This window comes from Alligator mississippiensis, chromosome 11, assembly GCF_030867095.1.
Source record: "Alligator mississippiensis isolate rAllMis1 chromosome 11, rAllMis1, whole genome shotgun sequence".
Classification (NCBI taxonomy): domain Eukaryota; kingdom Metazoa; phylum Chordata; order Crocodylia; family Alligatoridae; genus Alligator; species Alligator mississippiensis.
In genome coordinates, this window is record NC_081834.1 from 62,360,848 (window position 1) to 62,425,265 (window position 64,418).

General features: G+C 54.2%; 1 protein-coding gene and 1 pseudogene across 7 annotated transcripts; both read right to left on the minus strand.

The window, feature by feature from the left end:
- Window positions 1-10,899: 10,899 nt before the first annotated feature.
- LOC132244190 (zinc finger protein 135-like) lies at window positions 10,900-24,824 on the minus strand. Of its 7 annotated transcripts, XM_059715240.1 has the most exons (9): window positions 22,962-23,084; window positions 19,663-19,958; window positions 19,003-19,213; window positions 18,648-18,820; window positions 18,047-18,173; window positions 16,280-16,396; window positions 15,195-15,371; window positions 14,257-14,537; window positions 10,900-14,109 (listed from the first exon to the last, which is right to left on the minus strand). In XM_059715240.1, the coding sequence occupies exons 2-9, from the start codon at window positions 19,834-19,836 to the stop codon at window positions 12,511-12,513; spliced, it is 2,859 nt and encodes a 952-aa protein (XP_059571223.1). In that variant the 5' UTR covers window positions 19,837-19,958; window positions 22,962-23,084; the 3' UTR covers window positions 10,900-12,510. The 7 variants fall into 7 exon arrangements, with proteins under 7 accessions (XP_059571223.1, XP_059571221.1, XP_059571222.1 ...); XM_059715238.1 differs by lacking the exon at window positions 22,962-23,084 and adding an exon at window positions 24,669-24,824 and having other exon boundaries at window positions 10,900-14,537; XM_059715239.1 differs by having other exon boundaries at window positions 10,900-14,537; window positions 16,280-16,351; window positions 22,962-23,091.
- Window positions 24,825-44,438: 19,614 nt separating this feature from the next.
- LOC132244192 (zinc finger protein 135-like) lies at window positions 44,439-57,938 on the minus strand (annotated as a pseudogene).
- Window positions 57,939-64,418: the final 6,480 nt, after the last annotated feature.

The following is a 64,418-nucleotide window of genomic DNA, read 5'->3' on the forward strand; positions in this document are numbered from 1 at the left end:
GAGGGTCGGGGTGGGCGGCGGGGAAGGGATTTGTACCCTGCAAAACCTTTGATTCACGTTTAGGAGCAAGTCAATAAACCAGCCCCACCATGTGCCTGGGAAGGGACAGGAATATGTGACTTGCCACAGCCTCACAACCTGCTACAGAGAGGAGGTGCAGGGGCCATTCAGCATCTAGAGACGACTCCTGCAGCACCGTGCACCTGGGCACGAACAGCCTGAGAACAGAGGACATGGCCTGGTGCAGGGGCAGGCAGTTATTTCGGGCAGAAGGCCACTTACTGAGTTTTGGCAAGCCATTGAGGGTCACACGACAGGCAGCCAGGGTCAGATAAGTATGAATTTTCTAAATTTTTTAGGGACCCCGCGGGCCGGACAGAATGGCCTAGCAGGCTCCACATTTTGTCCTTCCCTGGCCTGGTGGGACTGTGGGAGAGACACGGGGTGTGAGACTGTCTGTGGTTAATGCCAACCCCGGTGCAAACCTCCAGCCCCCTCCGTGTGCACGGGGAGCAGCCGTCACAGCTGGGAAAGAGCAGCTGAGCTGCCTGCGCTCCAGCACCCCGGGTGAGGGCTGGGCACGGCCCCCACGGCACCAATGGGGGTGGGCGGCACGGGAGGCTTCAGGCCCAGCAGGGTTTGCCTGGCAGGCCAAGCCCCGCTGTGCCAGGTCCAACCTGGACAGACCCGGCTCCGTGCCCCCAGCTGTGCCCCCTGCTCCGCACCAGCAAGGTCCTGGGGAGGGGGAGCAGGACTGGCCCCCACAGGCTCCTCACTCTGCCCCGGTCCTGGCCCTGCGCCTGCCCCTGCCTCTGCCCGAGACTCCCCCACAATAAGGGCTCTGAGGATTTACCTCCCCTGGGGGCAGGCCAGGAGCGGAGGGAGCCTGCACCCGGTGAGTTTGGGTCCAACCTGATCTGGGGGGCTTGTGCAGTTGCGTGGGGAGGGGGCAAGGTCTCTGCATGGGGGCACCCCCTCTCCCTCCGCAGTCTCCATTCCCAGGGGCTGAGCTGATCCAGCCCCTCCAGCCCCACGGCACTTTCTTTCACCCGCCAGATGCCTGTTTGGGCCAGGAGACCCCTCCCCAGTCTTACTGCCCCTCATCGCTTCACCCCCTGGGACCCACCCCCTGCCAGGGGCATTTGTATCTCAGGCGACCAGCCACGTCCCTGGGGTGTCTCCCAGACCTGCTCCCTGGAGGGACTCAAACTCGACCCCTGTGCAGGAAGGCCCTGCTCTTGCGGCACACAGGAATCCTGGCAGGTGCCCCCACGCGCTGTGTCCCAGAGGGGCTGATCGCCCTGCGACCTGGCAGCAGAGTGGGTGCAGCTGACGCGATGCCCCTTGTCTCCCCCAGGACCAGGAGCAATGCCGGGGGGAAGTGGAGGGGTGGGGGAGACCCTCCCAGCTGTGCAGGGCAGCTCTGCCAGGGCCAAGATGTGGCCGGACCCTCCCGCTGCTGTGAGTCTCTGCTCTGACCAGGGCTGGGAGGGGGCTGATCTGGTAGTCTGGGATCTGTCAGCAGGGGCCCCATGCCCCTCCCACCCCCATGCTGCACACGAGACCCCAGGGGAGAGTCTTGCTCTCTGCCGACTCCACAGGCCCTGCAAGAATAAGGGAGGGGGTCGTGGGCTCATCCCCCGATCTCAGGGACAGTCCTTCCCAAACCAGTGTCGGAGGGCACCTGGGACCCTGAGTGGGAGGTGCGGGCTCACCTGAGATGGGTGGTAACAGCCAACCCCTGGCACCCCCAGGACCCAGGCCTGTGAGCCCTGCCCAACCCCAGGGCTCTGGGGGCTGCCATCCCTGCACCCTGGGGAGATGGGGAACTCGCTACCCAGGAGAGTCCATCGCCCCAGCAGCTCTTTCCTTCCCCAGGCGGAGAAACCCCGTGGCAGGCAGCGCCGTCAGCAGGTGAGCGGGACCCAGGCGGGCTGGGGGCTGTGAGGGAGACCGAGTGGGCTGGGCATGGCTGCATGGAGGGGTGGACCAGAAGGACAAGGCTGGGGCTGGGCTGGGGGTTGGCAGGTGAATGCATGGCCAGAGGGACAAGTGGGGTCAATCGGTGGCTACGTGTGCAGACAGACAGGCCGTGGCGTGACATCTCTCTAACCCATGCCGTCTCGTTTGCTGCAGCTGGAGCTGGAGGCGCTTCGGGTCCGGCTGGCACAGGCGGAGCAGGACATGGAAACTGTGCTGTCCTGGTAGGTGTGGGGCTGGGGAGGGAGCTGGCTGTTCCCGTTGTGCGGCACAGGGCTCGGGGCACAAGCCCAGGGCCCATCCCACCTTCTGTGCATGTTTCTGCCTGGGGAAGGGGTGTTTTCTGGGACGGCGCCATCCATCTCTCTGAGCCCAGAAATGGTTTTTTGTCTCCACAGCGCACGGGAAAGGGAGGAGCGGCTCCGAGTGAGTTTGCATGGGGCAGGGGTCCTCAGAGCTGTGGGCAGGGGAGGGAAGAGGCTGAGGCCAAGCTTGGCCAGGCTGGGGGACATCCCAGAGGCTGCTGAAGCTGGGAGCAGAGTCCCGACACATGGCGTGCGGGGAGAGGAGGGACCTGATGGGTGCGCAGGGAGGTAACGCTGGTGGGTGCGGGGCCCGATACGCTGGGTGCAGGCATGGGCAGGCTCTGACAGGCTGGGGCGATTCTCGTGCAGGCCCAAGTGGAGGCGCTGAGGAGCCAGAACCTCTTCCTGGTGCTGGCCCTCAAGGCGCAGAGGGAGCAGGGCTGCGAACAGGACGACAGCCCCATGGAGGTGAGTCCTTCTGCATGCCCCTGCCCAGGGGGAGGGGGAGCGTGCGTGTGCCCATGTGTGCACAGGGCAAGGCTGGCCCCTGCTGTGCCAGCCCCGCAGTGGAAGAGACGGGGGGTTGCCCTGACTCCATGCGGGGAGGGCTTGTGTGTGCAGTGCTGGGCACCATGTGAGCTGTGTGGATGGCACAGTGGGACCAGTGGGGTGACAGGTCTGTGCTGCACTGACCTCCCCTGCTCCCTGGGTTACTGCCCCCCAGCCTCCCCACATACTCCACCACATGCCAGCGCTGGCCCACGGGCTTGATCTTCTCTTCACTGTCATTTTACTTTTTCATTTGCACCAGACTCCCATGGATATGGAGGGGATGTTGGAGGAGTGCTGGCCACCCTGGAGGGGGTAAGTGGGGGACAGGGAGGGCAGGGTGAGGTGCGGGGTGTCCTGGGTAGCTGGTGGGCTCTGGGCCAGGCTATGGCATGTTGCAAGTGATGCTGTTTGCAGGTAGGGGAGTCCTTCCTTCTCCGGTGCTGGTGGGGATGGATTCAGTCCAAGACCCATTTCTGACCAGCTCCTTTTTGTGCAACCAGGAGCATTAGCCCCTGCCAGGAAATGGAGGCAGGGTCCCATGAGGACAAGGAGACCCAAACCAAGCTGCCCCTCCCTGCAGAAGCCAGCACCCAGGCAGAGGGCCCTGGGCATGAACACGCCAGCACCCAGACAGGGGCCCTCTGCCGGGCTGAAGTCGGGTGCAAGACTGAACCCCTGCCCGTCATTGAGGCGCGCACGCAAACGAAGACTCGCCACTGTCAAAATCATCGAGGACACGGGGAACGGTATGGTGCTTTTTTACTGTTTGTTTGTGAGCCTGGGATCAGAGTGGGATGGGACCTGGGTGCTGATCAGGGCCCCTTCTGCCTCCAGGCAGGTCTGGATGACCCCTGATGGCCATCCCTCAGGGTGCCAGTGCCCTGAACCAAGCAGCTGTCCCCTGTGTCAGTCCCACATCATCCCTGGGCCTCCAGATCCTGTGCTTAGGCAGCGTGGGGGCCACTTCTTGGGAGGGGATGGCCCCCAGGCTGTATGAAACCCTAAGATGCTGGTGGGATGGCTACTTATCCTTACCGTAAAGAAGTTCTTCCTGATGTCTAATCTAAATCTGCTCTGTCAGTTGGTGGAGCAGGTTTTCGGTTATCCCAAAGGGCACCCTGGTCAACCAGCTATCTCCTATTTCTTGCTGCCTACCTCACCCGTGATGAATTTGTAGACAGCCAGAGGTCACCTCTCAGTCTTCTCTTGCAGAGGCTGAAGACATCCAGCTGCAAGCCCCTAACCATACAAGTGGCCCTCCTCTGGACCCCCTCAAGGTTATCCACATCCCTCTTAAAGTGCGGTGCCCAAAACTGGACGCAGTTCTCCAGCTGCGCCCTTACCAATGCCGCATAGAGGGGAAGTATCACTTCCCTGGACCCGTTTGGGATGCACCTGCTAATGCATGACAGAGTGCGGTGAGCTTTACTTCTCACTTTGTTGCGCTGATGACTCAAGTTCATCTTGGAGTTGACTATGACTCCAAGATCCCTGTAGCAAGGTGGGGCTGCCTGCCTAGCCACCGTGTTGGGTTCCCCCACCTGACTCGCTTTCCACACTTTGTTATTAATTAATTAACAATCTAAATTAGGCAGGAGGCTGGCCATTTACTGCCCCGATGCCAGGGGCCACTAACTGTGGCTCCGTACCTCCCCTACACCATAGCCACCTTGCAGATGGCATCCAGATGTTACAGTGCTGCTGGCCTAGCGCTGGAGTAAGCTTAGGCCGCACTGTCAGGCCTCGGTCACCTGCACATTCACACTTCCCGCCTCTCACTCGGGCCTCACACACTCCACCCTCTCTCACAGGGTCTCTTTCATGCATCACCAACTTATGCTGCCCTGCTCCCTCCTGGAGGGAGCAAGGCCATAGGCTTAGCTAGTCCATTCCTTGGGTGGCAGACGTACCATCTGTGGGGCCTCTCCCACAACCCTCACTGGAGTAGTGGCCAGCCAATTACCCCACCAGGTCTAAGCTTACTCTGGCCCCTTCTGGGGCAACACTATGTGTATAGAAATGTACTGGACCCTCAGCCCTCTGGGTCTTCTCCCCCTTCACTCGGGCTCTCCATCTCCGCACCCTTCCCTCAGGGCCACGGGGCTTCCCTCGTGGGTGGGCTCAGAAGGCCACAGCCATGCCTGGCCCCCCTACCTCCGGTAACATCCAACCCACCCGAAGGTGGGAGCTGGGGTTAAGGTGCCCTGACCTGCCTTTCACCAAGGTAGTAACTGGCAATTCCTGGGGTTCCCGCACCACTGGGAGCCCCACCAGGCCACCCAATCCCGGCAGGGTGCAGTTTTAGGTCATGCCCAGGACCAGGAGCCTCCTAGCCATCCCCTACAGCTCCTCCCTTACCTCCAGGGTGCTCCATGGAGCCTCACAGCCAGGCAATACTGTTGCCTGGCCTGCCAGCAGCAAAATGCCCTGCTTATATAGGCAGCCCCAAATCTAAAATTGGCTGCTGTCATTAGGCACCTGCTTGCTGCTGGTTTCTGGCCTTTAAAGTGGGAGGCACAAACTGTGCCCTGCCACAATCCCGTTCTGCTGCTGTGCTCCTTTGAAAGTCATTTCCCAGTTTGTGAGTGTGACGGTGATTCTTTCTCCCTAGATGCAGCACTTAGCACTTGACTTTATTAAACTGCATCCTATGCTGTCCATGATCCATCTCTAACCAGTTACCCTTGTGCAAACAGGAGCAGATGCCCCTCCAGGGGATGGACGCAGGGACCCAGGCCAGCCTGCCCTTCACTAGAGAGGCCAGCACCCAGGCAGAGGGCCCCCACCATGCAGACACCTGCACCCAGACTGGGGCCCTTTGCCTGGCAGAGGTGGGGTGCCAGGCTGGCTCGGGGCCAACATTGGAGGCGAGCACCCAGACCATGAGGCATCATTGTCTAAAATGGACACGACAGGGGGAAAGGTATGATGTTTTTCCTAGTGTTACCATGACAGCGTGGGATCTGTGTGAGGAGCAGAGCGAGGGCTGGAGCCAGGACTATGTTCCTGGTCCTGGGAAGGTCTCACAGGTTGGAAGCAGGACGGGTTGAGGGCTGGGACCCCTGTGCCAGTCGCTGGGACAGAGGCAGCGGTGGAGACAGGGGAGGTTGGGGCATGGGCTGGTGGAAGTGGCAGGGCCTGGGGGCTTGGGGTGCCTGCGAGGTGACCATCATCTCTGCCTCCCACCCCCAGTGCTGACACGGCGGCAGAGGGGAGGAGGCGAAGGTGGGGAGCACTGAGCAGCTGAGTTGCCAGGGCTTCACCCCAGGGTTTGGAGGTCAGAGCTCCTGGCCCAGGTCAGGCCTGCTGGGACAGAAATCCCCCCTGAGCCAAGTGTGAGAACCACATACTGCTCCCGGCTGGGGAGACTCTCCTTTACCCCGTGGTTGTTCCTGGGTGTGAGCAGAGGGGCCGAGATCCAACCCCATCCCGCTCACACTAGTTTCTTCTCACCTGGCCTGCACCCCACCCTGCGCGTGCCCTGACTCTGCCCTTCTCCCACAGGTTTCACCTGGCCTGGATGGTCCCGTGCTGTTTTGCCCCCAGATGAACATCTGAACTCCTCCCCTCCCCATGTCTCTGTCCTCCCTGTTCGTGATGCATCTGCTAGTGCATGATAGACACCTGCACCCAGGTGTCCCTCCATCCTCCCCTGCCTGATCCAGGATGGGCCCACAGGATGCCAGTGTTGGTGCTTTTGCCTCTGTGAGCATGTAAGTGGTTTCCCATTCCTTCGAGGTTTCCACAGACTCTTCTTTTGTCCCTTTCTCCTCGGTTGCACACTCCAAACGAGGGCCCATCATGCCCTTAGGGCTTCTTAAGGCTACTAGGAGCCATGTCCTTAGAACGTGGCCATGAGCCAGGCAGGCTGCAAGTACACCTGAGCTATAAGGCAAGGAAGATGCACAAGTGTGACCAGTGAAGCAAGGGGCATGGTATGAACCACTGCTGCATTGCTCCAGTTTGACACCTGTTCACCTTTCTGGTCTTTAATGGAGTGGCCTTGGCCTAGATCTGGACCATCTGATCTGGACCGGACAGTCCAACCCACTGCCATCAGAATCATGGCAAGATTTTTAAAAAGGCTTTAGCAATTCTGAGCTTGATATGTCCTGCTTGGATTCTTCTGAGGGAAAGATTTCAATGCTTTTGTTGGAATGACTCTTCATTCAGAATTTGTAGTTTGAATTTTCAATTTTGTTTTTATTTTAACCTTGTTTCCTGCCCCCCACTGCCTACAAATTCCTCTGGAGTCCCTTTAAAGCCATATGGAAAGGGTCACAAGCGTCTCTGGAAAGGGAGGAACTTTTTGAACTGATTCACAGTGCACCTGTGTTACCTATGGCATTGCTGTGATGTATATCCCCCAAAGTGTCCAGCTGGGAACTACACATTCCCTGGGAAAACGGCCCTTGTCCTCAGAGCACAGATGTAAATAGGGGACTAGGCATTTTTGTAGATGTCTTCAGCTTTTATGACAGGAAAATACTCGTGTTCACAGGACATCCGTGAGACAGCCCTGGGCACGGTGATATCATTTGGCTATATGCTGGCTGATCCCATTCCTTACCACTCCTCCGACCCCTAGCCCATCGCGTCCCCATTTGCTTGTAGCATTCAAAGCCCAAGGAAATCTTAATGTTGGGATTGCCCCCCTCACTCTCATGTAACCTTGTAACAGGCCCCTGCCCGCTGCACCTCGGCACTGCGGCTCCAGGGACCCGGCTGCAATCAAGGCAGGCAGTGCCACGCCGAACACAGGAGCCCCGCTGATTGCCCCAAGGACCAGGTGCAACGGCTTGAGAGTGGGCCCGGATACAGAGGCCCCGGGGGCTTGAACCAGGACACTTTATACAGGATTGGATGCTCTCCCAGCTGCTGGAAGGGATCAGGGAGTTTTCCCCAAGGTCAGCACACCTGGGGAAGCATTGGACACTCGTACTTCTTCTGTAGCATCTGGGAAAAACCTGGACGCTCAACTCACCACATGAAGGGATCCAGCAAATTCCCCTGGAAGACAAAACAGCAGAAAAGCACCGCACGCTGTCTCGACTGCTGCACTATTGGGGACCCAGGCAGATGCTCTTCCTCCCAACTGAGTCAGTGAGCACCTGAGCTAAGATGCAGCAGGTCCCCAAAAGGCACACGGACGCCTGTGCCAAATCATGTAGCTCAGGTGGGCCTGGGAAAGGACTGCCCAGGGGGATGTGAACAGGAAACAGGTGAAGAACTCCAGTGAGGACACTTCCCAACACCATGTACCCAGCCGGTACGCCTGTGAGTTTGGGATACCCTGGGAGGAGGCCACTGAGAATGGAGGCTTCACTCAGGGGAAGTGGAGATCAAGATGAGATGGTGCCATAGCTGGCCTAGCACCAGGGAGGGAAGGTGGGTGAGTGGGGGGTGCACCAGGCACCAATCCAACCCATGCCCAGGAAAGGGATGGCTCAGCGCCAAGTCATCATTGCTTGGTGTCTGCATTCCTGCCAAATACCTTGCATAGAAGAAAAGACAACGTCACCACACCAAGATGTTACCAGGGCTAATTACAAGACCGAGTGGAAAGGGGTGGGCTGCAGGGAAAGAGGAGCCCCAGACAAGTCATGAGCATGCTGTCACACCTGGACCCTCAGGGAACCACTGACCACCACCTCCAGGAAAGTGAAGGTTTACTCAGTGGAAACAGCAAAGGTGTGGCGTAGTGTGGTGCGATGTGGCATGGTGTGGTGTGACCAGGGGGTTGGGATTTGTCTGCATCCCACTGGCCACTGCATCTGGCAGGAGGCTGTCACAAACCCTTCCCCACTGCAATAAAAGTCTCTTTCATCAATTTGTTATCTCCCCTTTCTGACACTAGGTCAAGCCCAGGACAACTGCAGTGAGGCCTGGTGTTGGCAGTGGGATGCCAGTCGAGAACCAGAGGGGTGAGGACGCTGCAGCACTGCAGACTCCCTGTGCAGTTGGCCTAGGCACAGCAGGACACCTGATCCAGCCCATCGCCCGACTTCCCACTGCATCCAGAGCTGCCCTGTGTCCCAGGGCCACCAATCAAGCTGTCACGGTATGTCTTCCCGTAACCCTTTCCATGTTCTTTGAATGTAGGAGGATGCCTTGAGGGCTGCCTGACATAGGCCAGGGCTGCCTTTTTCTGTTGTCCCAGTATGCCAGGTAAAGCTTTTACAAAATACCCTTCATTTGTATTTTCACTGGTCTTTTCATTTTGAAAGGCTCCTGTACAGAATGGGTGACATTCAAGTAGGGACATGATGTGCATGTAAAAGGTGCATGTTATAGTTCCCCGCATACAGCATGACCCACAATGTAATACACACCTTGTTCTTGAAAGTGAGACTGAAGAGAAACAGATGCTGACTTGTAGTACCTAACTGGGGAGCAGCAGCAAGGAGCCGGAGCCTGCTCGGTGCTCTGCACCCTATAGCTCCCACGAAGGTCTGGCTTTTGCTTTTGCCCAGTAACTGGCACAAACTGCTCCTGCCCTGTGTCTTGCATGTAATGAATTGTGGGATTTCCAGCTGCTTATTTTATTTGCAAAGTGGGCATGTTGTATTTTGAAAAAGACTATACTTCCTAGGCTGACATACCAACAAGGCTGACATACTAACACTTCTCTGATCCCAGAGGAGAGAATCTGCTGGGAGGGAGGGACTGTTGCCCAGTAGTATCATGGAGAGCCTGAATGAGCACAGTGGGGCTAAGCTGATCCTCTCTCAGTTTTGCTGTCTCCTAATACGCACTTCGCTGCATTGAGGGTTTGAGGAAGTCCCAATCTTAGTGGGGCGCTACAACACAAGACCCAAAGCTTTGGCCCTGGCAGTTAGCTTTGCAGCTGCCATTCCCTCTCTGCAAACACGCGGGCATTGATCCCTGGCCTGGGCTGGGGAGGGATACTGGGACACCATGGGAACTGTGTTCAAAGCTTATGTTTGAAAGGCTCTGGCTGGAGTGGGAGAGGAGCTTGTGTTATCTCTTTTGCTGAATATACTGCTCCCTATCTGGCCTCTCCTCCTGCAAGCACCAACCCCACAAGATCCTTTCCCAAAGCTTTGCGTGATGGGAAAAGTGTCTGTGTGCATGCCTGCTATACGCTGGCTACGAAGTGGCTACCAGAAAGCAGCTGCACAGAACTAGCCCGTGATGTGGAAATTACAGGGGATTTCACTCATACAGGCTTTTTGTTCTCCTTTTTCTCTCTCGTAGGCAGTCTTCTCAAGGCATCGTCGCAAGGATCATGACTGAGACATGATGCTGAGAGGCTTGTCCGCTATCCTTGACATCAAGAGTGATGCCGTCTGTGGCCATGGACTTCTGCTAGGGTCACACATGTTGGTGAAGTTGAGAGCAAGCTTGCCTGGCTAATAGTGCTCCAAAAATACAGGGAAAAGTTCTTGATGGTGGAGCAAGCAGATGAAGCAGAATATGTCAAGATGGTGGTAGAAGTAGGTTGCAGCACAACAGAAATCTTCAGTCCTTTTGGTTTTTCTGGCCATGGGATTCAGGTTTCCTTCCTGTGAAGTACTGTGTGGTTGCTGATGTATAATGTCATCCCCATGGTAAAAAAAAGACATGCATAGGCCTCTTGCTTTAGTAGCAAGTCCCACAGTGACGGCTGGATGGCGATGGGGCAGACATGTGTGATTACCAGAAGCCCCTGGTCACGGACCTTTCCCCAGTCACAGACCTGCACGTACGGAGCCAACGACTGGATGATGATTATTTGTACATTGAACTAAGACTGGTGTGCAAAGAGGCAGCTGCAATTATGACTGAGCAGGCATATTTCGGATCAGCTCAGCTCATTGTGTGTGCAGGGGACACTGGTCTCTGTTAGGGCTCTGTTCAGCCCGATGTACACAGACACCGCCAACATTGGGAGTACTCTACCCACTGGTAATGGTTCTGGGTGCTTCTTATCGCCTGAAGCCTTCAAAGACCCTTCTGTACTGAAGGAAAGTAAATAGCCAAACCCACCTTAGCCAGCTGAGCAAAAGGGGCAATAAAAGCTTGTCTCTCCCCTCTTCCCTCAGGAATTCAGAGCCAGGCACACCATAACAGATAGCTTTATTGATCGGAGAGGGAGAGAATGGAGGAGGGATATGGAACAAAGGAATTTCAAAAGAAAATGCCCTGAGCAAAACAATAAATTAAGCCTTTCAAATATGGGCACGGGGCTGCTTTTTAAAATGTGGATAAATTACGTAGTCCTATTCTACTGGCTAAATTCAAACTCTACTCATGGTAGAATCATCCAAAGAGGCTCTCTGAGGAGGTCCAATTCTTGTCTGGGTCCCAAAATAATTGCCACAGGAAGAGAGAGAGAAAACTTCCCTCCCTGCAGGATTTTTTTACAGCCTGGTTGCCTAGGTGACCAGGTTGCTCCAAACAGCCAGTGTTTAAAAACAGATTGTGGGGGAGGGGCTGGAATGGCCCAGTCCAGGGATACAGACAGAGCATTGGTGCATGTCCAGATAGGAGGAATTGGTGAAATGCTTTGAACACACAGGGAAATGACGTGGCTTCTCCCCTCTGTGGATGCGCTGGTGCTAGGCCAGGTGGGACGAAATACTGAAGGTCTTCTGACACTCAGGGAACAATGTGGTACCTCTCCTTTATGCATACGCTGGTGTGTGGCCAGGCTGAAGGATGGGTGAAGCTCTTTCAACACTCAGAGCTCTGGTATGACTTCTGACCTGTGTGAATATGCTTGTGGGTGGTCAGGGTATAGGACACAGTGAAGCTCTTCCCACACACAAAGCACAGTTGTGGCTTCTCCCCTGTATCCATACACTGGTGTGTGGCCAGGCTGAAGGACTGGGAGAAGCTCTTTCCATGCTCAGCACTTCTTCTCCAATTTGTAGATACACTAGTGCCAGGGCTGTAACAATTTTAAGTTAGCAATTTAAAATTTGCTATTATGAATTAAAAGCTTATGGTACTTTTGTATCTTGTTATTGTATTTTTATATAGCAAAACAAGTATTCTTTCTTTTTGTATTTTTTTTATGATACTTGGATGTATGGATGAATGAGAGTAAAGTGATTGGTAAGAGCAGAATTAAGCTATGTGTTAACAAACAAGTTACCAAATGGTGAGCTATGCTAAGAAGAGGCTGAAGAGATAAATTCAGAATCCAGTCTGAACCAGGTGAAGAATAAAGATAAACAAAAAAGATAAGACTGCAGACAAGGTCTGCAACATCTCACAGCTAAAGACGCTGGACACAGCCCACACCAGCGACAATGGAAGAATGTTGTAAAACAGTTATTGACAAGCAACACCTACGGACGATGATGCATGAGCCTAACCACTTGTCAGAACGGAAAAGTACTGAAAAGATTTTAGACAAAGAAGCTACAGAGTCAGGAAAGGCGGACCAGTCACCCAACACCAACTTGATAACCCCTATAAAGGAGAGAGACTTAGCAGCAAGAAGTGGGAGACACTCTGCAAAACTTCACTGGAACACAGGCGTGTCTGTATGCCCCGTTTCTAATCTCTCACACTCACTAGGCTGGCCACCTAAGTGTAGCAGTGAGCAACGGACTTTGGTAAGCATAACATCTCCAGGGTGAGTGTGAGTGTGTGTATGTGATGTCTATAATGTTTTTGTAGTTTTAATAGACACGGCATCTTGCCTTATCCCCCTCATTAGGTCTCACTTGTCAATTGAGCTAATTGGTAATTTGTGCAACAGGACAAATTGATGAAGCTGTTCCCAAACACAGAACACTGATGTGGCTACTCCCATGGGGATACGCTGGTGCTGGGCCAAATGTGAGGACTGGGTGAAGCTCTTCCCACACACAGAGCGCTGATGTGGCTTCTCCCCTGTGTGGATGCGTTGGTGACAAGTAAGTTTGGACGAACTGGTGAAGCTCTTCCCACACTCAGAGCACTGATATGGCTTTTCCCCAGTGTGGATGTGCTGGTGCCGGGCTAGGTGGGAGGTCCGGTTGAAGCTCTTCCCACACACAGAGCACTGATGTGGCTTCTCCCCAGTGTGGATGTGCTGGTGTTGTGCCAGAGTGGAGGGATGGATGAAGCTCTTCCCACACACAGAGCACTGATGTGGCTTCAACCCTGTGTGGATATGTTCGTGTTTTGCCAGACTGGACGGATGGGTGAAGCTCTTCCCACACACAGAGCACTGATGTGGCCTCTCCCCTGTGTGGATACGCTGGTGTTGTGCCAGAGTGGAGGTCCGGTTGAAGCTCTTCCCACACACAGAGCACTGATGTAGCTTGTCCCCTGTGTGGATATGTTCATGTTTTGCCAGACTGGAGGAATGGGTGAAGCTCTTCCCGCACACAGAGCACTGATGTGGCTTCTCCCCAGTGTGGATACGCTGGTGTTGTGCCAGACTGGAGGTATGGGTGAAGCTCTTCCCACACACAGAGCACTGATGTGGCTTCTCCCCGGTGTGGATATGTTGGTGTTTTGCCAGACTGGAGGAATGGGTGAAGCTCTTCCCACACACGAAGCACTGATGTGGCCTCTCCCCCGTGTGGATGCGCTGGTGTTCTGACAGATTGGAGGAACAGGTGAAGCTCTTCCCACACACAGAGCACCAATGTGGCTTCTCCCCTGTGTGGATACGCTGGTGGATGGCCAGGTTGGATGAACGAGTGAAGCTCTTCCCACACACAGAGCACTGATGTAGCTTCTCTCCTGTGTGGATACGTTGGTGATGGGCCAGACTGGAGGGATGGGTAAAGCTCTTCCCACACACAGAGCACCAATGTGGCTTCTCCCTTGTGTGGACATGTTGGTGCTGGGCCAGGTTGGATGAACGGTTGAAGCTCTTCCCACACACAGAGCACTGATGTAGCTTCTCTCCTGTGTGGATATATTGGTGTTGTGCTAGACTGGAGGGATAGGTGAAGCTCTTACCACACACAGAGCAGTGATATGGCTTCTCCCCAGTGTGGATGTGTTGGTGCTTGGCCAGGTAGGATGAAATGGTGAAGCTCTTCCCGCACACAGAGCACCGATGTGGTTTCTCTCCTGTGTGGATACGTTGGTGCTGGGCCAGGTAGGACGAATCCTTGAATCTCTTCCCACATTCAAGGCACTGATATGGCTTCTCCTTGGTATGGATGCGCTGATGTCGCATCAGATAGGAGGAACGACTGAAGCTCTTCCCACATTCAGAGCACTGGTATGGCTTCTCCCCGGTATAGATGCCCTGGTGCTCAGCCAGGCTGGAGGAGCAGGTGAAGTTCTTCCCACACTCACGGCACCCAGCTGGCAGAGCCTGGTTTGAGGGGCAGGAAAAGATTTTCTGGCACTCAAGCCCAGGAGCAAAGTGCACCCCTGCCCCGGTGGGACCGTCCTGTTTCCCTCTCAGTCCCTCCCCACTGGTTTGGTTTGGACACAGGGTTTCTTTCTGGTGGAACTTTACCTTATGGCTATTCAGCTCCACAAATCCTTCCCTGGGCCCAGGGCTCTCTCTGGACTCTCTACTTTCTCTACTCTCATGCCCAGGGGAAGATGGCACCTGTTTCACTGCTATGTTCTCCCTCAGCTTTTGGGGTCTCCCCTGGCTCTGGAGCCACTGGTCTTCCTCAGGTCTCAGGGACTCCATCTCACCCAAACCCCTGGGGGAAGTCCAGGGTGGCTCCAGGTTTGCAGGCCCTTCTTCCAGACTGTGCTTCTCAGCTCTGCACAGCAGCCAGGTGCCTCCTGCATGGGGAAGAGAAACTCCAGCTTATTCCCTGCCTTGCTCGCACAAGCCAAATACTGCTATTCCCTCTGCTGCGATGGGCCTGCGAGCATGACTGCACCTTGGCACTTAAGTCTTCTGAAGAGAACATGGTCTTCCTGCCAAACCACAAGGGAGGGAGGGAGGGGTATGTCTGTGTACCGGGCTAACGGTCCTTGCTCAGTGGAGGTCAGAGCCAGGTGCTTAGGGTTTCTGGCCCAGCTGTCAGCCCCATCCTCTCAGGCCCTGCTGGGAGAAACCCATGTGGGACATGTGTTAGGGCAGGACCTGAATGGCTTCCTCCTCTAAGGGGCACAAAAGACTAGAGGAAGACTCAGAAGGAAAGAAGTTTCTTTAAGGGCTGCTCTGTCCCACAACACTAACGGGTCCAGGGGGAGATGATGCCGAGCCCTCCACCTGCCTAGGCTGACATGCTTCACAAGCCCAAGTGCATTGTTGAGACTGCTCTCCAGTACTTGCCCATCATCTCTGGCAGTCCTGAAAGCAGTGTCTGGTACCAGGATGGACAGCCTCATGGTGAATTTCTAGGGCTCCCCAGAAGTCAGGGGTGTATGGGGAGAATGGCTTTACACTGGACCAGATGCGTCTCCAAGGTAGAAAAAGCCCATATGGCTCACCCCTCTTGCCTCCAAAACCTGCTCTGGGAGAGGAGGACTTAGAGCTGGGGGTCTCTTTCCTGAAAGGAACAGGGCTGTGCCTTCTTCCTGCTTCCAGGGAAAGGTGTGGAGATTGGACCAGGTCTATGTGGCTTTCCTCTGCTGATGGGGCCCAGGTGGCCTGCACGTCACCAGAATCTGCCCGGGGACAAAGATCTGGGCATGAACCTGCACGTGCACTCCCTGCTGAGTCCCGAGCTCTGTGACACTCATGGCCCAGAGACAAAGCACAAAGACACGAGCTGTGGGGGATCCACTTCCCCCCATAACATGGAAGCTTGTGAATCCCACCACCCCATGGAGCCATTTAATGCAGCCTCAGATCAGGAGTCAACGCTTCCTCGGTCCCAGCTGGACCTCACCAGGAGACACCAGGGAAAGTCCCACGCCTCTCTCTTGTCCTTGAATATTGGCTACACAAAGCTTCGACCCACCACGTAGATTTCCACGGGGAACTACAAATCCATCATGCCGTGGGAGAGGGTGCTGTAGAGGTATGGCTACCTTGCGCTGAGGAATCTAATCTTACACTGCTAAATATAATTGGAAATTTAAGACTATGACAGGGGTGTCAACCTTTTTCAATGTGGGACCAAATCATGAACTTTTTATCACCCAGTGGGCCGGTGAGACATATTCAAAGACCTCACAGGAAGCGGTATCACATCACCCCCCTGAAATGAAAGTACAGTGTTTACTTTAATTTCCCATCGCAGCACCTCGGGCCTCAGAAAATGGCTTGAAGGGCCGCGTGACAGCCCCGCAGGCCAGATGTTGGACAAGCCTGGACTACGGTATCCCAGGCCTGTACTTGGATGTCCCCTAGCAGTTGTAGTTATGGGGAGAAGGGAAAGACTGCTCGTCTCCACACCTTGGAGTTTCAGTGCGTGGGAACAACACCTCCCGGGACACATGACTGCATAAAGTGTTCAAGGTCAGAAACCAGGAAGGGCAGAGCCGGGCAGGTCTGCGGTTCCAGGCCCCGTCACTGTGGGCATGGAGCATGTCTGAGATGGGACTTGGGAGAGGGGGCAGCCACAACTCACCTGGCAGCAGGTCCTCCGACTTTGAGATGTCCACACAGTCCTCATCATCACAGACCCAGAGCTCCTCCTGTCCTAGCACAATGCGGCGGATTAAGTCAGGTCTGGGACCTCGATGCCCTGTTCGGGGCAGTAGTTAAAAAGCATTCATGACTGGGTAGCGGATGCATATAAGTGACTGGCATTTGGGGAATGGATTCAATGAACTCAAGGATTCTCCTGAGGCCTTGAAGGACAAGGGAGGGAGGACATTTAGGATGCAAGAGATGATGGCCCTTGTCACCCAGGTGCTGGGGGCACGGTCATAGGAAACATAGTACTGTACCCACCACTTGGAGGTATAAAACAGGTATGAGACGACAGGGATGGGGGTGGAGACGCAGTGACGTGTGATGTGCCAAAGAGCAGAAAGATGAAGCTTTCAGTATTTACAAGGCACCAAAGTAAAGAGATGGTGGACACACTGGTGGCTGGATAACATCTATCTTCTCAGTGTCATTCCAGGCAAAGGAATGGAAGTGAGTTTCTTCTCTGGGAAGATTTAAAGTGAGACCTGGCAGCAGTGAACAGAATCCAGGACATATATTTGACCAGGAGATATCTGGGAGAGAGGGTCATTCCCAACAGGACAGAGGAATGGATGGTTTTATGAGAACTAGCGGCAATGAAAGCAATCATCCCATCCAATGGGAGGATCATCCCAGAAGGGGAGATGAGCACAGAAGTGGGGAAAACCTGCCGGGTTTGAAACAAAGGTCTCAGGAGTCCTGGATACAGACAAGAGAAGGCAGAAGGAGACACCTTTTGCAGCACGTGAAAGCCCATGATACAGGAAGGGTTGATATGGTCTTTGCAGAGCAAAAAGCCTTGGAGCCCTTCCCTAAGAAAGTCTATCAGGGGAACTGGAGGGAAAAGAAAGCACTAGAAAAGCAAAGTGACCTGGTACAAGGTAAGTCCCTCAGCCCTGCCCACAAGCCAGAGACCCTTTGGAAATGGCAACCAGCTTTTACCAGTCCTGCACCAAGCCCTCTTTTCATCACCGTGATGAGCATCTGACACGCAGAAGGATGTCGGGAGGAGGAAATGACAACTTCTGTGAATGGCAGAGCAAATTGGGAGCAGGTCCCCAAGTACACACAGCTAAGCCAGAGCCTGTGGAGATGAAGACTATGGGAGGAACATGGGCAGAAGCTTCCAGGAATCCGGAGACAGAAGTACCCGGATTCCATCACCTGTGCACAGGTCACTAGCAACGGCATCAAGGAACTGCTCATCTCAGGAGTGTTGGCAGCAGGGGCTAATACGACTTCCATTACCCTCTGCTGGGTCATAACCAAAGGAGGTGAAAGCAGTTTTAGACAGCACTGATTGAGCACGCTCAGACTGTTAGATTCGTGGGACAGGACACGCTAGGCAGGACAGGGAAGAAATCAGAACCACTCCCTGAGGAACAGCTGGCAGTGAATTTTTCTGCCCAGCAAATTGGAGATGACCTGAGAGCACGGAGAAGGGAAAGGGAGATCCCTTTGCCAAGACACAGCTGGAAGTACCAGGGGTTACAAGACTCAGGTGGAGGAGGCCAGATCAAATGAAGCAGGAGACGTTGGTGCTAAACATGAGGGACGCATTATCACTCAAGTAGCTGGGGGGAGGACATGGATTTCAACCCCTGGGCAGAAGTTCACGAGGACAAGAGTGGTGAGAAGCCGGGAGAAGACAGTAAGGGTCAGCGCTGACACGGCTGGAGGGAGAAGCAGGAAACAGCGTTACCCAGGGAAACGAGGGCTCGCCAGTTCCTCAGCATCTGGTCCCGGTACAGCCCCTTCTGTGCGTCTTCCAGCAGCTCCCACTCCTCCCGTGTGAAATACACAGCCACGTCCTCAAAGGCCTCCAGGAGCTGCAGGCACAAGCGTTACCCCATCAGTGTCTCTTGGTCCAGCTGCCTCCAGCCCCCGCCGCCCTCTCCACAATCCCTCTGCGCCACACCTCTCTGCAGGCTGGGCCATGACACACAGGGGTGCAAAATACCCCCTTGTGCACTGACAGGGGATGTGGGTGAAGCCATGGGCGTAGGGGTCCACGTGTCTGCCCTGACCCAGCCTATCCCGTTCTATGTGCTCAACCCTTCGAGGCAGCACCTTTTAGAGCCAGGGACTCCATGACTGTGGCCTGGCCTTCCCATGCCAGAACCCCTGACTCTCGGCACTGAAGGCAAGCTCTGGCAAATGCCGGCTTTGTGTGGCTGCAGCCCCTGTCACCAGAGGCTTGTTGCTCCTTAGCTCTCTCCAAACGATTGACTACACCCCTGGCTTCTCCCTAGCACAGCCCCAGCTGCACTCCTACCTCCAGCTGGAGCTGGTGCCCTGCTCACCTCTGTGCTCTCTGCCTGCTTTGCCAGCCTCCCCTGCCCCTGCTGCAGTTGGCTCGCTTCAAGGGTCAGGGAGCCCCTCTCCCCCAGCCTCCCCGAGGTAGTCCTTGGCAGCTCCAGGTTTGCATCCCCTTCTTGAGGAGGCTGCTGATGAGCTCTGCTCACGGTTCCTGCACCTGTGGGTGGGGAAGACAATGCACAGGTCAGGCCTGGTGCTGCCTGCAGGGGAAAGCCCTGCTGTTCTCCCGGACTGGCCTGTGACTGTGGCAGCCAGAGGCTTTGACCTGTGGAAGAGGCAGAAGATGGACAACCACTGTAGCACTCAAACCCATGCCCCAGCCTGCACCTGGCCCCTCACCTGACTCTGGGCCTGGCATCAGCTCCTCTCTGGGGCCACAAGGTAGCTGGTCCCAAGGCCCTGGGCTGTCCCACTGTGCTGCCTCCTCCAGAGGCACATCCGTAGTTTGGGCCCAGGCCTGCTCCAACCAGGGATCACCAGGCTGCTGCAGCGCCCCACAGGGATGCATCCTGTCTGAGGCCACCTCCTTGACCTTCACGCTCACCGTGACCTGGGGACAAGAGGAACGTGTCACCAGGGAACTGGGACTGGGAGAGATGGGTTGGCAGGAGACATCCCCCAGGCACACGGAGATGAGGTTGGCAGCATCCACGATCAGGACGAAAGGCTCACACATGGAGTTTCTCATCCTCCACCTGCCCCAGCCAAAACCCCTCAACCAGGGTCACTGCCTTGTCCCAGGTTTTCACCCTGCGCCCCGACACCCAGCTCCACATCTCCTGGGACAGCATGGCCAGGACCAACTCCAACACCACCAGCTCCACTGTCTGGTCCTGGCTGCAGTGCTGGCAGAGCTCCCACAGGCCCTCAGCCTCCTGGTAGCACAGCCCTGGATGTGCTGGCACCAGGTCTCTGGCACGGGGAGCTCATGCCCCGGTGCCAGCAGTGGGGTCTGTAAGGGTCACGCAAGCACAGATGGGGCTGCACAATTTGCTTCACCTCCTGCCCCCGCATCTCCTGGTGCTGAACCGGCTCCTCCTTGAGCCCCTGCTCAACTTCCTGTGGGGCCGACCATCTCAGGGATAGGCACCTGATCCCAGCGTGGGCCACACAAGGGATTTGTCCTGCCCAGTCCGCTCCTGTCTGGGGACCTCCTGGGAGCTGCTCCTCCATCGTCACCCCCGGCTGCTCCAGGGCTGCGCAGGGAAGGTCCGCGGGTGGCAGGGGCTCCAGCGCCGCCTCTGTTTCCTCTGCCAGGAGAGGCCTCACTCTCGGCAGTATCTAGTCTCCATGGACTACAGGAAAGGAAGCAGAATGGCTCAGACCAGGTGATAGAAGACCCAGGACTGACCCTGCCCCAGCCCCAGCCCATCCCCCACTCCCTGACTGTCCCAGCTCCCTGCAGCCCCCGCACAGGCAGCAGGAACAGGGCTGGCTCCAGGAGCCCCCCACAGCTCCTACCCCAGTCCTTGTGCACCTGCCTGCAGCCCAGGCAATGTGCAGCCCACACCCCCATCTCCTCCAGGGGCCCAGGTCCTCTCCCCCTTCCTGGGGGTGCCCCTTACGCCAAACCTGGAACCCCTGCCTCCCCAGCCTGGCGGTGCCCCTCACTCCTGACCCGCAGCCCCCACCTCATTCTGGACCCACCTGACGGGTCTCCCTCCTCCCACCTCGGTCCCCAGCACCTGGGCAACCACTGCTCTGCCTCTGCTACCACCCCACCCTGCCCCAAGAAACAGGTTTGACCACTAGAAACCTGATCCCTCCCCCCCACACCTTTGTTCAAGGTCATTTGCATCATGATGGAGCTCAGAGACACCTCCCACATGAGAAGTGCCTGCCCAGGAGAGCATCCATCCAGTCACTGCTCTGGGAAACATGAAACACCGGCACCAGAAGAAACGTGACCACATCCTGCCCCCACCAAACACTTCAGACAGGTTTCATAAACATTTGGGTTGGAAGGGACCCCGGAGGACCATCGAGTCCAGCCCCTTTGAACATGCAAATGGTTCCACCATTAAATATATGTGTATATATGCATACAAGAAAAACACCCCAAGAATTGTAATAATATGTGCACTGTTACTGCATGGCAGCATTGTAAATGTGAAATATGAATAATATTTTACTGCAAGGAATTTTTCTTGGCAGGTTTGAGTGTTTTCTTTTGCAGACACCGTCGTGTAAAATTCAATCCAGCAGCAACAGTGACTGTCAGCATTCTCGTTATATGTACATTTCTTATTGAGAGTCATCAAGCAAAGTCTAGCCTCCTGGAGCACCTGAACAGCGCCTCCACTACTTCACAGTCAGTCACATCTACACCTGAGTGAACATGATCACACCTCAGTTAAGGTTTTTAGCTAACAAGAGTCTGCAGGGCACCCAGATAGAAAAGAGAGATTAAGGCCATGGGTGGATGTAGGATTTAGAAAACAGGGGTGCAGAGGGGCTCATGCCTCATCGTATAGAAAACACCATATATTTTTCTACAGTTAAAGGGAAACTAGATGCTGTGGTAATATACCAGGAGCCTGGCACTATGCTATTCACTTGTACATCAAACCAGAAGCAGATGTAATCAGTGGAATGTGCCCTGGATTATACATAATCCTACCAACAATTTAATAGATGTTTATACACACACGGAGAGAGAGAGAGGTTTTAAAAAAAACCCATAAGAAACTAGGCAAAAAAGAGAAGGAAAGAGAGAGAAAGAGAGAGAGACACCTAAAGAACAGCAGAAAAGACAGGGAGAGAGTCCCAAGGAACAGCAGGAACTCCCGGGAGCAAGGTGATCCCAAACAAGAGCAGGAAAGAGATAGAGGTGCCCCAAGGATCAAGAGGAAATAATGAGAAAGACACAGAGACAGAGAGAGAATCAGAGCAAGTCCCAAGGCAGATCTGGAAAAAGAGAGAGAGTGCCCCAAGGATCAGCAGGAGAGAGAGAAAGACCGACCCAATGCACAGCAGAAAAGAGAGAGTCCCAAATTGTAGCAGGAAAAAGAGAGAGTCCCTGTGGCGGGCCAGTAGGGGGCGCTCCGACGTTGAGCCACCAACCTCACTGCGCCGGACCACCTCCCAGGCTCCGGGTGCCTCCCTGGAGGCGCCTCACGTCTGGCCGACCCCTTCCCTGGAGCACCCCCGCTAGCCTGGGGGTAACGCTGCCACTACCCAGAGTCTGGACTGATCTTGGACCTGCACCTCTGGGAAACACAGGCCTAGCAGTCCTTGAGGGACCTGACCCACTGCAAGAACCTGGGGTGCTTCCCCGACTCCGACGCACAAGCAGCGGTCTCCCTTAGTCAGCCAAACCAAGGGGACCCCAAGGCATAATCTAGACCCTCTCCCAATAAGCCTCCCACGCTAGGTATAAAGGAGAACTTTACTGATTACAAGGACTAGGTTTGGAGTAGGGGACAGGGGACAGCAGGGACAGGCAATTATTTTGGGCAGAGGGCCGCTTACTGGGTTTTGGCAAGCCATCACGGGCCATATAACAGGCAGCCCAGGGCAGATAAATATTAATTTTCTGAATTTTTTAGGGGCCCTGCGGGCCGGATAGAACGGCCTGGCAGGCCACATCTGGCCCCCGGGCCGCATTTTGCCCACCCCTGGGGTACAGCAATATCAGAGAAATCCCTTAGAGCAAACATTGGCATGGTAGCCGTTGATCGGGCATCCGAGCTACTGCAAGCTATATATCTAGTTAGATCTCAGGTAGCTTACTCACGAGTATCATCCAGAGGCAGGTGGAGATTGGGTCCGGAGGCAGGCAGCTCCTTGACCATGAGTTTCAAGAGAGCGCGAGTTTCAGCTGGTCCAGCTACTATCTGTGAGTTCTCATCATGGCTGCTGCCCTGCCTCCTGGGCAGTCCTTAACTTGTATAGACCTCACAACCTCATTTACCTGGGCCAATGGAGGCCAGCAGCTGCTGGCTGCCAGCCAACCAGTTTGAAATGCCTCACTGGTTGCCGGGTAGACTGGCAGGGCCTGTACCCCCTCCCAGTCAGGATGGCATTGCTTAGAACAACTGGGAGTTTAGGCCCCCCGGCGGCGCGGGGTGGGGGCGGGGAACAGGACCAAGGCCACGCGGCGCTGCGGTGGCAGCCGGACTGACACGAGCCCCGGTCACCCGCGGGAAAGGCACCCGCGCAGCGCGGACACGAGCACTCGAGGCAGGTTTCCAGGGGTGCGGACCCAGCGCCCCGCTCCTGCCCCGCCGCCCCCGCCCCGAGCAGGGACACAAGCAGGGGCCGGGCCGGGCCGGGCGTGCGGGGCCGCACCGACTCACCCGGAGCTCCAGGCGGGCGCAGAGGAGGCTGCAGCCCCGGGCGGGGCGGGGCGGAGAGGGACCCCCGGCGGCCCCGCTCCGCGGGCGGGAGAAATAAGGCGGGGCGGGGAGAGCCGCGGGCGGAGCCGGAGAAGCGCGGGCGGGCGCTGGACACCGCCCCCAGGAGCCGGCCCCGCCCGGCCGGGCCGCCGCCGCGCCCCTCGCCCCTGCGAGCCGCGGGGCCCCGGGCACACACGCGTGTGCACACGCGCAGCCACGTGAGCGCACTCGGCCACGCGCACATGCGCTCATACCCACCCACGCATGCCCCAGCACGTGCACACACACGGACATGCACACAGAAGCACAAACAGCCATGTGCGCACAGCACACGTGCAATGCACGCAGCACACCTACACACGCATGCACACATGCAGAAATGTGCACTTGCAAACGTGCAAACACCCACATGCCATACATGCACAGAAACACAGAGGCACACTCACTCAGACATGCCCAAACGTGTGCACAAACGTGCATACATGCACAGACATGCATGAACACACATGAAGACGTGCATAGACACACCTGCTCCCGGACTCACCCACATGCAGATACACTCAAACATGAACATGTCCACACACACACATATGCATATGTGCACACAGGCGTGTGTGCATGTATACACATGTGCATGCACACACATTTACACACATGCAAACACACACCAACACACGCATATGCCCACACACATACCAACACATACATGGGCACATGCACACATTGGTGCATGCATACACACATGTGCAGGCACACACGCTCACGCATGCACACACATGCACGTGCAAACACAAATGAGCACCCACAAGCAGGTGCATCCACACACACAGACATGCCCCACACAGTGAGGCATGTCTGCACATACATGCACACACAACTGCACATGCACCCATGAATACCCACACAGGTGCACCCACACACAGACACATTCACACACACGTGTGCACACATGCACACAAGCATGTATGTGCAGTTATGCACAAACATGCACACATTATTTACACACGCATCCACTGCACACATGCTCACACACACGCATGCACAGAGGCATACGTACCTGCACGCAGACACACATGCATGCACACAAAATGCACACCCTCCCACACCCATGTGCCCACACACACACAAACACACCCACATAAGCACATACTGTGGCGGGCCAGTAGGGGGAGCTCCTGCATTGATCTTCCCACCTCACCAGGCCCATCCTCCTGTCAGACTCCACGTGTCCCCCCAGGGGCGCCTAAGCCCTGGCAGACCCCCCCGACGAGCCCCACCGCAGAGTCTGGGGGTAACGTGTGCTGCCACCACCCCGAGAGGGGACCTTCTAGGTCCTGTGTCCTCAGGGAAACACAGGCCTAGTAGTCCTACGGGCACTTGACCCAATGCAAGAACTTGGGGCACTTCCCCAAATCGGGGGCCAAAAAGGATAGTCTCCCTTAGTCCGCAGACCCAAGGGGCCTCCTGGGCATAATTAAACCCACCCCTCAATAAGTCTCCTACGCCAGTCACAAAGGAGAACGGTATTGGTTACAGAGGGTAGGGGTAGAAGAGGGTAAGAGGTGGAGCGCTATCAAGGGATTACCACTGAGCAAAGCAGTCTGGCTGAGGTCGCCATTTAATACGCAAATGCATCACTGGGAGCTGACTAGCTCTAGAAACACTTACAAGTATCGTGCAGAAGATGGTAGAGATCTGGCTCAGAGATTTCCAGAGAGAGCGTTTCGGTTGGATCAGACTCTCTCCCTGTGTCCTGGTGTTTGGGCCATGCTGGAAAAATGGCTTCTCCCTTCTTCTTGGACCAGGCCCCTGTATAGCCTTTCTGACCTCAGCAGCCCAGGCCAAGAGAAGCCAGCGGTGTTGGCAACTCGCCAACCGATTAAAAAAGCATCACTGGGTACCTGGGCAGAGGAGCAGGGGCTTTTCCCTCCCCCACTCAGGTGACCAGAGGGCCCACACCCTCGGCACCAGGCTTTTGTCACGTAGGCAGAGGGAGCAGGTTTCCCCCCTCCCGCAGGAATGTATCCAGCTCAGGTTACCCCAAGAGATACGGTAGAGCTATGTGTCCACTGCTGGGCCCATCCTAATCAAAACTGTCACATAGCAGACTTCTTGGGGGAGAAGCAAAGGTGGCTTTCTGCCACACATACACACACACACATGCGCAAGCACACGGGGTCATGCATGCAAACAGGCACGTGGGCACTTGCCCATGTGCACACATGCCCATGCATGTGCACACATACATGCACATGCACCCATACATGCATACATGCACACCTACCCACCCACCAGCATGCGCCCGTACCAGCACACGCACCTGCAAGTCTACACACGTGCGCATGTGCACACATGCTCACACATACGTGTGTGCACCTGCATGTACACACAAATGGGCATGCACACACATGTGCTCATGCACACAGGCAGACATGCATGGCGCACACATAGGCATACGCATATGCCTATGTGTGCTATACACATATGCACATATATACACATGTATACATGCCCACACATATGTATGCATATATATTCATTCCCACATGTATACATACACAGACAGAGATATATCTGCATATACACACATGCACAACTGCATACACAGGACCCAGGTGCCCAGGACTTGCACCCCCCACTCCTCCAGGATCCACCTGGGGGACTGCTCGGTTTCCTGCTGTGGGAGCCCTTGGCTAGTGGGGAGCCCCAGGCCCAGTAGGTAGGGGAGCTGCAGACAAAAGGAAACCTCCACCGGGTGCAGCCCCAACGCGAGTCACTGACAGCTGCCCCTCGGCCACTGGGACCCCGCCATGAGCACCAGGCGCCAGGCCACAGAGCTCGGAGGATCCTTGGGACACGCAGGGCTCCTTGCACCACAGGCCTCGGCCTGCCAAGAGGAGGGAGGCACGGACATAGAACCCAGGTGTTCTGGTCTCACATACACACACACCCCCCCCTACGCATGGCCCGACACCTAGATACGCACACTTATGTGCATAGATTCCCACCCCCACGTCCTATGTTAGCACATGTTACATATACACACACCACAGCTGACTCCCCCTTGGCATGCGACCGTCCCGTGCTCTTTAAACTTGGCAAGTATAAACAGCCCACCCCAAACACACTCTTTTATATGGACCCCACAAGCTGCCCCCCACCTTGATCCCATGGCTCCCTCCCATGATACCTCCTGGCTCCCCTTTTTTGCCCCCTGCCTGGCGACCATCTATGCAGCCCAGCTGGGGCTGGGAGGGGGTCACCAGGTGCCTGCACCAGCCACTCCCAACACTCCCCTGCTGGGAGCTGCCAGCCTGGGGAAGACACAGCCAATACCTGCCCCCCCCCCCCCCGCCCACACACCTGAGTGCTTCACTGCCCAGCCCAGAGCAGTGCCAGGCAGGCCAGGGCCTCACTGACTTCTACCCCTGCCCCATCTACTGCTCTGCTTTCTGCTCCCATAACCTCACAGCTGGTTGTCCCTGGCCCCTATGACTGCAGTGGCCAGGCCCCACCTCGCCCAAGTTTCCAGACAGAGGCTTGCTAATGTGTGAAGCGACAGCAGTTTCCAGCCTCCCATCCATGGAGCCAGCTTCCAGCCACCACAGCAGCTTTCCCTTTGCGCTCAGCTGGAGACAGGCTGCTCCCACATACTGGGGTTGCGTGTACATGTGTGTTCATGTGTCTGTCCTGGAGGCACATGTGTGCATGTGTTTGTCAGTCCATCTCAGACACCTGGGTACCATGTATGTGTGCATCATGGGTTCTGTGTGCAAGTTGTGTGCATGGACCCCTGTGCAGTGTGTGTGCGCACATGCACACATGTCCCCCAGGCACCTGGGTTGTGTGTGTGTGTGTCCATCTGTCCCAGATGCCTGGGGTGCACGTGCACGTGTGAGTCCATGCTGGACGCTTGTGTTCTGTGCACGTGCAGTCTCACACACCTGAGTTGTGTGCACACGTGCATGCATGTGTCTGTCTCAGATGCCTGGGTCATGTACACATGTTCAAGTTTCAGACACCTGCTGTGCGTGTGCATCCTGACCACTGCTCCCCTGCTGCTACCCAATCTCCAGCTTCCGCAGGGACTCCCAGCTTCTGTCCCCTAGATGGGATGCCCAACCCAGCCCCTCCAAGAATTGCACCTTCTAGGCTCCTCACAGACATTACATTTAAGGCACAATTAATCACACCTTAAGCAGTAACTCATCCCCAGCACCATAAAAGAAGTACTAAGTCGTGAAGTTGTTACTCAAAATAAGTGCAATAGATGTAGCTGGCTCCCGTTGCGCCATAAATAGAGTATGTGGCCAGCACCCATCTGCCAACTGGCGTTTCCAGGCTCAGGAGTACACCAGAGCCCTCCCTCACATCCCCGGAGAGAGACACCAATAGCCATGTTACTCTGCAGTGCGGCAGAAGAGCAGGCCAAGGTGCACCTTCTGGGTCCCTGGCAGGCATTACACTTATAGCACTGCTTTTTTCTTTCAAGCAGATGTTGCACTGTCTTCACCCCTTGAGAGCGGCTGGGTTTTCCCTTCCTCAAACGTGGCGCTCCACACAAGATGTCCCACACCAGAAGCAGCTGCATCTTGACTGGGGTTCTGGTATAACACAACCTTCCTCTGCCTCCAAAATGTGCCCCGCATCCCAGAAGCAGCCGCATCCACACAGAAGCCTGGTGGGAAACAGTCCATGACACGGCCTGGCTGCTGCACAGAAACTTTATTCAAGTCACTCCAGTCTTCACAGGGGAGAAATATTGTCCCCCCGCCCATGTCCAGTCACTTCTGATCTTCCCAGGGAGGGGTTCCAGGTCTCAGGGGATGAAAAGCTGGGCTCTGGGGCCCAGCCATTGTCGGGGGGGGCGGGGGTCTTTGTGTGGCTGATATCTGGGGTCCCCTTCAGGATGGGCTGGGGCTCAAAGTGAAAGGAGACGGCTGCGGTGAGGCGGGAGCAGGCTGGGGGGCCCAATGGGCAAGGCACAGGGGACTGGGGGGGCCGTGAGCTCAGGGCACTGCCCAGGAGTCTAAGCAAATCATCGCAGCTGGTGGCACCCCACGTCGAAAACGTGGAATTCTCAGCTCCTACGACGACCGGAGCAGAAGCGGTGCAGCAAACATTGCATCTAACGGAGCAAGTACTACAGCAGCAACAACACGAAACGCTCACTAGTTAGCTTTGGAGGAAAGCTGGATACAACAAGTGTGGACCCAGAGAAATTCAGTGGAGTTGAAAGCACCAAAAATGACCATACAAGATGGTCCTGAAGCTTTTTTAGAGAGTTTTGAAAGAGCTGCTCTTTCAGCAGGATTGGATAAAGTGGTGCAGTTGGGGGTCCTCTTGATAGGCTGAGCTCAAGCCGCCTATAGGGCTATGATACGGGACGATGTGTTGGATTAGGATCAAGTAAAATGGGAACCTCTTGTATTGTTTAGATATAAATCCAGAAATGTAAAGGCAGTCCTTCAGGGCAAAGAAAAGGGAAGAGAAGGCCCCGAGAACTTTGCTGAAGAGACTGGCAGATTTAATGACAAAACGGTTGAAACCCATTGAAAGTTCAAAGGCCAAAGTTTGTTTCCAAATTCTGCTCAAGCAGTTTTTGCTAGATCTAGATGAGGATATTCAATGATGGGTCTGATATACCATCTGCCAAAATCCTCAGCTGAGGCCTTACAACTGGCGGTGAACTTTGCCAGTGCACATGGAGAAGGCTTGAGGAGAGGAATATAAAAGGGACCCCTTGTCCCAAACCACAAGAGAATGCAAAAGCAGGAGGCAAAGAGACTCGAGAATGCCAAAGATCTGCCAGCAGTTCAAACGTTTGTTTCCGGTGTGGGAGAACAGGGTATATGTCCAGGGATTGTACTAATGTGGCATATCCCGCACCCCAGCTGCAGGGGCTGCAGTTTGAGAGTGCTGGAGCTAAGACAGGATGAAAAGAATTGGACATCATTGAACCATGGGCTGTAGCCTTGGGAGAATAGGGGAAGATGATCCCGTGCAGAAACCCACCAGCATGGCCGAGGTGGAGGGAAGGAGGCTTAGAGCTATAGGCACCGGTTGTGCTCAAACCTTCATACAAGCTAGACTGGCACCAACCCTATACATGTGTAGGGCAACCCCACTTAAGATGACTTGTATGCATGGCCAGGTGACTCGCTATCCCTGGAGCATCTGCCATGTGACTCTCTTAAATGTCTTGAAGGAAATGCCAGTAGAACTTGCTAGAGATTTACCGTATCCCATGATGCTATGAGCCATGATTGGAAAGAGATCTAATATGTATTAGACACTGTCAGGGCCAGAAAAAAAGCTGAGATGGGCCTAATTGGGGAAGAAGAGGACACAGACACTCTAGAGGGGTTTCATTTGGACAGTTTATCTAGCAGCCTACACTTTTGGGAGGCTCAGGGAGACAGATGAGATTTTTATGCAATAATTGAGACCGAGCTGGCTAAACGTGAAGACAAGGTAACTGAACCCAAACTTTCTAAATGTTTGCACAGGTACAAGATTAGAAGGGGTTTATTATATAGGGTTAAGACAGGTACACAAGGACAAGAGGTATCCCAGCTGTTGATACCTTACCCATGCAGAATCCCCTTGCTAAGGTTGGTGCAGGAGAGTCCTTGGGGAGGGCCTTTGGGCCGGAGACAAACTGAAGCTCAACTGGCAAAATGCTGGTTTTGGCCCAAAATGTATGAACAGATTGAAAATTTTTGCCAAGCCTGCCCTGATTGCCAACATGCAAGCCTGAGGAAACCACGTAGTCCCCTTTGCACTCTCCTGTGACTGATGTCCCTTTTTCCCAAATTGCCTTGAATGTAGTGGGCCCTTTCCCAAAAAGTTTGTCTGGGTACCAATTCCTGCTGGTTATAATAGATTATGCCACCCATTTTCCCCAACAGTTCCCATGTGGTTGCTCACAGGTCCTCGTGTAGCAGAGGAACTTCTTAAATGGATAACGTGGGTAGAAATTCTCAAAGAAATAATTACTGATCAGGCTTCAAATTTTACATCTAGTGTCTTACAGAGTCTGTCGAGTGCTTAAAATCTGACACCTGTGTACAACAGTATATCACCTCCAAATGAATGGGGTGGTAGAGTGATTTAATGGTACCTCAAAAATATGTTGCGTCGTTGTGTAGAAGAGGAACCCTGCAAGTGGGAGCTATTGGTGCCACCATTGGTATTTTCAATTAGGGAAGCTCCCCAGTCCTCGCTGGGTTTTGCCCCATTCAAAATGGTGTTCAGACACCATCTGAGGCGTTTGCTTGATCTAGTACAGGAAAGTTGGGAGGAGGGGACATCAGAAGGCACGGACACTACTGAGTACGTGCGAGATCTTAGACATGGTTTACAGGCAGTGAGTGAGGTGTCATGTGAGCATTTGCAGCAGGCTCAGGAAGACCAGACACGTCGATATGACAAAGGGGCTCAAAGGAGAGCGTTACAAGCAGGGCAAAAGGTACTAGTTTTACTCCCTAGCACTATGAATACATTTCTTACCTGTTGGCAGGGTCTGTTTGAAATAGTTAGAAACGTTGGGCCTGTGGATTACGAAGTTTCTCACTCTGGACATAAGAAGGAAAAGCAAATATATCGTATTCATTTGCTTAAAATATGGCAGGAACAGGAGGGGTTACTAACCCTGAGAAAGACGATTTGGGATGGGACATGGTTGTTACCAAAGGCAGGAAAATAACTGTCACGGCGGGGTCCTCACGGAGGGCCGTGATCTCCTTAAGGCCCCTCGCTCCGTGTACAGGCCGGCCCAAGGCACCCTCTAATTCTCGCCCGCCATGTCTTTGATGGTAAATATAACGATGGGAGGCTGCCTTGTGTTTTCCCTGGGCACGGCTACTCAGGACCTCTGTCCCCGTGGTTCTTCCGGACCCCCTGGGGGTCTCCCGATATGGTGGGTGTTCCCCAGACACCCTAGCCTTGTGGGCTATGCGTGGCTCCTACCAGCCCCTAATACCACGCCCCAAGCCTCGCAGATGTAATGGACGTTGTCCGGTCTGTACGCCCGCTTCTCGGGCCTCCTCTTTGCTGTGGCCCACTCTGGGCTCCCTCTCTCGTGCCCAGCCTCTTGCTGGGACTCTCGTCTGGCCCACTCTGGGCGTCCCCTGCCGGTGTGGTCCCGCTCAGGGACTCTCTAGCGGGCCTCCGGTCCTACGGGCCAACCGCACGGGCACCCTCTCTGACCCTGGCTCACCGCGCTGCTACTGCCTGTCTTCTCGGGGCAACCGCAGCGCCCTGCCTCAGTCTGAGGGGTGTTGCCGCACTAGCCTGCGGCCGGGCTCGCTATGCCTGTCTCGGGCTTCTCAGTAATTGCCCCTCTCTCTAGGGCTGCTCAGTATGGTGCTCCCCCTCTTTGGGGCTCGCCGTGCCCACTCTGGGCTACTCAATAATACCACCCCTTTCCTAGGGCCGGGGTCTATGTTCCCCCACACGCAATCCGGGGTCTCGGTCCCCGTCCGCAACCTCCGGGTTGCGCCCGCGACCCACTGGCCGCGCTTCTCGCCGCCAGCTGCTCACGCACTGGCGTGCAAGCTGCGCCTTCCCTGGCGCTATGAAAATAATGCGCCCTCTTGGCGCTAGGGCAGCCCACACTCTGGGGTCCCTGTGATTGAGGCCTTCTCCAACCCCTACAGCCTCCACGTGTAACATACAGAGCCAAACATAAACTAGAGCCTCCTGGCTATAACACAAACCTAAAGCCCCCTGGCTAAACCATAGTGCCCATCCTCTCAGGGCTATCACGAGCTGTACTTGCGAGTCATGCTCCTTCCCATATCTCGGCCGAGAGAGCTCCTGCCTCCCAGGCTGCTGGCAGAGAACTGCCAGCCTGGCCTCAGCCCTGAGCTTTATAAGGGCCAGGCCCCGCCCCCTACAGGCCGCCGGCTCCGCTTGGTTGCTCCGGCAACCCGCAGCTGCGCTCGTTACCTGAGCAAGCCTCAGCTGGGCTCGTTATGTCAGGCCAGGGCGCGCTCACTCGCTCCCTGGCAGTTCCTCCTTTCTAGGAGCAGGGGCACCGAGGTGCCCTGCGACAATAACCTTGACAGACGTTCCCTTGGGGTCCTTTATGAATGAGCAACAACAGTGTCAGCTAAAACGTCTGGTAAATTCCAAGATATTTTCAATGAAATACCAGGTTGTGCCAGGGTCATAGTTCACAGTATTATAACACCAGAAAGAGAGGTAATGTGAAAAAACGGAGGAGGATTCCCTACCATAGATGTCACATCATACAGGCAGAGGTTGCTACAATGTTAGAGCAAGGTATAAGCCAGGAGGCTTGGAGCCCATGGCATAGCCCCATTGTGGCGGTACCTAAACCTGATGGATTGTTAAGATTATGTGTAGATTTTAGAAAATTTAACGAAATATTCCACTTCAATGCCTTCCCTATGCCTCAGGTTAGTGAGTTGCTAGAGAGAGTGGGTCAAGCTAGGTTTATTTCGACTTCAGACTTAGCCAAGGCTATTGGCGGGTTCCTTTGAGAGAAGAAGACAAGGCCAAAACTGCCTTTGGGATTTCCTGGGGCTTATATGAATTCAGGAGTACACCGTTTGGGTTGCATGGAACAGCAGCAACTTTGCAACGACTGATCCACTGGGTGTTGGTGCTGCACCAAAAGTATGCTGCAGTCTATCTAGATCACATTATTATATACTTGAATTGCTGGGATCACCACCTGGAGGCCTTCCAAGTGGTCTTGTAGAAGTCGTGACATGCCGGCTTCCCTGTCAATCCAAAACAATGTGTACCAGGGAAGGCTGACATTTGGATTCTTGGTGGGGCAAGGGCATATTCGCCCTTTAGCTGACAAGGTGAAGGCTTTACATCGTTATTTTCCTCCCTGAACTCATAAACAATAGAGGGCTTTTCTAGGCCTCACGGGATATTACCGCCATTTTATCCCTCGGTTTGCAGAGATAACAGCACCCTTGATGGATCTACTACCGGGTAAAGATAAAGGCCTACTAAGGCGGGATGACACGTGTATGCAGGCCCTCGAAAGGACTAAATCAGCTTTATGACAAGAGGCCGTGTTAAAGCAACCTATTTTAAACAGCCTTTTATTCTTCAGACAGACACCTCTGATAGGGCCATGCGGGCTGTCCTTTCCAGAAGGAACTGACAGAGTGGCTCGCCCGGTGGCATAAAACTTACTGGCGCGGGCAGAAGTAACCGCGACGTCAAGACCGCCATTGCAACTGAAACGATGTCTTTCTAGCCACCGCATTATTCATATTGGTGACCCACACAGTCACCTCCCTATTTCTGGGGAGGAATCTACCCAGGCAGGACGCTTGTCTGAGGAAAGGGAGAAGGAGAGTGTGAAAACTTTTCCCTAAAGCTTGGCAGATTCACCCTGGGAATGGGGCAAAGGTCGGATACTGATCTTGGAGCTCAGAGGAGCTTGGATACCTCAGAGGGGTTGACAGAGCAGGGCACCCCGAGAGCCTGGAACCCGGAAACAAAGAATTAATCGCAGGGCACCAGACAGGGAGGAAAGTTCTTTATTTGTTTTCTTCCTTTTGGGACTTTGGGTTTATTTAATTAAAAAAAAAAAAGGACTAAGACAGTGGGAAAAGGCTGGTCTTGCCTTGCATAGGAAGAAGGGAATCAGACCTTAAGTACCTAACTGACTATAAGTAGTGGCACGGACTATGCTGATTGACTGTGAGATTTTTTTTAATTAAAACCCTGGGGAATGTGACAGGTAAATCATGAGACCCCAAGCAGAAAGCAGGCAGGGGGAAAGAAAATATATAGGGAAAAATATATAAAACTGTGAATTCCCAAAAGGTAAATACTTACTTGATGCTGGTCACTCAAGGTGACGCTTCACCTTATCTCCAGTGAGGCAGATTGCTTTCCTGCAGAAACTGTGACAGGCCTGGTGAGCTGGAGGTAACCTGGAGGAGAACAGGATACAGAAACTATTTTGAGGAGGAGAAAATTAATTTGACATAGGCAGCAACTATCAATTGCATATAAACAACTGGTTGGTATTCAGCTGGGGTATAAGGGGAGGTTGGAGCCCCAGTAGGAGCAAGCCGGATGCCCTAATGATTAACCTTCAACAGAGCAACATCTCCCAAGTTATAAGTTCCATCAAGACGTGGCAGGAGAGAACTGGGCTGTGATCATTGGTTAATTGTTCAGGGCAAAGAGGCTCCAGCTCATAACGGCGGACCCATAAGACATGGGACATCGAGGCATTCATCTGTATACTATGCCCCTCTGACAGAAACCCATAATACACGCACAGACAGAACCCAGGCATTTGGGCCGCACCCCTCAATCCCCACCAAGAGACCCCCTACCCTCCCCTAACTGCAGGGGTACAGGGCCAAATCCCCAGCACCTGTTCCCACCTCACAGCTCAGGGACCGTCCATGCACACAGACACATGACTGAGCAGGCCTATTTCGGATCAGCTCAGCTCATCTGTGTGCAGGGGACACTAGAAAAGGCACCTTGAACAGCCTGTGTCATGTCACCTGTCTGAGTTCGCCCAGGTCAAGTACTGAGGTCTGCAACCTGGATTATCCGCACCCTGGTGCACAGCACTAACAGCGACCGACTGGCCTGAAGGCCAGCACTTGTGTCCAGAGCTGCATGGATTTCTTTTCCTGAACAAGCGTGCAGAAAATGATCTACTCATCCCAAAGCAACTGAATGACACAGTGAAACATATGACAGGAACTTGCAGATACACTCATGCTCCTTGGCTGTCTCTTCTATCTCATATCCCTCCTCCTCAAGTTCGAGATACAGAGGCTACATTATCCTGGACCCCACGCCTAAACTTCCTGGTTTTCTTTTCCTAAGGCAGAGTTTGACTATGTTGAACAAGGTTCAGAGTGGACAACTACCTACTTCGGTACTGGAATTGTATTAAAGCGCCCAAGTGGGAGTGTGGCGAAATCCAGACTGTAGCACATATCACCGAGGACTGTCCTGTCCTAGTTATCTTTGAAATGATTGCACTGAAGACCTGCACTAGGCTGCTGACGATGCCTCGCCATAGGTATCATACCTGATACGGTCACTCTCGCCTTACCCCTCAGTGCCGTTGCTGATAGGATGCTTAGAGCTTGTTCTGTTATTCGGATGCTGTACTTCATACAAATAAATCACTAAGCAATAAATGGAAGCCATTGTGCAAGACCCCTGCTCAAAACCCTGGCTCCTAACTGACTGTATCCTAGTGCATTGCAAAGTCCACCTCAGCACAGGTATAACCAGCGCAGTGCAGGACCCCAACAGCTACAACGGCCGTAGCAGAAGTGCTCACGTCGCGGCCCGGTCAGATCCTGACAATCTGCAGTGCTGCTGAATCCCTGTCCTCGACTGTCTCAGGCAGGACACGAGAAGAGGAGGAGAGGACGAGCAGTACAAAAGGCTGCTGGATGGATCCGCATTCGATATGCTCCACCATGCCCGTCCGCACGGCCACAAACTGATGTCAGCAAAAGAAGCTACCAAAGAAGGGGTTCAATGGCAAGTGCTGGAGAAACCCTGCTAAAAGACATCATCTTCAGCAGTTCTTCACGGACAAACACGCCAACTGCCCTGACGCTCCTGACACCACTGATCACTCAACGAAGAGCGAGAGCTTCAAGAAAGGCATCCATGAGATGTGCTAAAAATCTCAAGGCTTCTCCAAAAAGAAACATCACGACTCGTTCAGTGAGAATGACAGCCTTTAGATTACTCAACCATTCAAAACTGAGAGAACAACATGAACTTTAAATAGAAGTACCTGCATCAGTGTGTTAGGAAAGGACTCCACTAAATAGGTGTATGTGTGTGAAAAGATGAATACATGCCCCACCCATAGGCTCCCTGTGAAGATACCTGGGTTGTGTGCATGTGTTGTGCGTCCAGGATACCTGGGTTCTGTACATGTGCAGGTGCGTCAAATCAAATACCTCCCCCACAACCCCATTGTGCGGGCCCAGCTGAGTGCAGTCGCACACCTTCTTTCATCCCAGCAGGTGCACGTCCTAGATCAGCGTGGGCTGAGGCCACAAGGGAGACAAGGGAACAGGGGGTCGCTGCTGGCCAGGTGTGGGGGAAGGAGGGTCAGCACGGTCCAGATGGTGTGGGGGGCGGGGAGGCCAGGGTGGTGGTGGTGGGGAATGAGGGGCACCAGCAGGGCTGTTGGGGGGGAAGTCAGGAGTGAGGGGCATGGGGGGAGGAGTGGGGCTGGGAGCTGCGTGTCAAGAGGGGCACTGGGGGTGATGAAGGTCCGTGGGCTGCAGGTTAGGGGTGAGGGGCACTGGCAGGGCTGGGGGCAGGGGGTTGCAGATCGGGAGTGGGGGGGCACCAGTGCTCAGGGCCCTGTGGGGTGACACAGGGTCCGTGACTCTAGTCCGAGCGGGGTCTGGCAGCCCCCCTGGGTGATGGATGCACTTACCCCAAGGCATCTGGGGGCTCCTAGTGCCCCCCACATCACGGCTTAGGGGAGCAGATGAGAAGTTGCTAGTGGGGGTGTGGGTGTCCCCGCTCACAGCCCAGATCTCCGCAGGGAAATAACAAACACGTGGTCCCCCCGCATTGCCATGCAGCATGCCTCTCTGGCACTACAGAGCTGCCAGGATAGAAATTACTGACCAGGACTAACTGCCTCTCTGGCATTGCGGAGCGGTGCCAGGATATCCATGCCCCTCTCCCATGACAGCTCGGGCAGGCATGTGGCTGTCCCATCGCCTGACCTCCAAACCCCGCTCCCTGGTGGGGTTAGGGTTAGGCTCCCATAGCAGTGACCGGCTCTGCCAGAGCTGCCAAGTCCACTTATAATAAGCACAATTGGGCTTGCTTACTTTGTTGAGAGTGGCGGGTTGATAAGCACCCCCACTCCCCGCTCCTTGCAGGTGGTTGGACTTGTTTTGGGCTTGATTTTAAAGGCAGTGCTGCTTTTTCTCCTCCCAGGACTTGGCAGCAACCACACACACCTGCCGGGCTACCACCCAGTGCTGCTGTTTGCAGCCCCAGAGCAGGGAAACGCAGCAGAGGAAGCTCCTTCGTGGGTACTCCCGGCTGGTGCTGGAAGGTGGGGTGGGTGACCTGGAGCCCCCCGCCCTCCAGGGGGGCTGAAAACCCCCAGACTGAACTCCCTCTGCTCCCTTTGCCCCCTCCCAGTCTGAAAGCAGCCACAGGCAGGGACCTCCCAGACACAAGTGACAAAAGACACTTCAGTTTGTGACAGCTTTACCCGATACCTCAGGCAAGGAGGAGTCAGATTTTCACTGAGATACTCGAAGCTGCAGGCAGGGGACCCCGACCCAATCCAGCCATGGCCAGAGCACCCCCAAACCCTCCCTCCACCTCCCAGACATCTGGACTCCCAGCCCCCTGCTCTCATCCCACAGCCCCCACTCCCTGCCCAGACAACCCAGGCATCTTGGCCCCTGATCTCCCTGACCTGCCCCCCAGCTCCCAACCCAGCTCCACACCCTGCCAGCCCCCGAGATCCCCAGCAGCCCCCCAGGGGGCTCTTTGGAGTCACTACTCCCCAATACTGGGGTTGATTGAAGGAGGCAGTCCTGGTAGACTGGCCAGGTACTGCTCATTAGCACCTGGTTAAGCCCCAGTGACTGGTTTAGTCTCAGCCTGAAGATTTGCTGGGAAATACTCACGGCAGCGTCCCACCCCAGAGAGAGCAGATCTGCAAGGACAGCTGAATTTTCCACCACAGTGCAATGTAAGGTATGTGGATATACCAGCAAATTACCCGTCAAGAATGACAGCGGGTGTGGTGGGAGATGGCTAGTAATACGAGGATGTGTTCTTACGCTGAGCTGTTTATACCCATTGCTGGGCTGCGCACAACGGGCTACGTCCTGCCCACCACTTGGACCAGCTTGAATTAGGAGTGACGCAGATGAACTCAGCCCGAGCAGAAGCTGGCCTGCGATGGCTAAGCGCAGCACACACACACCAAAGGCCTCATATTTCAAGACAAGCTGCAGTGTATTAGAGCAGGCAGACATTTCTGGCTTAGGAAAAACTCAGGCCTTTTGCAGCTGCCTCACCCCAATCGTTACAAGAGTGAAGTGTCCTCTAAACACACCGACACATTCGCCAGCAACATGACGGCAGGTTTCTTCCATCTACTAACGAGCTTGAAACCAGCCCCCTGCTCCAGGAGGAGTGATGCCAGCATGTCTCTTGTTATACAGACACCCTGCCTGGGAGATCGCACGCGGGGAGATGTGGGCTTCCCCCAGCATTGACCCCAGCCACGCGCTGCGGCTCAGGACATGAGCAAGCTCTTACATGAACACGGACCAGAGGGACCCCGAGTGCGGGCTGCTGAAAGTCAGGGAGGGGAAGAGAAAGAAAGGGAAAAATACCCAAACCTAAACTGAATACCCTCACTCCTTGTGGGGCAGGGAGAGAGAGGAAGAGAAATCACTTGAGTGTCTTCTTTCTTGTCACCTTCTCAGCTGCAATTTGTACACAGGGAAGTGTCCCAAAAGAGTTTCCCCAACCCAACCTTGTATCATTGAGAGCATCTACCCCCGGCAGTAAAAATGGGGAAAAAAATCCATAACAGGTAGTTAGCTGGAAAGCAGCAAGAAAACCACCTACGGAGGTTGCTGGGAGTCTCCAGGACTGGCAAGGGTGCCAGCTGCAGCCCCAGCCCCAGCTCTGGTGCTGAGAGCAGTGGTGGTGGCACAGGCCACACCGCTGGAGCAGATATGGGGGGCAGCGCCCACCCTGCAATCCACATGCTGCTCAGGGTCAGGGGGAGGAGGGCCACCCGCTTGGTGAGAGGGCAGCAGGACAGGCCCTACGAGGAGAGACTGAGGGACCTGAACCTGTTCAGCCTCGGCAAGAAGAGGCTGAGGGGGGACCCGGTGGCTGCCTACAAGCTCATCAGGGGGATCAACAGCAAATAGGCAGAGCCCTTTTCTCCCCAGCACCACCTGGGGTGACGAGGAACAATGGTCATAAGCTGGTGGAGAATAGGTTTAGTTTGGAGATCAGAAGGCAATATTTTACAGTAGGGTGGCCAAAATCTGGAACCAACTTCCCAGGGAAGTGGTCCTCGCCCCTACCTTGGGCAAATTCAAGAGGAGGTTGGATGATCACCTGTCTGGGGTCTTGTGAACCCAGCATTCATTCCTGCCTGTGGCAGGGGGTCAGGCCAGATGATCTGTTCAGGTCCCTCCTGACCCTAGCTAATATGCAACTATAGTTAGAGCGCAAAAGCGTCTGCAGGGCTCCGAAACAGAGGAGAGAAATTAAGAGCATGGGCAGATGTAGGATATAGAAAAGGGGGGTGCAGAGGGAGCGGTGCCTCAGTACATAGGAAACAATACATAATATTCTCCAGTTAAAGGGAAACTAGACACTCTGGAAATACACCAGGGCCCTGGCGCTATGGTATAACCAGTGGAATATGTACTAGATTTTTTATATATAATCCTAGCAACAATTTGCTAAATTATAGGGGGGGGGGGGTTAAAGAAAAACATAAGAAACAAGGCAAAAAAAAAAGAGCCCAAACACCCCAAAGCTATTGTGTTGTTAGTCCCATAGCCATTACAATTAAATGACAATCTAATTCAGATGAATAAACACAAGATATTGCCTTCCTCAGCATCTTGACAGCACCTCCAGAAACCTTCTTGAGCAGTCAGTCGGGTGCACCCCTGAGTTTGCAGGACTGCCCCCGAGTGCAGGTTTTTAGCTAGAGCCACAGTCTGCAGGGCTGCAAAAGAGGAGATATGTGACCAGGCAGGGCTGACAGCAGCAGAAGAAAGGATGGTTTAACTGATAAAGATCCAGACCGGGAAGAGATTCATTACTAGGAATGGCTGACAGGCAGCAGAACTGTAGAAGAAAGGGTGGGTTGATTAGTGGAAGAGCAAGACTACTGGAAAGGAGGGAGCGTCCACCCCTGAGGATGGACAGATTTGCAGGAATCAAAGATGGGCTCCCTTATGGCTGCCTGGGTAGAAATGTTCCTTTTTCTCTCCTGCCCTTGGCGGGAGCATGGATAAACAAGGTACGTGTCTGCCCCACTGTCCCCTCACCCCATATCAACCCCTGCTGGAGACTCCTTACCAGGCAGCACCAGAGTAATGTAAGGCAGGAGAGTGCCATTTGGAGAGCAGCTGATCTCGTAGTGCCCATGGACCTGCTGCACCATGCTCCTCACCATAAAGATCCCATGCCTGAGGGTGAGGATGCCCAAGCTGTGCGCCACACATCCCCTGAAGATGCACAGCCTGATCTTATATGCATCCAGCTCCTTTGCATACCACACATCAGCAATCACTGTGCAGTGCTGGTGGTCCAGGGGCACACAGGTGGCTGCCCCCTGGCACAACACAGTGCCAGATGGGGACCCCTCAAAAGAGACAGTGCAGTGGTCAGGCCCTCATGGTGGAGCAGGGTAAGGGAGGAGCAGAGGTGTCCCACACCCTAGAAGCTTGGGGGGGTGGGGATGAAGGGAAGATTCTCCCCGCCTCCCACACTGGGGGGCACCCTATAGGACATCAGGGTTCCCCCAGTGTTTGGGGAGGGGAAGGCAGCGACCCTGGACACCCAGGTTCTGCTCTCACCTGGCAGCTGGTCCTGGCACTGGCACTGGATGGGGGCAGGTGTGGTGGAGGGAAGGGTCACCACACCCAGCACCAGAGACCAGGGATCACGGTGCCCCTGCTGCCCCCTGGCCCGGGGGAGAGAGAAGAGTGTGAGTCAAACACCACTCACCCCCACCAAGGGAGACCCCCTACCCTTCCCTAAGTGCAGGGGGACAGGGCCAAAGCTCCAGCACTTGTTTCCACCCCACAACTCAGGGATGTGAGACCCTCCATGCACACGGACACATGCTCACAGCTCTGGTCCCAGCAAGCAGGGACACACACACACGCATGCGTAGAAATTTTGGTCATGCTAGGCTGCAGCTATGCCTGCTAAACCATAGTTAAGCTAAGGCGCCACAAGGGACCTTGGAAGCAGCAGGCTCCAGACCGCTGCATGCCCTGATGACCAAGTGAGCTAAAACCCAGGTTCCAGGCACCTGCTACCCATTAGGTCGATTACCCGACTCACTGGTGAACTGCCGATAAATGTAGCCCGGACACATGTACAAAGCAATCATCACACAAGGAATGGGTGAATCGTGAAGTTAATGTAGACTGGCCATATGTGCAAAGTAACTGTCATGCAATGAACGGGTGATTCATGTAGCATGGCTACACATACAAAGGAATCACCATGTGCAATAACTGTCGCTTGGCCACATGTGCCAAACAGTGATCACACAATGAACAAGTCAATCGCATAATAAATGTAGCCTCACCACACGTGCAAAATAATTTTTACAAAATGAACAGGTGAATCACACAATAAATGCAGCCCAGTCACACTGACCAAGTGAATCATGCAAAAACTGTACACTGGCCACACGTACAAAACAAGCGGAATTGGGAGTATTTTTTTTAAGTTGCTTTTATCTTTCGAGAGTCACAGATTGACAAACACGCCCACTCCCTTATCTTTAAAATGGGTTGGGCTTGTTTGGGTCTTGCTTTTAAAGGCAGTGCAACTTTTTTTTCTCCTGAGACCTGGCAACCCTGGCCCCATGCCCCAAAACTCAGGTGCCTCTTTCAAGAAACCTTTACAGATGTTGCTCCCCACAGGGGATCCAGCCCTGCAAACACAGCTTGAGGGTGATGCTGAGATCCATGCAGAACCTGGAGGGCATTTGGCGTTGGACAAAAGAGGCAGCAAACTTCCCTGGATAAGGTGGAGGAAGGGGACATGCGGGTCTAGCATACACTTGCACTGTGTTTCTACCTTGCCCTTGGGCCCAGTGCCCTAGAGGGACCTGTCTCTCTGCTCCCACACAAAGATGTTTGAGGGGGTGGCACTGACAGGGCTGGAGCAGGATCCCAGGGCATTACACCCAGGATGTGTATGGTCAGCGTTCGCTCTAAGTTGTGTGGTGTGTGCAGCCACGCAGGTGCACCTGGGTGGCCACACACCTTACAGGAAATGCTGTGTCTGGCATCTTGCATTTTATCCAGACCAGTACAAAAGAATCCAAAACAAGTCCTTCCGCATGACACGTGGCGTATTGGGATACTAGCGATCAGGGAGCATTCCCCAAGTGACAACATGCTGCGTTTCACCCAGAGGATGTCCCCATACTCTTCCCACACTTCCACAGGAGAGGCAGGACCTGCCGCAGGCTGCACCTACTTCCCCCTGCCCACATGTCCCTCGACTGTCCCCTGGCCACAGGCTCCTTCAAAACGGCAGAGTCCTTGCTGCACAGCAGTGCATGGGAGGGAGGCATCGAGTGTGACCGACTCCTGTGCCCAAGGGTTTGCAACAGCCCCTGGAGCACGGTAAATCCTTGGCAAGGGAAGGGGCTGGGAAGTGACAGGGAGATCTGCCCTGCAAAGGGTTATGGGCACTGGTTGGTTGGTTCCTGACTCACAACTCTGGAGAGGGCAGAGAGCCCAGCCACAGGGATACCATGCCTAGTGCTGGGGCTTTCTACCACAGACTGCATTACAGAGTGCTGCAAAGGCCATGGGGGGCAGCAGCCACCCAGGGGTACAGACTGAGAAGCAAAACCGGCCAGACTGGGCTCAGGAGGTGGCAGCACCAGCTCCTTGCAGACCCGATGGGCACAGGAGATGGCCGAAGACAGGCCCTGGGGACATTTGGAGCCAGCTGTCTTGAGGAGGTCACCCTATTGGGCAGGTGCTTCTTCTCCCCGCCGGCTGCTTTTAGAGAACGATGGGGAAGGCACAAGCTCCAAGACTGATACAAAGATCATCCCCTCACAGGTTTCCCCAGTGCCTGGGTTTGTCTCTGCCTCATCCCCTCTCCTATTAGCCCCTGCCCTATATCATACCTTGGGCACCAGCCACTGGGTCCTTTGGGTTCTGCGGTGCCCGACAAGGCCCAAAGACTACATACGATTTTTCTACACTCCAGCAGCAGGAGGCGGCTTCCCTGAATTCAGCCACTGGTGGGAGCTGAACAGGTCGGCATCCGCAAGCCTTCCTTGCACTTCTGACAAAGTTATGGATGCTTTGGAGTGCAGATTCACGGGTGTTTAACCAGGCAGGAGGAGTCGTGGAAGTTATCCTCATGCACAGAGGACTCATGTCGTGTCTCCCCTGCGTGGATACATGGGTGCCTGTAAAGGCTGGAGGATTGGCTGAATCTCTTTCCCACACACTGAGCAGTGATGTGCCTTCTCCCCTGTGTGGACGCACTGGGGAGTGGCCGGGATGGAGGATTGGGTGAATCTCTTCCCACATTCAGAGTAGTGATGTGACTTCTTTGCTGTGAGGATCTACTGGTGTGTGGCCAGGTGGCAGGACTGGGTGAAGCTCTTCTCACACACAAACCACTGATTTGGCTTCTCATCTGTGTGCATACACTGGTATCTGGCCAAGTTGAAGGAGTGGGTGAGCCTCTTCTCAGTCAGAGCACTAATGCGACTTTTCTCCTGTGTGAATGCGTTGGTGCTGGGATAGGTTGCACAAACTGGTGAAGCTCTTCCTACACACAGAGGACTGATGTGGCTGTCCTCTGTGTGGATACACTGGAGGATGGCCAGGAGGGAGCAACTAGTGAAGCTCTTCCTACACAGAGCACTGATGAGTCTTCTCCCCTGTGTGGATGCATTGGTGCTGGGCCAGTTGGGATGAAAAAGGGAAGGTCTTCCCACACTCAGGGCACTGATGTGATCACTCTCCTGTGTGTGGACAGGATAAATGATGGGTGAAGTTCTTTCAACACTCAGAGCACTTCTGCCATGTGTAGATTCGCAGGTGGGAGGAATTGGTAAAGCTCTTCCCACCCACTGCGCTGGTGTCGCACCAGACCAAATAAAGGGGGGGAAGCTCTTCCCACACTCAGAGCACTAATATGGATTTTCCCCCTTATGGATGCACTGGTGTTGCACCAGATTGGAGGAATGGGTGAAGCTCTCCCCACAGACAGAGCACTGATGTGCACTCTCCCCTGCGTGAATGCTGTGGCATGCACAGTAAGGGGGCGCTACTACATAGAGCCACCCACCTCACTGTGCCAGGACCAAAACTATGCTTCGGAAGTCTCCCCAGGGGCCTACATCCAGCCATCCCCCTTCCTGGAGAACACACGCAAGCCTGGGACAGTGATGCTGCCACCTGGGCACTGGGCACTGGTCGCTGTTAGGGCTCTGTTCAGCCCAGTGTACACAGACACTGCCAACATTGGGAGTACTCCACCCCCTGGTAATGGTTCTGGGTGCTTCTTATAGCCTGAAGCCTTCAAAGACCCTTCTGTACTGAAGGAAAGTAACTAGCCAAACCCACATTAGCCAGCTAAGCAAAAGGGGCAATAAAAGCTTGTCTCTCCCCTCTTCCCTCAGGAATTCAGAGCCAGGCACACCATAACAGATAGCTTTATTGATCGGAGAGGGAGAGACTGGAGGAGGGATATGGAACAAAGGAATTTCAAAAGAAAATGCCTTGAGCAAAACAATAAATTAAGCCTTTCAAATATGGGCACGGGGCTGCTTTTTAAAATGTGGATAAATTACGTAGTCCTATTCTACTGGCTAAATTCAAACTCTACTCATGGTAGAATCATCCAAAGAGGCTCTCTGAGGAGGTCCAATTCTTGTCTGAGTCCCAAAATAATTGCCACAGGAAGAGAGAGAGAAAACTTCCCTCTCTGCAGGATTTTTTTACAGCCTGGTTGCCTAGGTGACCAGGTTGCTCCAAACAGCCAGTGTTTAAAAACAGATTGTGGGGGAGGGGCTGGAATGGCCCAGTCCAGGGATACAGACAGAGCATTGGTGCATGTCCAGATAGGAGGAATTGGTGAAATGCTTTGAACACACAAGGAAATGACGTGGCTTCTCCCCTCTGTGGATGCGCTGGTGCTAGGCCAGGTGGGACGAAATACTGAAGGTCTTCTGACACTCAGGGAATGATGTGGTACCTCTCCTGTATGCATACGCTGGTGTGTGGCCAGGCTGAAGGATGGGTGAAGCTCTTTCAACACTCAGAGCTCTGGTATGACTTCTGACCTGTGTGAATATGCTTGTGGGTGGTCAGGGTATAGGACACAGTGAAGCTCTTCCCACACACAAAGCACAGTTGTGGCTTCTCCCCTGTATCCATACACTGGTGTGTGGCCAGGCTGAAGGACTGGGAGAAGCTCTTTCCATGCTCAGCACTTCTTCTCCCATATGTAGATATGCTAGTGCCAGGGCTGTAACAATTTTAAGTTAGCAATTTAAAGTTTGCTATTATGAATTAAGCTTGTTATTGTACTTTTGTATCATGTTATTGTATTTTTATATAGCAAAATAAGTATTCTTTCTTTTTGTATTTTTTTTATGATACTTGGATGTATGGATGAATGAGAGTAAAGTGATTGGTAAGAGCAGAATTAAGCTATGTGTTAACAAACAAGTTACCAAATGGTGAGCTATGCTAAGAAGAGGCTGAAGAGATAAATTCAGAATCCAGTCTGAACCAGGTGAAGAATAAAGATAAACAAAAAAGATAAGACTGCAGACAAGGTCTGCAACATCTCACAGCTAAAGACGCTGGACACAGCCCACAGCAGCGACAATGGAAGAATGTTGTAAAACAGTTATTGACAAGCAACACCTACGGACGATGATGCATGAGCCTAACCACTTGTCAGAACGGAAAAGTACTGAGATTTTAGACAAAGAAACTACAGAGTCAGGAAAGGCAGACCAGTCACCCAACACCAACTTGATAACCCCTATAAAGGAGAGAGACTTAGCAGCAAGAAGTGGGAGACGCTCTGCAAAACTTCACTGGAACACAGGCGTGTCTGTATGCCCCGTTTCTAATCTCTCACGCTCACCAGGCTGGCCACCTAAGTGTAGCAGTGAGCAATGGACTTTGGTAACTATAACATCTCCAGGGTGAGTGTGAGTGTGTGTATGTGATGTCTATAATGTTTTTGTAGTTTTAATGGACACGGCATCTTGCCTTATCCCCCTCATTAGGTCTCACTTGTCAATTGAGCTAATTGGTAATTTGTGCAACAGGACAAATTGATGAAGCTGTTCCCAAACACAGAACACTGATGTGGCTTCTCCCATGGGGAGACGCTGGTGCTGGGCCAAATGTGAGGACTGGGTGAAGCTCTTCCCACACACAGAGCACTGATGTGGCTTCTCCCCTGTGTGGATAAGCTGGTGCCGGGTGAGGTGGGAAGTCCGGTTGAAGCTCTTCCCACACACAGAGCGCTAATGTGGCCTCTCCCCTGTGTGGATACGCTGGTGTTGTCCCAGACTGGAGGTCCGGTTGAAGCTCTTCCCACACACAGAGCACGGATGTGGCTTCTCTCTTGTGTGGATACGTTGGTGCTGGACCAGGTGGAAGGAATGGGTGAACCTCTTCCCACACACAGAGCACTGATGTGGCTTCTCCCCAGTGTGGATACGTTGGTGCTGGGCCAGGTGGAAGGAATGGGTGAACCTCTTCCCACACACAGAGCACTGATGTGGCTTCTCCCCAGTGTGGATACGCTGGTGTTTTGCCAGACTGGAGAAATGGGTGAAGCTCTTCCCACACACGGAGCACTGATGTGGCTTCTCCCCCGTGTGGATGCGCTGGTGTTCTGACAGATTGGAGGAACAGGTGAAGCTCTTCCCACACACAGAGCACCAATGTGGCTTCTCCCCTGTGTGGATACGCTGGTGGATGGCCAGCTTGGATGAACGAGTGAAGCTCTTCCCACACACAGAGCACTGATGTAGCTTCTCTCCTGTGTGGATACGTTGGTGATGGGCCAGATTGGAGGGATGGGTAAAGCTCTTCCCACACACAGAGCAGTGATATGGCTTCTCTCTTGTGTGGACATGTTGGTGCTGGGCCAGGTTGGATGAACGGTTGAAGCTCTTCCCACACACAGAGCACTGATGTAGCTTCTCTCCTGTGTGGATATATTGGTGTTGTGCTAGACTAGAGGGATAGGTGAAGCTCTTACCACACACAGAGCAGTGATATGGCTTCTCCCCAGTGTGGATGTGTTGGTGCTTGGCCAGGTAGGATGAAAAGGTGAAGCTCTTCCCGCACACAGAGCACCGATGTGGTTTCTCCCCTGTGTGGATATGTTGGTGTTTTGCCAGACTGGAAGAATGGGAGAAGCTCTTCCCACACACAGAGCACTGATGTGGTTTCTCCCTTGTGTGGATACGCTGGTGTTGTGCCAGACTGGAGGTATGGGTGAAGCTCTTCCCACACACAGAGCATTGATGTGGCCTCTCCCCTGTGTGGATACGCTGGTGGATGGCCAGGTTGGATGAACGAGTGAAGCTCTTCCCACACACAGAGCACCGATGTAGCTTCTCTCCTGTGTGGATGTGTTGGTGCTGGGCCAGGTAGGACGAATCCTTGAATCTCTTCCCACATTCAAGGCACTGATATGGCTTCTCCTTGGTATGGATGCGCTGATGTCGCATCAGATAGGAGGAACGTCTGAAGCTCTTCCCACATTCAGAGCACTGGTATGGCTTCTCCCCGGTATAGATGCCCTGGTGCTCAGCCAGGCTGGAGGAGCAGGTGAAGTTCTTCCCACACTCACGGCACCCAGCTGGCAGAGCCTGGTTTGAGGGGCAGGAAAAGATTTTCTGGCACTCAAGCCCAGGAGCAAAGTGCACCCCTGCCCCGGTGGGACCGTCCTGTTTCCCTCTCAGTCCCTCCCCACTGGTTTGGTTTGGACACAGGGTTTCTTTCTGGTGGAACTTTACCTTATGGCTCTTCAGCTCCACAAATCCTTCCCTGGGCCCAGGGCTCTCTCTGGACTCTCTACTTTCTCTACTCTCATGCCCAGGGGAAGATGGCACCTGTTTCACTGCTATGTTCTCCCTCAGTTTTTGGGGTCTCCCCTGGCTCTGGAGCCATTGGTCTTCCTCAGGTCTCAGGGACTCCATCTCACCCAAACCCCCGGGGGAAGTCCAGGGTGGCTCCAGGTTTGCAGGCCCTTCTTCCAGACTGTGCTTCTCAGCTCTGCACAGCAGCCAGGTGCCTCCTGCATGGGGAAGAGAAACTCCAGCTTACTCCCTGCCTTGCTGGCACAGGCCAAATACTACTATTCCCTCTGCTGCGATGGGCCTGCGAGCATGACTGCACCTTGGCACTTAAGTCTTCTGAAGAGAACATGGTCTTTCTGCCAAACCACAAGAGAGGGAGGGTTGAGGGAGGGGTATGTCTGTGTACCAGGCTAACGGTCCCTGCTCAGTGGAGGTCAGAGCCAGGTGATTAGGGTTTCTGGCCCAGGTGTCAGCCCCATCAGGCCCTGCTGGGAAAAACCCATGTGGGACATGTGTTAGGGCAGGACCTGAATGGCTTCCTCCTCTAAGGGGCACAAGAGACTAGAGGAAGACTCAGCAGAAAGGAAGAAGTCTCTCTAGGGGCTGCTCTGTCCCACAGCACTAGCGGGTCCAAGAGGAGATGATGCCGAGCCCTCCACCTGCCTAGGCTGACATGCTTCACAAGCCCAAGTGCATTGTTGAGACTGCTCTCCAGTACTTGCCCATCATCTCTGGCAGTCCTGAAAGCAGTGTCTGGTACCAGGATGGACAGCCTCATGGTGAATTTCTGGGGCTCCCCAGAAGTCAGGGGTGTATGGGGAGAATGGCTTTACACTGGACCAGATGCGTCTCCAAGGTAGAAAAAGCCCATATGGCTCACCCCCCCTCTTGCCTCCAAAACCTGCTCTGGGAGAGGAGGACTTATAGCTGGGGGTCTCTTTCCTGAAAGGAACAGGGCTGTGCCTTCTTCCTGCTTCCAGGGAAAGGTGTGGAGATTGGACCAGATCTATGTGGCTTTCCTCTGCTGATGGGGCCCAGGTGGCCTGCACGTCACCAGAATCTGCCCGGGGACAAAGATCTGGGCATGAACCTGCACATGCACTCCCTGCTGAGTCCCGAGCTCTGTGACACTCATGGCCCAGAGACAAAGCACAAAGACACGAGCTGTGGGGGATCCACTTCCCCCCGTAACATGGAAGCTTGTGAATCCCACCACCCCATGGAGCCATTTAATGCAGCCTCAGATCAGGAGTCAACACTTCCTGCGTCCCAGCTGGACCTGACCAGGAGACACCAGAGAAAGTCCCACGCCTCTCCCTTGTCCTTGAATATTGGCTACACAAAGCTTCGACCCACCATGTAGATTTCCATGGGGAACTACAAATCCATCATGCCGTGGGAGAGGGTGCTGTAGAGGTATGGCTACCTTGCGCTGAGGAATCTAATCTTACAGTGCTAAATATAAATGGAAATTTAAGACTATGGCAGGGGTGTCAACCTTTTTCAATGTGGGGCCGAATCATGAACTTTTTATCACCCAGTGGGCCGGTGAGACATATTCAAAGACCTCACAGGAAGTGGTATCACCCCCCCCCCACCAACAGAAACAAAAGTACAGTGTTTACTTTAATTTCCCATCGCAGCACCTCAGGCCTCAGAAAATGGCTTGAAGGGCTGCGTGACAGCCCCACAGGCCATATGTTGGACAAGCCTGGACTACGGTATCCCAGGGACACCAGGCCTGTACTTGGATGTCCCCTAGCAGTTGTAGTTATGGGGAGAAGGGAAAGGCTGCTCGTCTCCACACCTTGGAGTTTCAGTGCGTGGGAACAACACCTCCCAGGACACACGGCTGCATAAAGTGTTCAAGGTCAGAAACCAGGAAGGGCAGCGCCGGGCAGGTCTGTGGTTCCCAGCCCCGTCACTGTGGGCATGGAGCATGTCTGAGATGGGACTTGGGGGAGGGGACAGCCACAACTCACCTGGCAGCAGGTCCTTTGACTTTGAGATGTCCACACAGTCCTCATCATCACAGACCCAGAGCTCCTCCTGTCCTCGCACAATGCGGCGGATTAAGTCAGGTCTGGGACCTCGATGCCCTGTTCGGGGCAGTAGTTAAAAAGCATTCATGACTGGGTACTGGATCCCAAATAGCCCACTGGGATTTGGGGAATGGATACAATGAACTCAAGGATTCTCCTGGGGCCTTGAAGGACAAGGGAGGGAGGACATTTAGGATGCAAGAGATGATGGCCCTTGTCACCCAGGTGCTGGGGGCACGGTCATAGGAAACATAGTACTGTACCCACCACTTGGAGGTATAAAACAGGTATGAGACAACAGGGATGGGGGTGGAGATGCAGTGATGTGCTAAAGAGCAGAAAGATGAAGCTTTCAGTATTTACAAGGCACCAAAGTAAAGAGATGGTGGACACACTGGTGGCTGGATAACATCTATCTTCTCAGCGTCACTCCAGGCAAAGGAATGGAAGTGAGTTTCTTCTCTGGGAAGATTTAAAGTGAGGCCTGGCAGCAGTGGACAGAATCCAGGACATATATCTGACCAGGAAATATCTGGGAGAGAGGGTCATTCCCAACAGGGCAGAGGAATGGACGGTTTTATGAGAAATACCAACAATGAAAGCAATCATCCCATCCAATGGGAGGATCATCCCAGAAGGGGAGATGAGCACAGAAGTGGGGAAAACCTGCCGGGTTTGAAACAAAGGTCTCAGGAGTCCTGGATACAGACAAGAGAAGGCAGAAGGAGACACCTTTTGCAGCACATGAAAGCCCATGATACAGGAAGGGTTGATATGATCTTTGCAGAGCAAGAAGCCTTGGAGCCCTTCCCTAAGAAAATTGATCAGGGGACCTGGAGGGAAAAGAAAGCACTAAAAAAGCAAAGTGACCTGGTACAAGAAAAGTCCCTCAGCCCTGCCCATAAGCCAGAGACCTGTATCAGAGACCCTTTGGAAATGGCAGCCAGCTTTTAACAGTCCTGCACCGAGCCCACCTCTTTTCATCACCGTGATGAGCATCTGACACGCAGAAGGATGTCGGGAGGAGGAAATGACAACTTCTGTGAATGGCAGAGCAAATTGGGAGCAGGTCCCCAAGTACACACAGCTAAGCCAGAGCCTGTGGAGATGAAGACTATGGGAGGAACATGGGCAGAAGCTTCCAGGAATCCGGAGACAGAAGTACCCGGATTCCATCACCTGTGCACGGGTCACTAGCAACGGCGTCAAGGAACTGCTCATCTCAGGAGTGTTGGCAGCAGGGGCTAATACGACTTCCATTACCCTCTGCTGGGTCATAACCAAAGGAGGTGAAAGCAGTTTTAGACAGCACTGATTGAGCACGCTCAGACTGTTAGATTCGTGGGACAGGACACGCTAGGCAGGACAGGGAAGAAATCAGAACCACTCCCTGAGGAACAGCTGGCAGTGAATTTTTCTGCCCAGCAAATTGGAGATGACCTGAGAGCACGGAGAAGGGAAAGGGAGATCCCTTTGCCAAGACACAGCTGGAAGTACCAGGGGTTACAAGACTCAGGTGGAGGAGGCCAGATCAAATGAAGCAGGAGACGTTGGTGCTAAACATGAGGGACGCATTATCACTCAAGTAGCTGGGGGGAGGACATGGATTTCAACCCCTGGGCAGAAGTTCACGAGGACAAGAGTGGTGAGAAGCGGGGAGAAGACAGTAAGGGTCAGCGCTGACACGGCTGGAGGGAGAAGCAGGAAACAGCGTTACCCAGGGAAACGAGGGCTCGCCAGTTCCTCAGCATCTGGTCCTGGTACAGCCCCTTCTGTGCGTCTTCCAGCAGCTCCCACTCCTCCCGTGTGAAATACACAGCCACGTCCTCAAAGGCCTCCTGGAGCTGCAGGCACAAGCGTTACCCCATCAGTGTCTCTTGGTCCAGCTGCCTCCAGCCCCCGCCGCCCTCTCCACAATCCCTCTGCGCCACACCTCTCTGCAGGCTGGGCCATGACACACAGGGGTGCAAAATACCCCCTTGTGCACTGACAGGGGATGTGGGTGAAGCCATGGGCGTAGGGGTCCACGTGTCTGCCCTGACCCAGCCTATCCCGTTCTATGTGCTCAACCCTTCGAGGCAGCACCTTTTAGAGCCAGGGACTCCATGACTGTGGCCTGGCCTTCCCATGCCAGAACCCCTGACTCTCGGCACTGAAGGCAAGCTCTGGCAAATGCCGGCTTTGTGTGGCTGCAGCCCCTGTCACCAGAGGCTTGTTGCTCCTTAGCTCTCTCCAAACGATTGACTACACCCCTGGCTTCTCCCTAGCACAGCCCCAGCTGCACTCCTACCTCCAGCTGGAGCTGGTGCCCTGCTCACCTCTGTGCTCTCTGCCTGCTTTGCCAGCCTCCCCTGCCCCTGCTGCAGTTGGCTCACTTCAAGGGTCAGGGAGCCCCTCTCCCCCAGCCTCCCCGAGGTAGTCCTTGGCAGCTCCAGGTTTGCATCCCCTTCTTGAGGAGGCTGCTGATGAGCTCTGCTCACGGTTCCTGCACCTGTGGGTGGGGAAGACAATGCACAGGTCAGGCCTGGTGCTGCCTGCAGGGGAAAGCCCTGCTGTTCTCCCGGACTGGCCTGTGACTGTGGCAGCCAGAGGCTTTGACCTGTGGAAGAGGCAGAAGATGGACAACCACTGTAGCACTCAAACCCATGCCCCAGCCTGCACCTGGCCCCTCACCTGACTCTGGGCCTGGCATCAGCTCCTCTCTGGGGCCACAAGGTAGCTGGTCCCAAGGCCCTGGGCTGTCCCACTGTGCTGCCTCCTCCAGAGGCACATCCGTAGTTTGGGCCCGGGCCTGCTCCAACCAGGGATCACCAGGCTGCTGCAGCGCCCCACAGGGCTGCATCCTGTCTGAGGCCACCTCCTTGACCTTCACGCTCACCGTGACCTGGGGACAAGAGGAACGTGTCACCAGGGAACTGGGACTGGGAGAGATGGGTTGGCAGGAGACATCCCCCAGGCACACGGAGATGAGGTTGGCAGCATCCACGATCAGGACGAAAGGCTCACACATGGAGTTTCTCATCCTCCACCTGCCCCAGCCAAAACCCCTCAACCAGGGTCACTGCCTTGTCCCAGGTTTTCACCCTGCGCCCCGACACCCAGCTCCACATCTCCTGGGACAGCATGGCCAGGACCAACTCCAACACCACCAGCTCCACTGTCTGGTCCTGGCTGCAGTGCTGGCAGAGCTCCCACAGGCCCTCAGCCTCCTGGTACCACAGCCCTGGATGTGCTGGCACCAGGTCTCTGGCACGGGGAGCTCATGCCCCGGTGCCAGCAGTGGGGTCTGTAAGGGTCACGCAAGCACAGACGGGGCTGCACAATTTGCTTCACCTCCTGCCCCCGCATCTCCTGGTGCTGAACCGGCTCCTCCTTGAGCCCCTGCTCAACTTCCTGTGGGGCCGACCATCTCAGGGATAGGTGCCTGATCCCAGCGTGGGCCACACAAGGGATTTGTCCTGCCCAGTCCGCTCCTGTCTGGGGACCTCCTGGGAGCTGCTCCTCCATCGTCACCCCCGGCTGCTCCAGGGCTGCGCAGGGAAGGTCCGCGGGTGGCAGGGGCTCCAGCGCCGCCTCTGTTTCCTTCGCCAGGAGAGGCCTCACTCTCGGCAGTATCTAGTCTCCATGGACTACAGGAAAGGAAGCAGAATGGCTCAGACCAGGTGATAGAAGACCCAGGACTGACCCTGCCCCAGCCCCAGCCCCAGCCCATCCCCCACTCCCTGACTGTCCCAGCTCCCTGCAGCCCCTGCACAGGCAGCAGGAACAGGGCTGGCTCCAGGAGCCCCCCACAGCTCCTACCCCAGTCCCTGTGCACCTGCCTGCAGCCCAGGCAATGTGCAGCCCACACCCCCATCTCCTCCAGGAGCCCAGGTCCTCTCCCCCTTCCTGGGGGTGCCCCTTATGCCAAACCTGGAACCCCTGCCTCCCCAGCCTGGCGGTGCCCCTCACTCCTGACCCACAGCCCCCACCTCATTCTGGACCCACCTGACGGGTCTCCCTCCTCCCACCTCGGTCCCCAGCACCTGGGCAACCACTGCTCTGCCTCTGCTACCACCCCACCCTGCCCCAAGAAACAGGTTTGACCACTAGAAACCTGATCCCTCCCCCCCACACCTTTGTTCAAGGTCATTTGCATCATGATGGAGCTCAGAGACACCTCCCACATGAGAAGTGCCTGCCCAGGAGAGCGTCCATCCAGTCACTGCTCTGGGAAACATGAAACACCGGCACCAGAAGGAAACGTGACCACATCCTGCCCCCACCAAACACTTCAGACAGGTTTCATAAACATTTGGGTTGGAAGGGACCCGGGAGGACCATCGAGTCCAGCCCCTTTGAACATGCAAATGGTTCCACCATTAAATATATGTGTATATATGCATACAAGAAAAACACCCCAAGAATTGTAATAATATGTGCACTGTTACTGCATGGCAGCATTGTAAATGTGAAATATGAATAATATTTTACTGCAAGGAGTTTTTCTTGGCAGGTTTGAGTGTTTTCTTTTGCAGACACCGTCGTGTAAAATTCAATCCAGCAGCAACAGTGACTGTCAGCATTCTCGTTATATGTACATTTCTTATTGAGAGTCATCAAGCAAAGTCTAGCCTCCTGGAGCACCTGAACAGCGCCTCCAATACTTCACAGTCAGTCACATCTACACCTGAGTGAACATGATCACACCTCAGTTAAGGTTTTTAGCTAACAAGAGTCTGCAGGGCACCCAGATAGAAAAGAGAGATTAAGGCCATGGGTGGATGTAGGATTTAGAAAACAGGGGTGCAGAGGGGCTCATGCCTCATCGTATAGAAAACACCATATATTTTTCTACAGTTAAAGGGAAACTAGATGCTGTGGTAATATACCAGGAGCCTGGCACTATGCTATTCACTTGTACATCAAACCAGAAGCAGATGTAATCAGTGGAATGTGCCCTGGATTATACATAATCCTACCAACAATTTAATAGATGTTTATACACACACGGAGAGAGAGAGAGGTTTTAAAAAAAACCCATAAGAAACTAGGCAAAAAAGAGCAGGAAAGAGAGAGAAAGAGAGAGAGACACCTAAAGAACAGCAGAAAAGACAGGGAGAGAGTCCCAAGGAACAGCAGGAACTCCCGGGAGCAAGGTGATCCCAAACAAGAGCAGGAAAGAGATAGAGGTGCCCCAAGGATCAAGAGGAAATAATGAGAAAGACACAGAGACAGAGAGAGAATCAGAGCAAGTCCCAAGGCAGATCTGGAAAAAGAGAGAGAGTGCCCCAAGGATCGGCAGGAGAGAGAGAAAGACCGACCCAATGCACAGCAGAAAAGAGAGAGTCCCAAATTGTAGCAGGAAAAAGAGAGAGTCCCTGTGGCGGGCCAGTAGGGGGCGCTCCGACGTTGAGCCACCAACCTCACTGCGCCGGACCACCTCCCAGGCTCCGGGTGCCTCCCTGGAGGCGCCTCACGTCTGGCCGACCCCTTCCCTGGAGCACCCCCGCTAGCCTGGGGGTAACGCTGCCACTACCCAGAGTCTGGACTGATCTTGGACCTGCACCTCTGGGAAACACAGGCCTAGCAGTCCTTGAAGGGACCTGACCCACTGCAAGAACCTGGGGTGCTTCCCCGACTCCGACGCACAAGCAGCGGTCTCCCTTAGTCAGCCAAACCAAGGGGGCCCCAAGGCATAATCTAGACCCTCTCCCAATAAGTCTCCCACGCTAGGTATAAAGGAGAACTTTACTGATTACAAGGACTAGGTTTGGAGTAGGGGACAGGGTAGAGCAGGGACGGGCAATTATTTTGGGCAGAGGGCCGCTTACTGAGTTTTGGCAAGCCATCAAGGGCCATATAACAGGCAGCCCAGGGCAGATAAATATTAATTTTCTGAATTTTTTAGGGGCCCTGCGGGCCGGATAGAACGGCCTGGCAGGCCACATCTGGCCCCCCGGCCGCATTTTGCCCACCCCTGGGGTACAGCAATATCAGAGAAATCCCTTAGAGCAAACATTGGCATGGTAGCCGTTGATCGGGCATCCGAGCTACTGCAAGCTATATATCTAGTTAGATCTCAGGTAGCTTACTCACGAGTATCACCCAGAGGCAGGTGGAGATTGCGTCCGGAGGCAGGCAGCTCCTTGACCATGAGTTTCAAGAGAGCGCGAGTTTCAGCTGGTCCAGCTACTATCTGTGAGTTCTCATCATGGCTGCTGCCCTGCCTCCTGGGCAGTCCTTAACTTGTATAGACCTCACAACCTCATTTACCTGGGCCAATGGAGGCCAGCAGCTGCTGGCTGCCAGCCAACCAATTTGAAATGCCTCACTGGTTGCCGGGTAGACTGGCAGGGCCTGTACCCCCTCCCAGCCAGGATGGCATTGCTTAGAACAACTGGGAGTTTAGGCCCCCCCAGGGGTGCGATGCCACTCACAGGCAGAGGGAGCAGGTCCCCCTCCCTCAGGAATGCGTCCAGCTCAGGTTACAGCTCAGGGTCACCTGGAGCCAATGGGGGCCAGCCGTGTCCGCCCTCTGCAGTGACCACGGCAACCAAATTGTCACAGTGGAGGCTGGGGAGAGAGGAGATGGTGTTCTGCCACAGTCCCCAGGAAGCGCAGGAAAGAGAGAGGTGGTCCCCCGAGGGGCTGCCGGGAAAGGAGAGCAAGTCCCAGGGAAGAGTCCCGAAAAGCGCAGCAAACGTGGGCCACTGGAGAGGGGACGTACAGGCCGTGGGCAACCCCAGGGCCACAAAAGCTCCCAGGGTGGCGCAAGCAAGGCGCAAACACCGGCACCGACCTGCCCAGGCAGCCTCATCACCCTTATTAACATCCAGCAGTGCCCCCTCCAGTCTGAACACAACATGAAGTGAAAAGCGAAGCTAGAGGCAAAGAAAACCAAAAAAGCAGCGCCCCAACCCTGCTCCACAACAGCGAGGCGGCGCGGGGTGGGGGCGGGGAACAGGACCAAGGCCACGCGGCGCTGCGGTGGCAGCCGGACTGACACGAGCCCCGGTCACCCGCGGGAAAGGCACCCGCGCAGCGCGGACACGAGCACTCGAGGCAGGCCCCCGGGGTGCGGACCCAGCGCCCCGCTCCTGCCCCGCCGCCCCCGCCCCGAGCAGGGACACAAGCAGGGGCCGCGCCGGGCCGGGCGTGCGGGGCCGACTCACCCGGAGCTCCAGGCGGGCGCAGAGGAGGCTGCAGCCCCGGGCGGGGCGGGGCGGAGAGGGACCCCCGGCGGCCCCGCTCCGCGGCACGGGCGGGCGGGAGAAATAAGGCGGGGCGGGGAGAGCCGCGGGCGGAGCCGGAGAAGCGCGGGCGGGCGCTGGACACCGCCCCCAGGAGCCGGCCCCGCCCGGCCGGGCCGCCGCCGCGTCCCTCGCCCCTGCGAGCCGCGGGGCCCCGGGCACACACGCGTGTGCACACGCGCAGCCACGTGAGCGCACTCGGCCACGCGCACATGCGCTCACACCCACCCACGCATGCCCCAGCACGTGCACACACACGGACATGCACACAGAAGCAATGCACGCACGCACACCTATGCATGCACCCCTACACACGCATGCACACATGCAGAAACGTGCACTTGCAAACATGTGCAAACACCCACATGCCATACATGCACACAAACACAGAGGCACACTCACTCAGACATGCCCAAACATGCTGTCCACCACGGCTGTAATGCTGCCCGGTGGTTGCGTTGGGGCTGTTAATTAAACGCTTGGGCCTTTGCCTGGGCAGGTGGGTGTTTAAAGATGGAGTGGAATTAACTAGGCACAGACACGTATTGGTTGCAGGAAAGTTTTACTTACCTCGCTTAGTAGCACGACAGGCAGGAGACTCACCTTAGTTACAATTAAGCGTGCGGGTTCGATTACAGTTGGCCGTGTGCGCCCGAGGCGCCAACGAGAACCAGCTAGCGGGTTCATGACTACGCCAGGGCAGTCATGGCGGGGAGTCGCTGGTGGGTGATCAGTCCACCAAGTTACTCTGCTGGCGTGCTGAGAGTTCTGCTCAGATTTCTCCTCGGAGCTCTCCGACTTGGGCGGAAGCTGTAAAACTATTTACAGAGGACCATATCCAATGATGAGCTGCCAAGTGGAATTTTAAGTATCAGCAAGGCAGCATCTTTTGTCTTATCAAATTTCAAGACAGTGGGTCAAGTTTCCTGTCTGTGACGTGTGAGGGGCCTAAGCTTGTTTCTTGACCAATTACTTACGATTTTCACTAGGGTTTTATTTCAGGGATTTATGGCAGGGATTTCCTCTTTCCCTTGGTCAATTGCTGTGTATGCGAAATGAGGAAGGTTTATGTTTTGATTCTTGCTGGTGACATGGGCACTGTTTTACTGGGTTGTGACAATACCCACATGTATACATACACACACAGAGATATATCTGCATATACACACATGCACAAATGCATACACAGGACCCAGGTGCCCAGGACTTGCACCCCCCACTCCTCCAGGATCCACCTGGGGGACCGCTCGGTTTCCTGCTGCGGGAGCCCTTGGCTAGTGGGGAGCCCCAGGCCCAGTATGTAGGAGAGCTGCAGACAAAAGGAAACCTCCACCGGGTGCAGCCCCAACGTGAGTCACTGACAGCTGCCCCTCGGCCACTGGGACCCCGCCATGAGCACCAGGCGCCAGGCCACAGAGCTCGGAGGATCTTTAGGACATGCAGGGCTCCTTGCACCACAGGCCTCGGCCTGCCAAGAGGAGGGAGGCACGGACATAGAACCCAGCTGTTCTGGTCTCACATACACACACACCCCCCCCTACGCATGGCCCGACACCTAGATACGCACACTTATGTGCATAGATTCCCACCCCCACGTCCTATGTTAGCACGTTACACATATACACACCACAGCTGGCTCCCCCTTGGCATGTGACGGTCCCATGCTCTATAAACTTGGCAAGTATAAACAGCCCACCCCAAACACACTCTTTTATATGGACCCCACAAGCTGCCCCCCACCTTGATCCCATGGCTCCCTCCCATGATACCTCCTGGCTCCCCTTTTTTGCCCCCTGCCTGGCGATCATCTATGCAGCCCAGCTGGGGCTGGGAGGGGGTCACCAGGTGCCTGCACCAGCCACTCCCAACACTCCCCTGCTGGGAGCTGCCAGCCTGGGGAAGACACAGCCAGTACCTGCCCCCCGCCCCCCGCCCACACACCTGAGTGCTTCACTGCCCAGCCCAGAGCAGTGCCAGGCAGGCCAGGGCCTCACTGACTTCTACCCCTGCCCCATCTACTGCTCTGCTTTCTGCTCCCATAACCTCACAGCTGGTTGTCCCTGGCCCCTATGACTGCAGTGGCCAGGCCCCACCTCGCCCAAGTTTCCAGACAGAGGCTTGCTAATGTGTGAAGCGACAGCAGTTTCCAGCCTCCCATCCATGGAGCCAGCCTCCAGCCACCACAGCAGCTTTCCCTTTGCGCTCAGCTGGAGACAGGCTGCTCCCACATACTAGGGTTGCGTGTACATGTGTGTTCATGTGTCTGTCCTGGAGGCACGTGTGTGCATGTGTCTGTCAGTCCATCTCAGACACCCGGGTACCATGTATGTGTGCATCATGGGTTCTGTGTGCAAGTTGTGTGCATGGACCCCTGTGCAGTGTGTGTGCGCACATGCACACATGTCCCCCAGGCACCTGGGTTGTGTGTGTGTGTGTGTGTCCATCTGTCCCAGATGCCTGGGGTGCACGTGCACGTGTGAGTCCATGCTGGACGCTTGTGTTCTGTGCACGTGCAGTCTCACACACCTGAGTTGTGTGCACACGTGCATGCATGTGTCTGTCTCAGATGCCTGGGTCATGTACACATGTTCAAGTTTCAGACACCTGCTGTGCGTGTGCATCCTGACCACTGCTCCCCTGCTGCTACCCAATCTCCAGCTTCCGCAGGGACTCCCAGCTCCTGTCCCCTAGATGGGATGCCCAACCCAGCCCCTCCAAGAATTGCACCTTCTAGGCTCCTCACAGACATTACATTTAAGGCACAATTAATCACACCTTAAGCAGTAACTCATCCCCAGCACCATAAAAGAAGTACTAAGTCATGAAGTTGTTACTCAAAATAAGTGCAATAGATGTAGCTGGCTCCCGTTGCGCCATAAATGGAATGTGTGGCCAGCACCCATCTGCCAAATGGCGTCCCCAGGCTCAGGAGTACACCAGAGCCCTCCCTCACATCCCCGGAGAGAGACACCAATAGCCATGTTACTCTGCAGTGCGGCAGAAGAGCAGGCCAAGGTGCACCTTCTGGGTCCCTGGCAGGCATTACACTTATAGCACTGCTTTTTTCTTTCAAGCAGATGTTGCACTGTCTTCACCCCTTGAGAGCGGCTGGGTTTTCCCTTCCTCAAACGTGGCGCTCCACACAAGATGTCCCACACCAGAAGCAGCTGCATCTTGACTGGGGTTCTGGTATAACACAACCTTCCTCTGCCTCCAAAATGTGCCCCGCATCCCAGAAGCAGCCGCATCACACAGAAGCCTGGTGGGAAACAGTCCATGACACGGCCTGGCTGCTGCACAGAAACTTTATTCGAGTCACTCCAGTCTTCACAGGGGAGAAATATTGTCCCCCCGCCCATGTCCAGTCACTTCTGATCTTCCCAGGGAGGGGTTCCAGGTCTCAGGGGATGAAAAGCTGGGCTCTGGGGCCCAGCCATTGTCGGGGGGGGCGGGGGTCTTTGTGTGGCTGATATCTGGGGTCCCCTTCAGGATGGGCTGGGGCTCAAAGTGAAAGGAGACGGCTGCGGTGAGGCGGGAGCAGGCTGGGGGGCCCAATGGGCAAGGCACAGGGGACTGGGGGGGCCGTGAGCTCAGGGCACTGCCCAGGAGTCTAAGCAAATCATCGCAGCTGGTGGCACCCCACGTCGAAAACGTGGAATTCTCAGCTCCTAGGACGACCGGAGCAGAAGCGGTGCAGCAAACATTGCATCTAATGGAGCAGGTACTACAGCAGCAACAACACGAAACGCTCACCAGTTAGCTTTGGAGGAAAGCTGGATACAACAAGTGTGGACCCAGAGAAATTCAGTGGAGTTGAAAGCACCAAAAATGACCATACAAGATGGTCCTGAAGCTTTTTTAGAGAGTTTTGAAAGAGCTGCTCTTTCAGCAGGATTGGATAAAGGATGCTGGGAGTTGCAGTTGAGTGTCCTCTTGATAGGCTGAGCTCAAGCCGCCTATAGGGCTATGATACGGGACGATGCGTTGGATTAGGATCAAGTAAAATGGGAACTCTTGTATTGTTTAGATATAAATCCAGAAATGTATAGGCAGTCCTTCAGGGCAAAGAAAAGGGAAGAGAAGGCCCCGAGAACTTTGCTGAAGCGACTGGCAGATTTAATGACAAAACGGTTGAAACCCATTGAAAGTTCAAAGGCCGACGTTTGTTTCCAAATTCTGCTCAAGCAGTTTTTGCTAGATCTAGATGAGGATACTCAATGATGGGTCTGATACCATCTGCCAAAATCCTCAGCTGAGGCCTTACAACTGGCGGTGAACTTTGCCAGTGCACATGGAGAAGGCTTGAGGAGAGGAATATAAAAGGGACCCCTTGTCCCAAACCACGAGAGAATGCAAAAGCAGGAGGCAAAGAGACTCGAGAATGCCAAAGATCTGCCAGCAGTTCAAACGTTTGTTTCCGGTGTGGGAGAACAGGGTATATGTCCAGGGATTGTACTAATGTGGCATATCCCGCACCCCAGCTGCAGGGGCTGCAGTTTGAGAGTGCTGGAGCTAAGACAGGATGAAAAGAATTGGACATCATTGAACCATGGGCTGTAGCCTTGGGAGAATAGGGGAAGATGATCCCGTGCAGAAACCCACCAGCATGGCTGAGGTGGAGGGAAGGAGGCTTAGAGCTATAGGCACCGGTTGTGCTCAAACCTTCATACAAGCTAGACTGGCACCAACCCTATACATGTGTAGGGCAACCCCACTTAAGATGACTTGTATGCATGGCCAGGTGACTCGCTATCCCTGGAGCATCTGCCATGTGACTCTCTTAAATGTCTTGAAGGAAATGCCAGTAGAACTTGCTAGAGATTTACCGTATCCCATGATGTTATGAGCCATGATCGGAAAGAGATCTAATATGTATTAGACACTGTCAGGGCCAGAAAAAAAGCTGAGATGGGCCTAATTGGGGAAGAAGAGGACACAGACACTCTAGAGGGGTTTCATTTGGACAGTTTATCTAGCAGCCTACACTTTTGGGAGGCTCAGGGAGACAGATGAGATTTTTATGCAATAATTGAGACCGAGCTGGCTAAACGTGAAGACAAGGTAACTGAACCCAAACTTTCTAAATGTTTGCACAGGTACAAGATTAGAAGGGGTTTATTATATAGGGTTAAGACAGGTACACAAAGACAAGAGGTATCCCAGCTGTTGATACCTTACCCATGCAGAATCCCCTTGCTAAGGTTGGTGCATGAGAGTCCTTGGGGAGGGCCTTTGGGCCGGAGACAAACTGAAGCTCAACTGGCAAAATGCTGGTTTTGGCCCAAAATGTATGAACAGATTGAAAATTTTTGCCAAGCCTGCCCTGATTGCCAACACGCAAGCCTGAGGAAACCACGTAGTCCCCTTTGCACTCTCCTGTGACTGATGTCCCTTTTTCCCAAATTGCCTTGAATGTAGTGGGCCCTTTCCCAAAAAGTTTGTCTGGGTACCAATTCCTGCTGGTTATAATAGATTATGCCACCCATTTTCCCCAACAGTTCCCATGTGGTTGGTCACAGGTCCTTGTGTAGCAGAGGAACTTCTTAAATGGATAACGTGGGTAGAAATTCTCAAAGAAATAATTACTGATCAGGCTTCAAATTTTACATCTAGTGTCTTACAGAGTCTGTCGAGTGCTTAAAATCTGACACCTGTGTACAACAGTATATCACCTCCAAATGAATGGGGTGGTAGAGTGATTTAATGGTACCTCAAAAATATGTTGCGTCGTTGTGTAGAAGAGGAACCCTGCAAGTGGGAGCTATTGGTGCCACCATTGGTATTTTCAATTAGGGAAGCTCCCCAGTCCTCGCTGGGTTTTGCCCCATTCAAAATGGTGTTCAGACACCATCTGAGGCATTTGCTTGATCTGGTACAGGAAAGTTGGGAGGAGGGGACATCAGAAGGCACGGACACTACTGAGTACGTGCGAGATCTTAGACATGGTTTACAGGCAGTGAGTGAGGTGTCACGTGAGCATTTGCAGCAGGCTCGGGAAGACCAGACACGTCGATATGACAAAGGGGCTCAAAGGAGAGCGTTACAAGTAGGGCAAAAGGTACTAGTTTTACTCCCTAGCACTACGAATACATTTCTTACCTGTTGGCAGGGTCCGTTTGAAATAGTTAGAAACGTTGGGCCTGTGGATTACGAAGTTTCTCACTCTGGACATAAGAAGGAAAAGCAAATATATCGTATTCATTTGCTTAAAATATGGCAGGAACAGGAGGGGTTACTAATCCTGAGAAAGACGATTTGGGATGGGACATGGTTGTTACCAAAGGCAGGAAAATAACCTTGACAGAAGTTCCCTTGGGGTCCTTTATGAATGAGCAACAACAGTGTCAGCTAAAATGTCTGGTAAATTCCAAGATATTTTCAATGAAATACCAGGTTGTGCCAGGGTCATAGTTCACAGTATTATAACACCAGAAAGAGAGGTAATGTGAAAAAACGGAGGAGGATTCCCTACCATAGATGTCACATTATACAGGCGGAGGTTGCTACAATGTTAGAGCAAGGTATAAGCCAGGAGGCTTGGAGCCCATGGCATAGCCCCATTGTGGCGGTACCTAAACCTGATGGATTGTTAAGATTATGTGTAGATTTTAGAAAATTTAACGAAATATTCCACTTCAATGCCTTCCCTATGCCTCAGGTTAGTGAGTTGCTAGAGAGAGTGGGTCAAGCTAGGTTTATTTCGACTTCAGACTTAGCCAAGGCTATTGGCGGGTTCCTTTGAGAGAAGAAGACAAGGCCAAAACTGCCTTTGGGATTTCCTGGGGCTTATATGAATTCAGGAGTACACCGTTTGGGTTGCATGGAACAGCAGCAACTTTGCAACGACTGATCCACTGGGTGTTGGTGCTGCACCAAAAGTATGCTGCAGTCTATCTAGATCACATTATTATATACTTGAATTGCTGGGATCACCACCTGGAGGCCTTCCAAGCAGTCTTGTAGAAGTCGTGACATGCCGGCTTCCCTGTCAATCCAAAACAATGTGTACCAGGGAAGGCTGACATTTGGATTCTTGGTGGGGCAAGGGCATATTCGCCCTTTAGCTGACAAGGTGAAGGCTTTACATCGTTATTTTCCTCCCTGAACTCATAAACAATAGAGGGCTTTTCTAGGCCTCATGGGATATTACCGCCATTTTATCCCTCGGTTTGCAGAGATAACAGCACCCTTGATGGATCTACTACCGGGTAAAGATAAAGGCCTACTAAGGTGGGATGACACATGTATGCAGGCCCTCGAAAGGACTAAATCAGCTTTATGACAAGAG

What these genes read in the sequence shown, in the direction of transcription:
- LOC132244190 (XM_059715238.1), bottom strand. Translation starts at nt 19,836, where the DNA reads ATGGAGGAGCAGCTCCCAGGAGGTCCCCAGACAGGAGCGGACTGGGCA. An exon ending in GATGCCAGGCCCAGAGTCAG is followed by an intron (nt 18,821 to 19,002) that starts GTGAGGGGCCAG and finishes CCCCACCCACAG; the next exon opens with GTGCAGGAACCGTGAGCAGA. An exon ending in GTCGGAGGACCTGCTGCCAG is followed by an intron (nt 15,372 to 16,279) that starts GTGAGTTGTGGC and finishes GTCCCCGGGCAG; the next exon opens with ATTCTGGTGACGTGCAGGCC.